Source organism: Lactuca serriola, chromosome 2, assembly GCF_051521515.1.
Source record: "Lactuca serriola cultivar US96UC23 chromosome 2, Lser_US96UC23_V15, whole genome shotgun sequence".
NCBI lineage: Eukaryota > Viridiplantae > Streptophyta > Magnoliopsida > Asterales > Asteraceae > Lactuca > Lactuca serriola.
In genome coordinates, this window is record NC_136409.1 from 197,648,606 (window position 1) to 197,720,694 (window position 72,089).

General features: G+C 33.2%; 3 protein-coding genes and 1 pseudogene across 6 annotated transcripts; all 4 read right to left on the reverse strand.

Annotated features, from left to right (window-relative positions):
• Nucleotides 1-7,366: 7,366 nt before the first annotated feature.
• LOC145089931 (DNA mismatch repair protein MLH1-like) lies at nt 7,367-14,616 on the reverse strand (annotated as a pseudogene).
• A 10,242-nt stretch (nt 14,617-24,858) lies between these two features.
• On the reverse strand, nt 24,859-27,706 carry LOC145090703 (uncharacterized). Its single transcript, XM_079028813.1, has 8 exons — nt 27,211-27,706; nt 26,906-27,107; nt 26,577-26,813; nt 26,209-26,452; nt 26,019-26,123; nt 25,742-25,924; nt 25,443-25,644; nt 24,859-25,346 (listed from the first exon to the last, which is right to left on the reverse strand). The coding sequence occupies exons 1-8, from the start codon at nt 27,431-27,433 to the stop codon at nt 24,859-24,861; spliced, it is 1,884 nt and encodes a 627-aa protein (XP_078884939.1). The 5' UTR covers nt 27,434-27,706.
• Nucleotides 27,707-35,917: 8,211 nt separating this feature from the next.
• LOC145088023 (ankyrin repeat family protein / regulator of chromosome condensation (RCC1) family protein) lies at nt 35,918-41,990 on the reverse strand. Of its 3 annotated transcripts, none has more exons than XM_079026212.1 (11): nt 41,676-41,990; nt 41,523-41,600; nt 39,912-40,391; nt 39,670-39,847; nt 39,212-39,580; nt 38,849-39,138; nt 38,562-38,774; nt 37,989-38,486; nt 37,269-37,913; nt 36,614-37,183; nt 35,918-36,507 (listed from the first exon to the last, which is right to left on the reverse strand). In XM_079026212.1, the coding sequence occupies exons 3-11, from the start codon at nt 40,185-40,187 to the stop codon at nt 36,271-36,273; spliced, it is 3,276 nt and encodes a 1,091-aa protein (XP_078882338.1). In that variant the 5' UTR covers nt 40,188-40,391; nt 41,523-41,600; nt 41,676-41,990; the 3' UTR covers nt 35,918-36,270. The 3 variants fall into 3 exon arrangements, with proteins under 3 accessions (XP_078882338.1, XP_078882336.1, XP_078882337.1); XM_079026210.1 differs by having other exon boundaries at nt 36,614-37,186; nt 41,676-41,985; XM_079026211.1 differs by lacking the exon at nt 41,523-41,600 and having other exon boundaries at nt 36,614-37,186; nt 41,676-41,985.
• Nucleotides 41,991-42,446: 456 nt separating this feature from the next.
• On the reverse strand, nt 42,447-45,480 carry LOC145088024 (RNA binding (RRM/RBD/RNP motifs) family protein). Of its 2 annotated transcripts, XM_079026215.1 has the most exons (8): nt 45,312-45,480; nt 45,098-45,201; nt 44,929-45,004; nt 43,755-43,826; nt 43,613-43,675; nt 43,178-43,518; nt 42,976-43,099; nt 42,447-42,861 (listed from the first exon to the last, which is right to left on the reverse strand). In XM_079026215.1, the coding sequence occupies exons 1-8, from the start codon at nt 45,315-45,317 to the stop codon at nt 42,841-42,843; spliced, it is 807 nt and encodes a 268-aa protein (XP_078882341.1). In that variant the 5' UTR covers nt 45,318-45,480; the 3' UTR covers nt 42,447-42,840. The 2 variants fall into 2 exon arrangements, with proteins under 2 accessions (XP_078882341.1, XP_078882340.1); XM_079026214.1 differs by lacking the exon at nt 45,312-45,480 and having other exon boundaries at nt 45,098-45,216.
• Nucleotides 45,481-72,089: the final 26,609 nt, after the last annotated feature.

A 72,089-nucleotide genomic window follows, 5' to 3' on the forward strand; every position in this document is an offset into this window, starting at 1 on the left:
TTGGACTCTATTTAATGTCATAGGTTCGGACAATCGGAGCTGTTCAATTGTTTTTGTTAGGACCAGTCAAGAACTTTATTTGGACCGGATTGAACCAACTACCTGAATGTTATTTCTCGTTGTCTTTCTCTTTTTTAATAAAGAAATAAGAGTTTGTTATAACTTTTGAAATGGTTCTTATTGTTACCTGTAATAACACACGCATAATGTCATTACAAAATTTTTTTGACTTCAGGCATGACTTTTTTTAAGTACGAATCAAGTGCCTTCCAAAAATAAATTAAGTCAACTACGTGGATGTATATTTAACAGAATTTAGATAAAAGAAATATAGAAATGTTTAAACAATAGATATGATTGGTTGGATCAATGTTGTTAAAATGTTTAACTATAAGAATTAATTTTAGTTAAATATAGTCTAATTAATCAATTTTAAAAAATGTTTAATTTAATTAATGAGTGCATTCCCTTTGTAAAAGTGCTTCCTAACAATGTTTAATCCCTTTCATAGTCTCGAAGGGCTTAAACATGAAATGCAAATCTACAATGAAGACTAACTTTAAACAAGAATAAATTAATTGTTTGTTACAAAGTTTTAATTCCTAAAACAGTTATAGATTCTAAAATTAAATAACTTTACAAGAAAATTGACTAATTTAAGTTGCTAAAATGAATTAAGGAAGAATTCAATATTTTAATACGAACAAAACATGCATTACTAAACCCAATATGTTTCCAACATAAATTCAATGTATTTAAATACAACTAAGACGAATTAAACACATAAAAATAAAAAATTCTGGTGGAGATGCAAAGGACGAATACAATGGATTCTGATGGAGAGGCAAAGAGTGATACACATGAGGAGAAAGAAAGAAAGAAGTTAGAACTTAAGAACATGAAGTGATAAAAGCAGGTAACAGTTTGGTAGATAGCAGAAAAAACCTGATAAAACTAACGATTGGTGATTTGCGATTTTTACAAAAGGTGAATCGGAGGTAAACATCGTTGGTAAAATTCAACGATTTGCAAAGAAAACCCTGCATCTGCATCGTTTCTTTGATCCTCCGTTGCCTCCTAAAGACCAACCCAAAAGGCCATAAAGGAATATGACAATTAGGTATTTTTGCAGTGGGTTGTATTATTATTGGTCTGTTGGGCTAATGCAATTGAAACGATGGTTAGTATTTAAAATTTTTATATAGTTAAAACAAGATATTGTAGAGTATAAGTAATTATAAATTAATTTGTTAAGCAAAATAAACATAATAATGTTATCAGAATATGATTTTGTGTTTTCAAAATTTGAATTGAATTTGATTTGTTACCAAAAAAAAAAAACATAGAAAGGATTAAGGAACATATATATATATATATATATATATATATATATATATATATATATATATATATATTACTATATTATTATACAAACCTTACTATTTATAAAAATAAATTTAAGACGTCCAAAAGATTAAACAATAAGTACAAATATTTAATACACAAATCTTATCTTTGAATTCTTATCTTTCTATAACTGGTCGACAAAATAAAAAATCAACAACAAATGTTCATTCAAGGGATTAAAAGGCCGACTTGCTAAATTTGTCTCATAAAACACATTTTGAATATTTTGAAATTTCCTTAATCTTCTATTTTTATACAAACTCCCCTACATAATCTGAGGAAAGTAAATTAGGAATTTGAAAAATCCCTTCATCATCCCCTTATCTCGGACGTCCTTCTTCTACAAATTAAGGGGTTTTTAATTGGATAGGAAAAAAAGAGGTGCTTATTGCTTATTCCCACAATAAGCTAACTTTGAGTGTTTGGATAAAATCCAGCTTATTAAGCTAAATAAGCTAATTTTAATAAGCATCTCTCCCCATGCTTATTGCTTATTGCTTATTCCCACCGTAAATAAAAAGCAATAAGCTAATAAACTAATCCAAACAGCCCCTTATTATTTACGTCCTCCAATTTATCGATGCTCTCTCTCTCTCTCACACACACAGAGATGATGAACTCGAAAATCCCTAATCTATACTCTTAATTCTGGAATATGGGATTCATGTCGGCCTCCTCTCCGTCAGTGATTGTAGCATGTACATGATTATCGCCTAAACCTCCACTGTGATCAAGAAGAAGTCATTTTTGCGTTTGATTCACCATGTCTGTTTATTTATTGATTTTTTATTTTTTCTTTAGGGAAAACTGAAGCATACCATATATCCTCTCTATCTCACTCAATCTATGTCTCTGGAAGAAGGGAATATGACTTATCAAGGTAATTAACTTTTCGGTATGTTCATATCTGGGTAACTATCTTTTTTTTGTACATATCTAGGTAACAAACTTTTTGGAAGTGTTCACATATGACCATTATGACCTGCTATAGCAGGTTAAATCCTAGATGTGAACGCTTTCAACAAGTTTGTTACCTAGATGTATACAAAAAAAATAGTTACCTAAATATGAACAAGACGAAAATTAAAAATTAAATTACATGAATGGTCTCTGTGGTTTAGGGGAATTTGTGGTTTTGGTCGCTAACTTATTTTTTTAACTTAAATGGTCCTTACTGTTTATTTTTGTTGCACGTTTGGTCTCCGTCTTACCTAAAAATACTATTGTGCCCTTATTAATTTATTTTTTTTAATTAATTTTCTTATCTATGTATTTATTTTTTACATATTTAAAAAAATTAATAGACCACACATATTTGTATCTCCTCGGATGATCCCTACTATTTATTTTCAATTAATTTATTTTTTTTAACTCGGATGATCCCTACTGTTTATTTTTGTTACGCGTTTGGTCTCTGTCTTATCTAAAAATACTATTTTTCCCTTATTAATTTTTTTAATTAATTTTCTTATTTATGTATTTATTTTTTATAAAAAAAATTAATATACCCCACATATATGTATCTCATCACCGTAAACCTGAAACCACATTTGAAAATTTTAATTTGAGTCTTACCATTCACCATCTCATCTCTGATCCTCCCCATCTTCTATTTCTTTTCCATCTTTAGTAACATCGACATCTTCACCGTCCTTTTTTTTGGTACTTCAACTCTGGCGAACCAACACCATAACCTACTGTCTCTTCATCTTTAGTGGGTTGTGGTGTTGATTCGACGGAGTTGAACAACCGAAAAAAGAAGTGATGATGAAGACGTCGATATCACTAAAGATAAAAAATAAATAGAAGTTGAGAAGGATGAAAGATGGGATGGTGAGGAGATACAGATATGTGGGGTCTACTAATTTTTCTTAAACATATAAAGCATAAGTACATAAACAAGAAAATTAATTAAAAAAATTAATAAGGGAAAAATAGTATTTTTAGATAAGACAGAGACCAAACGCGTAACAAAAATAAACAGTAGGGATCATCCGAGTTAAAAAAAATAAATTAATTAAAAATAAACAGTAGGGATCATCCGAGGAGATACAAATATGTGTGGTCTATTAATTTTTTTAAATATGTAAAAATAAATACATAGATAAGAAAATTAATTAAAAAAATTAATTAATAAGGGCACAATAGTATTTTTAGGTAAGACGGGGACCAAACGCGCAACAAAAATAAATAGTATGGACCATTTAAGTTAAAAAAATAAGTTAGCGACCAAAACCACAAATTCCCCCAAACCACAGGGACCATTCATGTAATTTAATTTTTAATTTTCGTTTTGTTCATATTTGGGTAACTATTTTTTTTGTACACATCTAGGTAACAAACTTGTTGAAAGCGTTCACATCTAGGATTTAACCTGCTATAGCAGGTCATAATGGTCATATGTGAACACTTCCAAAAAGTTTGTTACCTACATATGTACAAAAAAAAGATAGTTACCTAGATGTGAACATACCGAAAAGTTAATTACCTTGATAAGTCATATTCCACCGTACCACCTCCATTCTCTGTTCAAATCTAAGGTAAAAAAACTTATTTTTCATCTCTTATATTGAAGAAATTACAACTAAATTTATTTTTCATCTCTTATATTGAAGATATTGCAACCAGATTTCCTTTTCATCTCTATTCTCGAGCTTGAAAGATAAGGCGAACCCTTGTTCTCTCTCGCCAATTGACCAAGATTTCTTGGTACTGGTTTTAAAACCAATGATGTACTTTTTGCTAATAATTTCCAACTTTGTGTGTATCTGACGGTTACTTTACTTATTGTTAACCAATTTTAGTTTTTGGATCTGATTGTATGCGATTCTGTCATTTTCACTCACTACCTGTTTGTCGCTTATCTAATGAACCAAAAGAAAAACGATTTTAGGGATTTTCAATGAACATGGCTTGGTCTAATTTTGGGGTTTCCAACAAGAACAAGTTTCTCCATCTTGTCTTTTTCTATCCAAACCCTATGGTTGATTGTATGGTCAAATCTTTCACAACAAACACCAACTGGTAAAGGATCAGTTTCATGGGTTTCCTAAAATGATGGGGATAGTTCCTTTTCTTTTAACTGTGATGATTTTTTTTAAAAGACTGATGAATTTTTTAGATCCATAAAATTATTTTTTCTTTTTGTAGGTTTAATGGTACATATCATTTCTATACAATTCGAAAATTCATGAGTGAACCAAGTCTTGCAAACATGGCTTCAGAAGCTTTGGACCTTTTAAGTCGATATATGAAGGGGAATGTGGTATATGCTTAAACATTTATGAGATCTAGAACTTTTAAGATTGAATGGTTTGAAAATGAGATATGTTTTTTTTATGTTGCAGGGAAACTACATGTCTGAGACAACTACATGGTTGTATGATTTTGTAATGTGGGAATTTGCATCTGGAAACAGATAGAAAACTTCCAATTATTATACATTTTGAAACATTTTTGGTGATTGTTTCTTATATGATTTTAGTTTTATTTATCTTGTTTCATGAAAATCTCAAAAGCTTGGATTTAACTTTTAATATAGTTCTTAAAAAAATAAATGATCTTACTCTCTTTTTTGTTTGATGCAACGCCTTCATCTCATAAGCAACTTACAAATAAGTATTTGAGAACTTTGGGTTTGTTGATCTGTACCCAATTAATAGAATCACTTTCTTTTATAAATTTCCCAGGTAATTTTAATGGGCTAAATGCAAGAATTGATAATGTATTTTTGCATTTATCTCATTTAAAGCAACTTTAATAAAAATAAAATTATAGCAAGCTTACTTTGTTTTGCAATAAAAGTATATTGTTATTTCTTACCCTTTTAAAGTAAGTTGCTATACTTAACAATAAAATGAAGTTCATTAATATTTTTGCATCCAACCCCTTTAAAGTAAATTTTATAAAAAAAAAATCAAAAAATACAAATCAAACTAAGATGCTTTATTAAACAAAAATGTGAAAACACATTGCTATTTTTTGCATTTAGTCCTTCATTGAGCTAAATGCAAAAAATAGCAATGTTCTTTCATTTTATTATATAATATAGCATCTTACTTTGATTTAAATATCTTAATATTTGTTTGTTTTTTTTCAAAAAAAAAGTACTATATTGTTTAATATAGCAACTTACTTCCATTTTGCAATGAAATTTGATGCTTATTTAATTCATAGAAGTCAATGTGCATATAATGGCTTTACTTTGTTTTATCACTTTATACAGGTCAAAATGTAGCTCAAGATTGAAAAAACATCGGAAGAAGAATATACTGCAAAATATATCAAACTCTATTAGTTGTCTGGGAAGATGTTCCGGCAAATTTCATGACATTTTTCTTGATTTTGTATTTATTATTTATTATTAAATCTAATTTGGATTTGAATGTTAGTTGAAAGGTTTATATATATATATATATATATATATATATATATATATATATATTTTTTTTTTTTTTTTTTGTGAAACCATAGGTCGTCAAGTGATTAGTGTTGTCATGGTACCAAACAAAATATATGTGCATAAATTTGAAAGAATTACATATTTTTTTGATGAAATGATAAGTTTTGTGGTAAGGAATACAAATTTGATGAAATCGTCAATTCAAGATGGTCATTTAATCAAATAAATAATTTTTTAAGTTAAATGATGTTTTAGCATTTTTATATTTTTCTTAAGAATTAATTTTAATAAATGTTAAGTAAATGTCATTTTTTGAATCTTTTTACAAATCTTGATAAACTTATCAATATATTTTTACAAACTTTTATTTTAGAACGCATCGAGCCCACTCTCAAAACTTCTTTGAAATGGTTTTATAGTTAAGTAATTAATCAAAGGGTAAAATGGGTAATTGGTTTGTTCTTATGGCTATGAGGCCGATAAATTATGTCATGTGAAACTAAGCAAGATTCCAAGTTGTTCCCATTTATAATTTGGACATATTTATTTGGAAAAAAATAAAATCAATACTTCGATAAAACATATATCCTTATTAGATATAATATAAAACGTTTAGAAGATTTTTATAATTGAGTTTTCTTTTCCTACTCAATCTAACATATAAGAATTGCACAAAGATCCTAACTCTCATTTATCCAAATATACAAGAGAGTTCATGAAAGAAACATATTAATTTATGTCATATAGTGATTAACTGAAAAACCAAAATATGAATTGGTTAATCCAGTTTCATTAATAATGTTTGTCGATAATTATCTATTTCAATGTTAACCTAAAGTGCCAACCTATTTTTATTTGTTACCCAAAAGAACGTACTTCCATTTTTTTAACCCAAAAAGTCAAACAAAGATCTTAATGAAAAATATCATATAGTGTTTGCCTGACTTATAAACATCAAGATAAAATAAAACCTTATGTGTTATACCTTAGTAGTTATATATCGTAGCCTTGGGGATGAGTTGGGGACTGACCGGGGATAGACCTAATTTTCAAAGGGGGCGAGATTGGAATGGGTCGACTAACGATGAAATAGCTATCCTTCGATTGTTTCCAAAAGAAAACTATTCACCTCCTGTTGCAGTGCAGTTTGTGATATTTGTGAATACATTGTGTCTTATTTTTATATTGCATGTTTACTAAAACAAACTAATCGTTGAATTGACACTAATCATTGTTCAGAAACTAAGTGCTGGAAAAAAAAACAATTCGCCTTCCGCCGCTTTGCGCGGGTAACGGCTAGTGTATATATATATATATATATATATATATATATATATAAAGGATTAAGGAATAGTAAAATTTCTTTGCCGCGTAGGTTTTTCTGGTTTTACATTTTTGATCCCTTATTACTTGGTTTTTCTGAATTTCATCATCTTTTGGTTTGTGACTTTTCCCAGTTAGTGGTGGGTGCATGTCGAAAACACGTGTTACTTTGTTGTCTTCTTCCAGTTTCAGTCACGTTTCCTCAACCGACACCATTATAAAATCATGTTTACCTTAAACTTTGTTTTCCCTCTTCCTTCTCATTCTCACCTCCATCGAAACAACACCACCGACCTTGCATCCCTCAACCCTCCGTCGATGTCGTTTCCGTCTCCGGTCTCCCACAATGCCAACCTCGTACAAAACCGCCGCATCATAAGCTTCTATTTTCTTTCCACCTATGGCTACCACCCACCGGATCTATTATTGGGGTTTTATTCAAAAATTAGTTTAAAAAACATAAGATTTAGCAACGGAAGACTTGATGATTTAAATAACATAAAAAACATTTAGAACCCACCAATGATCTACTTGCAAAGTTTGGAAAGAAAAACAAGCACTAAAGAAGAAGATAAAGAAATCATAACCTTTGTAGTTCTTTAGATCCTCTTCGGAGGCTTGGAAGTTGACGAAAAATGATGAAGTTAAGAGACACCACCAATGACTTAACTTGATGTAGAATGCTAGTTCTTTTGTATAGAACTCTTAAGACTCTTAAACTTTATGTTCTTATCAAAATAAGAACATAAAGAAAGCATAAGCAAGAGTGTGATCTTCAAGTCTTCAACTAAAACTAGAGAGAAACACACATACATAGTTACGGTTTTTGCATGGGTGGTGAAAGAGATATGAAAGCCTCACTTTATATAGAAAATCTTTGGTACATAAGTTCTTAACACTTTAAGAACTCATGCCCCTAAAGCCCATGTGTTCCCCATGCTTAAACCATGCCTTTCTTTTGAATAAATTAATCAAAAAATCATCACTCCTTATTTTAATCATATTGTTCATGTTTGTCCTTTTGGAGGAGTATTCTTTTCATTAAACAAATGAAAAACCCATATTCTCTTTTGTCTTGCCATATTTCTAAAATATGAAGGCAAAAGAAGAAAAAAGCCTTTTATATTTTATAAACCAAGTTTATAAAATATAAACTTTACTTTTTGGTAAAAGACAAAAGAATTTATCTAGTCCAAAATATTGTGGGGTCCTTCACCCTAAAGAATTTCGGCACCCTACATCCCCTGAAATCATTAAAGGAGAGTATGTGGGATTCGTGTTGACTAGCGGCTAGATTGGCCCTAAAGATCCGAAGGCAATCCTCCATCAACTTGATGATACCCTCCATGATCGACCCAAACATCATTGGGGTTGCCTCGTGGATGCCCGAGCCTGAACTAAATCTAGATCTTGAACCTCCTGCCCCACCACTTGTCATCACCATGCTGAAACATAACACAAAAGAAACAATCAATACACATACGAAGAGGTTCACACTCTCGAAATTTCTTGAATTCATCAATGCCTTCCTTGTCTTGGGTATGATCATGGAATTCCAGTAGTATGGACCTAATACTACCTTTTACACCAATCTATACCCTTCCTAAGGATTGTATCAAACCCTCCAAGTCGCTTCCTTTCTATCTAGTACTCCTCTCATAATATAGAGTGCCCTATGCGCCAAGTCATATTCCAGGACCTTCCTAGGGTCCCTTTCCTCACCACTCACTGCTATCAGATACATAAGGAACTCCCTCTAATACCACTTAACTACCACACAATTACAATAACATACTATCAGTACTAGATAATTCTTTTAGTGAAAGGTCTCCTACTACAACGGTTGGATTCACACAAGAGCTGCACAATAGAGTTAAACATAACCCTAATTATCTAATCCCAACAATATGTAACTAAGCGCATTCTCCTACTATTTAGATGATATTACCGAGAATTTCTAAAAGCACAAAGCATGCAACATTCGAGCATTAAGCAATTCAGATCAGAACATACCTTAATCAAGCCATCCAATCAGATAAGTAATCTATACTAGCATGCAGATCTATAAGCTCATAAAATAGGCACATATAGGAATTTCTCTTAGCATTATATCATGTAATCTTAAGCAGATACCTAGTCCTAATCTAGCATGTCATTCTCATATCACAGCGTAAAACATATAACTTGTATGGGTATTTTAAGAAGACTTACTTGAGCTCAGTTGATTACACGCATCACAACCCTTTCTCTTATTAAAAATCCATTAATAAAATGTTTCTTTTTATGAAAAATCTACAAAATCCTCAGTTTGAGTTTAGAAACACCTGAGATTAGACTCGAATCCCTTAAACCATGGCTCTGATACCAACTTGTAACATCCCAAAATTCAGATAAAAAGTTTTGTTTTTAAATCATTCTCAAACACTCAATAATCATGTCTAATAAACCAATATGTATCATAGTAAAAATATCATCATAGTACATAATCCCAAAATCACATAATGCATAAAACATGGGTAGATGCGGTGTGATCAGGCAGACCCCTTCCCTTTCGAGTTGGCAGTACCTGAAACATAAACCGAAAACTATAAGCATAAAGCTTAGTAAGCTTCGCCAAAATACCTCATACCATACATACATAACAGTCAAAACATAATTAGGTCTATTTCACCCCATTCGATATCTTTCAATCGGTATTGAGTCTATTTCACCCCCTTCAGTATCTTTCAACCGGTACTGGGTCTATTTCACCCCCCCCCCTTCTTTCTCTTTTAACCGGTATCGGGTCTATTTCACCCCTACAACTAAGCATACAATCATATCAACAAGAGTCACAAAGACAACAAGCATATTCATGAATAACAGTAAGGGTCACAAAGACAACTATCATTCTAAAAACATAATCCATTGGGTCGCCATTGATGCCTTCGACCCACGATTATAATGAAGGAAAACTCACCTCAGCATAGAGACCAACAAATCACACTTGGGCTGCTGAATCGAAAATCCCAACACTAAATCACAAATAATACAACCCTAAATAGCAATTAGGTCACTAACACAAATTAAGGGTCCAAATTCTAAATCCTTAATCCTAGGGTAAAAAGGTCGCTTTACCCATCCCTTAATGGGCCAACATAACATGGCCCAATTCCAAACTAGCCAAAATCCAAAAGACGCTTAAAGCCTAATGTGGGCCCAAATCCATAAAGGCCCAACTCAAAAAGACGTGTGGCCCAACAAGGGCCCAAAACCCTAAAGTCCAAGGTGGCCCAAAATCAGTGTTGTAAAACTCGCCGAGTTGGCCGATTACTCCTCCGAGTACTCGCTACTCCCCCCTTGCCAAGGCGAGTTACATAATCTCGAATACTCCCCGATCGGCCCCTTACGAACTGAGTAGTGTTGTGAAATTCGGTCAACTCGGTGATTAATGTGTATAATATAGTTAATGATTTATTATTTAACATACACACATGTGATTATTACTACATATATATCTTAAATTTCAGTAATTATTCATGAAGTGAGACCATTATTTGTTTTTCATTTTTTGTGTATTCACATGTATCCGATTTTGTTATATATTTCAATCAACTTATGATTTTATATTATGATTTTGACATATATAATTTCCCTAAAAATATTTCTACACAAATTTCCAAATCCGAGTACTCCCGAGTACTCGCTACTCGGTAGTCGGCCGAATAGGTACCGAGTAACGAGTTCTACAACCTTGCCCAAAATCAAATGCCCAAAAAGGTTCACAGGTGAGTACGCTAAGCATACCACCAGTACCCCTGACATACTCGATGGCTTCGCATGAATTAAGATCCCAGGTACGTATGCTCAGCATACGACCCAGTTGGACAAAACCTTCCTTTTAGGTCTTAATTCGTTAAGACCTAATGTCCAACTCCGGATCTAGCTCTTTAGGGACGTCCTAAATAATAAAGTTGGCAACTTTATCATTTTTCACTACTAGAAAAACAGCCTTTTACGACGCGCAATGCGTGTCGTAAAACGCTCAGACGACACGCAAATGCGTGTCAAGGAAGGCCCTGTCATAACGAGAGACGACACGCTTTTGCGCGTCGTCTATAGATGACACGCATTTACGATGCGCATTTATGACATGCATTTACGACGCGCAATTATGACACGTAATGCGTATCAAGGAAGGCCCTGTCATAAAGGAAGACGACACGCATTTGCGTGTCGTAACCTTACGACGTGCGTGTTTATGACACGCAATGCGTATCAAGGAAGCCCCTGTCAAGAAAGGTCATGTCATAAATGAAGATGACACACATTTTTGCGTATCGTAATTTCAAATGTTTTAAAAAAAAATTATTTATACATTTACTAATTTTCAAATTAAATTTGCATCATAACAAAAAATAAAATACCATATATAAAAAATACAATCCATTGCATAAAATTTAATGTCATACAAATAATCGATCCATGGAAAGATAAAACAAATCAATAAAAGTTTTCTCCCTATACATGATTATCACATACTAAATAAAAAACTTTATTTCATATTCATCCATATGATTACATTATTCATTAAAAAAAATATATACCTACATCTTCGCCTAAAATGTTATTACATGATGCAAGTTGGCCACTTCATCGATGGATCACCAAGAGGAAGACCAACAACTGCTGTTAAGTTTCACAAATACGATAATATTTAAGAAAACAGAAGGGCAGATTTGTAAATTGTAATTGAACCTTCTCTGTGGATTCAGCTTTGTTCTCGGCTCCTAAAGTTTCAATGCCGGTGCCTCTTGTTTGGTGCATGCAAATCTTTATCTGAACTCCACACACCTAACTTTTGAGGATTATTTTCGTTTATAGTGTTCACTCCGTATTCCACATTTATCAGAGGAAATGAGAAAAATATATGAGGAATGAACAATCAAACAACGAAAATAGTCCTCAACAATATAAAACAATCAGATAACAATATATGAGGAATGGAATGGAATAAGAAAGGGAATGGAATTGATGATTACCCGAGATAATTATGTTAATGGTTCAATGACTTTTGGTTGAGCATCACGAGTACAAAAATAAGAATGTTTCTCCAACTAAATGGATCATGTAATAAAAGATACCCCAAAGCCAAAAACTAGGAATGTTTTTAAATGACCCAATACTTGATAGGTTACAAGAGATGTTTTTCCAATCACCAAGAAGGTACTGAAGTTTACTGATACTGATATCATGCAAGAAAGAACAATAAACTCCTGCAATTTAAATTAGAATGTTAAAATTAGCTACATACTTTCACTTCTTTCTATTGTTGCATTGAAGTTTCACCTTTTTGCTTATTAAGGAAATAAAAGTAGGATGATGTTATAAACAAATCAATGAAAGTATGTTGATGTTTCATAATGCTAAAACCAAAGGGACCTTAAACTGAAAGACTTACTTGAGCATTAATCTTTCTTTTTAAGTCATCATTCTTGATGCCTTCTGAATCTGGATCTTATTCAGTCAGTGCCAGCATGATTAGTTCTGGCAATGGAGCAAGCTCACTTAATTGTATTGCATTGAAGTAACCAAATCGTTGTAGAACCAGTTGATACATGAGCTCTTTGCTACAAAAAAAGAAAGAAGAATTTAGTGCCTAATCTATAGAAACTTTGCAAGCTTAACTATACAGATATATGAAGTAGTTAGCAGAAACAGATCAGATATATTACCTCAAATTTACAACATTGGCAAGATATACCAACATACATGAAGTTCCTTACAGTGTCCAAAAGACCTAACAAAAAGAACCACATCAGAAATTAACAACACAAGATTATGCATATATAGTTCATAATGAATGTGGCGATGGAGGATACCAGAGTGATAATCATGTTCAAGCTCATCGATAAGTTCCTGAACACTTGTAAGATCAACAGTTTCCTTGGGATTCCTCCTCTGTCTGATGGAAGGCCTGCAGTAAGTTAATGGAGATGTACATGTATGGTTATATATCTGAAAATCCAAATATATAAAAAATAATAGTATAAAATCTACTTGGCACTTGGCAGACAACTTTATTTGCAACAAGTAGAGCATGCATGATCAATATCTATGGTCCACCTTCATGAGGAGTGTTACCCATTGTTTATATGGAAATAGAGAGATCCTAAATTCCTACCTCAAAGAGTTCAAGCCATAACTTCTTTCATTGGGTCTAGAAGGCTTAGGTTGCAAATAAGCATGCATCCTCCCAGAAGGATCCTGTGAATTTGTCTGCACCATCTTATTTACAAGTATTTTTTTGCGACCCTTTAAAATATATAAAAACAAGTTAGAACATGAAGAGATATATCAAGTGAAAAGTAAAAAAGAAGAGCATCACTACACTCTTATAGTTGCATACCATAAGTCGATGTGTTTACACAGGAAGCTTTGTTTATAGATATTGAACTGGCAGGAGAGCAATCCACTGCCTGTTCAAACACATAAAAGCTTTGTTTATAGATATGTAACACATACCATTGATGAAGAGAACCATGGTTGTCTTCTTTTGTAGAGTAACTAGATTCGGATATAAAGCCAACCATTTCAAAAACTGAAGTAGATGGATTAGCATCTGAAGCCTCTATCTTCATCTGACTACGAGCAATTGAGACTCCATACCCAGATCTGATTGCATCCAGCCTTGTAGACATAGCAACTGAGTGAACATCGGCTGCACCAGCTCCATGCTAAGAATCGGATAGTGGATATGTACAAGACATTAAAACCAATATTAAAAAACTTATGCAGTATGCCTCCCAAAATTATGGAACAAAACAATTATTAGTTTCAGATGCAAAACAATTAGTTAAACTACTCACCTTTCTGCAGGAGAAGCTCATGTTTTTATGATGAATGGCAAACCGACAAAGTAGGTCAACAATTTTTGGATAATCATCAGCAGAGTTCTGGAGAGTTTTCCTTCGTGCAATCATGTTATAAAATAAATTCACAATCTGGAAAAGACACACACGTCATCTAATCAAAAGGGGAGTAATGTCACTTAATAACAGAGATTTAGTAAGATCAAAATTCACCTGTAAATGAAGCTCATTACCATGGCATTCTCATTTTTTCGATTACCAATCACAGATGAATGCCAAGACGCGGAAAATGGAATGAAGCCATTAGGAATTTCGGTTGGGTTGCTCTGCATTAGTAGATATAATTGATTAGAAAAAGGAATCGATCAGCAAATGATTAGAAAAAAAGATTGAAATAGATAACTTATTACATGCATTGGTGTTAGGGCTTGTGTTCCCCTTGCTCTTATGCATTTTATACATGATATTCCTCCCAAATCAATACATTCGTGAAGATGCTTTGAAACAACACATCCACAGTGAACAGGCTGTGCAATAATTTAAAAAAAAAAAAAAGACTTGGTGAGCAGAAAAGATTATAAGTTCTTGTGGTAGTACCTGAATCCTGATTTTTCAGTTACTAGCTACTTCCATACCTAATATAGGAGATAATGTTGATATTAGAATGTGTTCTAGACAATAAATGCATGTATGAGATAATATTGAGGTCTGTTGTTATCATAACCAATTTGGTGATTTCCAATTTACATACACAAAAATCACTTTCCCTAATTTAGCTCTTCAGTAGGTATGTCGACTGGTTGTGACAACCACCTGTATACCAAAGGAAAGCCCTCAAGTCTCAGCCTTTAGTACTTGTTGTGTTGTAGCCCTTTTGCACCCTTACTTGAGGAGAGAAAGACAGGTGAAACATTGAGGATTGGCCATGGAATGCAAGAGGGATGAGGCCATTAGGGCAAAAAGACTCGCTGAGAAGAAATTGGCTGATAAAGATTTTGCTGCTTCCAAGAAATATACAGTAAAGGCCCAAACCCTTTATCCTGATCTTGATGGCATCTCTCAGATGTCCACCATTGTTGATGTGTATATATCTGCAGAAAATAAGGTAAATGGTGAACTCGATTGGTATGGGATACTCGGTGCACCGTGATAAAAACAAATCGGTTGGTGCAGATGGAGCATTTAAACTTATTTCCGAAGCATGGAGTTTGTTGTATGACAAGTCTAAAAGATCAACCTATAACCAAAGGAGGAAAGTTCCATCAGCTTCCCCTGGTGTTGGTGTAAACAGTTTTGCAAAGCGTGCAGCTTCAAAAGTACAAAAGTCACACAGCTCCACCACTACTTTTTGGATTGTTTGCCATGGATGCAGGATGCAGTATGAATACCTAAAAATATACCTTAATCAAACACTCCTATGTCCTAATTTTCAGGAGCCTTTTTTGGCTACAGAGAGTGCACCACCTGTTACTTTTAAGAAACCGGTTGCACACCAACATCAACAACATCTGGATTCAATTAAGAAATATCATTCATCAAGCAACACAAACACAGATGTGGTATATAAAGAGAGCGTGAATGAGAGATTGAAAAGAGAGCGTGAAGAGTTGTCCATGGGAAACCACTCAAAAAATAGAAAAGCAGATGACAGTGACATCAAGTAGCAGCAACCTTCTTCTTTTAACACCCCATATCAAAGGTACTCAAGAAATAATACATCTAGGAATGGGATAAGAACAAATGGTTTTGAGACTGATCTGGCATATAAAATTTGGAATAGAACCAGAGAGTTGACTGTAGTTGAAACTCGAAACATGCTAATGAAAAAAGCCCAAAAGGAGATTCGCAGATGGCTTTGAGAAAATCTAGGTTAAATTTGGAAGAAGGTAAAAAAAATCAAAAGCGAACGGCTAGAGCTTAACAAGTTCGTCTCAAAACAAACAAAGACCTACCTGAATAGCTTCCCAAATGGAATAATCGTATGGTCAAATAACCATGGTACCACGAACAGGGCCGTTCCAGCGAGCTCAGCCTAGGAAATGACATCGAGGTACCACGCATTGAAATCCTGGGAACGAGAGGTTATGTATTTCTTATACTTTCACAGCTACGCATATCTTCTTCATTTCTGTGCACAAACCTAACAATAATGAAAATATCATATTGTTAATTTCTTTTCAGGTGTAAACCAAAATGGAACTCCAGAGAGAAAACAAGATGTAAGACTTACTCAGTCTCTCTCTCTGACTACACATAAATCTATTGAACAACGATGGTCGGCGTGAGCGACGATTGAGCATCGATAAAGACTTACATAACAAATGAACCATCGATTAAACCTTCGATAAAGACTTATAGTTGTGGCGATTGTCGACGATTGAACATCGATGGTCGGCGTGAGCGGGAGTCAAGCAAAACCAGTGAATCGATTGAACGGGGAGAACAGCTTGAGGGAGGGTTATGTGACACAAACTCGAAACCCTAGTTCAAGCAATAGTCGATTTTGTGTCCCTATGAATGTAAAGTGTTCGATATCTTGTGAGAAATGAAGCAATAGAGATCGATCTATGGAGGATGTGGGTCGTCCTTTGAGGGATTAAAAAAACCCTAGCTTCCAAGACTTTGTGAGGACGGGGTTTTCTAGTTTTTAGATTCCTGCAAGGTATTAAGGAGTGGCGGAGAAGTGGATCAGAGAGAAGAGAGAAGGGGAGAGTAGATTGTGAAGATGAAAGGTAGAAAGAAGGTAGAAGACGGGTTTTCAAAATTTTGGGGATTTTGTTTCCCCCTCTACTAAACGCGCGTTTCATTAAAATTATAAAGCGACAGGTATAGAGAACGCGCCTTTAAAATAAAGCGCCCTCCGTGTTTTTAATTTCTTTTCTAGAGACACTAATTCAAGGGCACACAATAATGCGTGACATAAATCCTTAAAATTTTTGAAGAGATGGCACTTTTTTAATGTCACTCTCTTTTGCGTAACATAAATCAACGAGTGTCGTGATTTGCGCGTCGTAAAAGGGTCTTTTTCTTGTAGTGTTTCATGTCTTAATGGGACTCAAACTCATGATCTAGCATTCTACTATCATTAAATGATTACTAACTTGTGCATGGTTGATCTACAACCATCAGGATACAAGCTTTATGTACCAAGGACCTTAGAAACATCAAAAGAAACATCTCAAACATCTGGAGTAGCATTTACTCACAAGAGTTCATCCATGGGACTAAAATATGCTAGTATCTTCTCCAAATCTTGATCTAGACATAGGATGAGAAAGGTTCAGACTTTATACCTCCAATAAGCTGGAAAGAGTGAATAATCCTTGGATCTACAAGCTCTCACTTGAGCAATGCTTTTCTACAAGTCTTCTTCTTCTTCAATACGCACCACATACACCAAAACACACATACAATAATCAATCTATTGAGAAATGTGTTAGGGTTTTGAGGTGTTGCTCACAAAAGGAAATGAAGGCGTATAAGGTGAAAGCTTTGGGGTCTTAATGTGTTTAAATATGGTGTAAACCCTAAAAATTAGGGTTTGCCTCTGGCTGACCTACGCCCAGCATACTAGGGGGCTACCATGTTTCCAAGGCTCTTTGAGGTACGCCCAACGTACCTCATTTAGGCCTATCGTACTGGGTCCTTATGCAACATAATTAGATACTTAAAGAATAAGAAATTTACCTGAAGAACCGGACGTTAAGTAAGTTTTCCTTTTTCATGCTCTATATATCTTTAGTCTAATTATTGTAACAAAATTAATATGAATGTTTCCTATTTCTTTCCGGTGCAGCTGCTCAAGAATTTTGACATTGAACAACACAAAATTTCTAGGGTCATGACAACTTGGAAGAGAAGTTATTTTGGTATTAAGAGTTAACTCCCAGCTAATGGATAGTCTTCCATATTTAAGAGCTTTGTTCCACCACACACAACCATAATCTATTTCGAGTAAAATATCAATAAAGGCCAGGTCGAAACTTATTCAAACACATGCCAATGGTGCGGGGGCTTCCATTAGTTTTCATTATAGCTCATTTGTTTTATTTTATTTTTTAATGATTTAGTTATTAAAAATGTAACTTGGTCATTATTGTAAATAGGGACAAAATATAGAAAACTATTTTTAAAAGTTAACCGTAAAATAATAAATTCAGGTTCATCTCTAGTTCTAACAATTAGCAATTGTTGACGAAAGATGCAGGCATGTTTCAAATATATATTTTTCACATCTCTGAGTATATTATAACTTAAACCATATTAAATTTGTTATATGATTTCATTTTGATGTTTTGGTTCCGACAACATTACTTTTATGTTCGTATTCCACCTCTACATAGAAGCACTTCATTTGAGCTCCATGCATCAACTATGAAATATTTTTATGGTTTAGCACCCATAATACTATTATTGTATGCAAAAACAGACATAGTCCCTCGTTTCTACTCATGTCCGAACTAAAACCACATAAATATCGTTTTTAAATTTATTATGTATTATTTTAACTATTGTTCTTATACGTGTGATTGTTGATCTCAGCAACCAAAACCCTTTTGGATTTTAGTTTAATCACATAGAACTTAGGTAAGAGCTTGTAAAATAAGTCAAGGTTAAAGGAAAAACATAATTAAGTCATCTAGGATTTTATATAAATTTGGACCCAATTGCAAATAACCAAAAAAATTCAAGTTAATGTCATAAAAGCCTTTAAAATTTTCGGAAATGTTCAAATTTACGCTTTGAAGAGTTTTACGTTCAATAATGCTTCAAGTTTTGTTTAATTCGTCCATTCTAGCCTTTTAACAAGTTCAGCCGGTCATATGTATGAGTAGGTGCGACACATGGCACTGATTAGGTTGGGATTGCTCTGACCAGGCACCACATCGATGTTGACGTCGGTGTTTCTATATATTAAAAAAATTGAGGAGGTTGAGAAAGCAGGGATGCCTGGAATCGAATCGGACACCTTCCACTCATTAACAAACAAATAAACTTACCACTAGGCTGTAGCACTTTTTATGTCCTTATTCCTAGTATTTGATATATAATATATAACGTTGAAAGCATTTAAATATAACTATTATTATTATTATTATTATTATTATTATTATTATTATTATTATTATTATATAAAATACGCTTTTAGATGTAAAAAATATGTTTTTGAAAATATAATTATATTTTAAAAGTATTTATACGTTTAAAAACATATTTATATAAATACTTATTTATATATTAGAGAGCATATATGTATTTTTAAAAGTTTATTTTTTTAAAAACGTATTAATACAATAACAAACTACATTATCATTTGAATATGCATTTGTTTTAAATAAAAATGTTATACGTACAAAACAATATTACTTGTATTTATAAAAAAATATATATATATAAAAAAAAGTATTTATATAGTAAAAATATACTTTAACATTTGTATACATATTAAAAATATCATTTATAAAATTAAAAATTATATTTTTATATTTGTATGCTTTAGAAACTTTTTTATATGTGTTTGCGCATTTAAAAAATATATTTTTATATATTTATAAGTCTTTTAAAATCTATAAAAACTATATATGTACATTTAAAAATATATGTATACATTAAAAAAAAGGTAAATATCTATTTGAAAACAAATATATACATTTAAAAACGAATTTTATACATTCAAAAACGAAAATTTTATATTAAGAACTAAACTAAAGTAAGCAAACAACAATATAAATATGTATAAATACATTTTATGTATAAATACATTTTGTGTGTGTGCGTGTGTGTGTGTATATATATATATATATATATATATATATATATATATATATATATATATGAAATAAATACATATTTATTCGAAATTGCAAAAATGGTCTCTATGGTATGTGTTTTTTGGGGTTTTAGTCCAAACCCTGATTTTTTTAGCTTCGTGGTCCTTTTGAGCTAGTTTCATTGCAGATTTGGTCCCTCGGTAAACTGAAATGACTTTAATACCCTTGGGTATTTATTTTCTATTTCTAAATTCATTTTTTTAAAGTTTACAATAATTATTTATTCATTTAATAATTGAGAAATGAAAGCTCTCTCTCTCTCTCTCTCTCTCTCTCTCTCTCTCTTCGTTGCTTTTCATCAGAACTCACTTCGAATAAAAAATGTCATACAAAACTCAGGTAGAAGATAGTGAATTCAAATTCATTTATGACTTCAAAGTTCCCTCCCTCTCTGTTTCTCGCTCCCTGTATCTCACCCCACAAAGGATTTCATGGTCTTCGAATCGGTGAGTTTCAGAAGGCGATCGAAGATCGTGAAGGCAATCGAACCCCCACAAGGTCCTATCAAAACCCTCCTCCCTTAACCCCTCTAGTAGTCTAGTTAAACCCCTTTTCGATTTAATGCCTCCCTCTTCTCTGTTTATTTTTTGTATCTAATATCTTTTCATCTCAATTCAATGATTTGATGGGTCTGATGGATGCTTATGGTGGAGGTGATGGATTGTTATCCTTGTTGCAGGTTTTCTGGTCTAGAAATGGTGAAGAAGACTAGGTGGGGAACAGGACGCGAAATCTCAATAAAATACTTTTTGGCCTTAGGTATCTAAATTAAAATCGTAGATATCCCTAAACCGTGAGCATACATAAAAAGAACACTCAAATTTGACTTCGTATGAGGAAGTTTTGATTTTTCGAAGTTTCGGATATAGCGGTAGACAACTAAAAACTCGAAATAGAGATCGAGCGACTTTTGGTCAACACAATCTAAACGAGAGTCGAATGTCTCGACAATAGTGATACAACGGCAAAAAGACAGACGAAAACGGATGTCGGATGAAGAAGTTATGGATTTTTAACGGACTTTTCGTGTCCCGACCTATTAAAAATATATAATTAAAAATAAATTCAAAACTAGCCGACGGAGTCTAAATGAAAATTGTAGAGTATATTCTCACCTACGCATGGATATAAAGAACGTGAAAAACGGAGCTCGTACGCAAAAGTTACGTAATTTAGAAGTTGGAAAAATCACATTACGCCCCGCGTACCAAAGGATAGGAGCCTCGTCCCATCGGCCAACAGGCTCTCCCATCAGACAGAAGCCCTCTCATCCGAAGTGCGTAAGCAATGACGTCCGCTATGCCCCGCATAACCTCATACACCCAGCGTACCGAGGCGGTCTAGCCTCCTATAAAAGGGGTGTGAGGGTTCCGGGCAAATTTGCTCATTTCTTCTCTTTCTCGTGCTTACGCTCTGCGTTTAACCCCTCGAAGCCATCCCGACATCCCGGTTTTCAAACCAAAGTTCCGAAGGAAGTTTTACGCTCCCGAGATTCCTGAGAATCCCGAGAAATCATCTTTCTCCAGTCGTTCTGCTCGACTTTTGTCTCACATTCTTCAAACTACCAGGTGAGTTCATACCCCCATTTCTACGCTTTTAACTGATTTTAAATGCTTTTGAACACTTTCCCGCGGGGGGGGGGGGGGGGGGGCGGGGGGGGGGGGGGGGGGGGCGGGGGGGGGGGGGAGGGGGGGGGGAATACAAAAACATAAATCTTTTGTTATACATTTCATGTTGTCTTTATAACTACTACATGGATTTTGTTAACTTGCAAACATCTTACACCACTACACCCTCTCGGGATGAAACATAATTATGAATATTTGAAGTTTTATTTATATGTTTGCATCATATCAAGGGTAACCATTTTTACTATAACATTCGTAAACATGTAAGGACATACAAATCATTATTATGCCTTGTCAAAACTGTAAAAAAAAGGTAATTATTTCAGAGACAAACATATTCATTCTAATACGTGACTTAATTGAGAATTCGTGAGTTATTCATCTTCAATATACCTTTTAAGGTACTGCTAGAAGTCATGTTTATAACCAGAATCTCCAATCCGGAGAACGTGACAAGTGTGTATAGATCTATACGGGACTAATGATCCCGCGCCCTGACTGCTAGCTACAGTCCTCGGGGTGACAAGTGTCATCTCATTTCGACGCCTGAAGAACGTCACTACAGGAAATTATGATAGTACGGTTATAAAAACTCACCGGATTGACAATTATTATGGTATTATGTTTTCACGGGAAAAGTAACAGATACAGTTCTTTTCACATTCAAATACAAATCTTCTTATAGTTTTGTTTTACAATAAGACTATATATCATTCTTTTGAGCATGTCATAGTTGCTTACATGTTACGGTCTTGGTCATTTAAGACTACATTTCACTTTTAGGAAAATATAGCATTTTCCTGGTTCAAATACATACAATTTATACAACAATCATTCATACTCATTTCATACACTCATAAGAAAATATCGGATTTTCTGGAAAACGAACGTGAACTTTCGAATGGCATACATTTTCTCAAAAACACTACTTATGAACTCACCAACTTTATTGTTGACACTTTTTCTTTGAAATAATTTGTATTCTCAGGAAAACGCTAAACCAGGTAGCAACTACTTTTGAAGACTAACGCGCTGACGTTAGTAATATATTTTGGATCACCATATTGTATTTGATATTCAAACATGTAACACATACAATCATGTAAACTTTTCAAATATATTTATATTATGGTGGTGTATACTTTCTTTACTATTCAATTGTTATGATATTATGCATGACATCCTCCGCCCCCAAACGTTTCCGCCATTCAGGTTTGGGGGTGTGACAGCAAGCCACAATGGCTTGTGTGGCGCTTCGTCAGCTACAATCAACGTTATGTGCACGACTCTTATACAAGCAAACCAGTTAGCAACCGTGAAACTTGATTAAAGAATTGACATCTCTATGAAGAGCAGTCCAAACATCACGTGCTAAAGAAAAACCATGATTATAATTTTCGAAACCTAAAATCATTTATTGTTTTTCTCCGCTCCAAAGTTTTTTTAGAACACCAGAATTTTATTAAAAATGGAAAAGGACCAGCAAGAAACTACCAAAAAAACATCAAGTAATATCTAATTGGAGATTTTGAACATCAATATAGCCGTTTATTTTAAAATTTGTTCTTTTATGTTTAACGGTAACATCTTATTTCTAGATAAAAGTTATCCCATGAAAATTTCTTATCACCGAATGGGATCCATCCAATTTGTAATTGGTCGATTGGATTTATCCTATATGGATTTCAATTATTTTCCAGATAAAAAATATATGTGTCCGGTTCTTGCCCCTCTACTTCCATGACTCATTATTAACGGCTCTTTGATAAGTGACTAGGTATAAGACTCATGTATTATATAGGTTAATCAAAAAAATTAAATATAAAGGTCTAAATATTTAAGAACTTTGGATTTATAAAAAAATAAGAAAAATAATGAATTGTTAAAATTGATTTTTTTTTTATCTTTTAAATTTAAATAAATAAACAGAATAAACTAAAGAGTTTTAATTTGAGAATTTTGAAATAAGAAGGTAAGTCCATTAATGAAATTGATATTCATTTATTACCACATTTATTGTAATTATTATATTAAAGTATTATGTGAAATTTATTAAAATAGAAAAACATATGAAATGACATGTGGAAAAGAAATTAATTTCAAATAACCACAAAATAACATTTGACAAATTAAATGAGAGTGTGACATGTGGCAAAAAAAAAACCTTCATTTATTAAAGTAGATATTTATGATTATCTACTAGTAGAAATCGTTAAATAACTTTATAAATTATATTGTGTTTTTGAGGGTTTTCATATGGGTTTGATTGTTTAATATGAGGTATCTGTTTTTTTATGAACACCAAGTGTTTGATAAAACTCTTCAATGAAAAACATCCATAATGTTGTAATGGATGAACAGAAATAAAACACCAACATCAATTGGAATCCCTATATATTGCTTTTCTTTAATATTTCTCGGATATTGCTTTTCTTGAATGTTTTTCTTGAAGACTAATGGGAATGTTCACATCTTTTATATTGCTTTTCATAAGAATTATATCGGTTGCTTCAATCATCCATTGTCCCACACCTATTGACATCTTTTATATTGCTTTTGTTGCTTTCTACTATTCAACTAGTTAGTGATCTATTTTTTGTAGGATTCAAGTATAGATCGATGAACATGTGACAGTAGAATTAAGCATAATTCTATAGGTGGTAGGTGTTGAGAGAGGGCATAATCTAAACAAAAAATAATAATGAGAAATTGGTAAGCATAGTTTGTTTTAGTTCAAGTCTACTTCCATGACTCATTATTAAAGACTCTTTGATAAGTGACTAGGTATAAGACCCATGTATCACATGGATTAATTAAAAAAAATTAAATATATAGGTTTAAATATTTAAAAACTTTGGATTTATTAAAAAATAAGAAAAATAATGAATTATTAAAATTGATTTTTTTTATCTTTTAAATTTAAATAAATAAATAAAATAGAAATAAGAAGTAAATCCATTCATGAAATTTATATTTATTTATTACTACATTTATTGTGATTATTATATTAAAATATCATGTGGAATTTATTAAAATAAAAAAATCTCATGAAATGACATATGAAAAAAAAATTAATTCAAAATAATCATAAAATGACATTTAAAGTATGATATGGGAAAAAAACTATTTTAGAATAAATTATTACACATGTACTAAATCTGATATCTTTTATTAATAAAAATATACATATACACAATCTTAGGAATGGGCTAGACTACTGGATGAGACATAGACCAAATGTACAAGTCGGTATACACACACTAATTAACAGAAACTAGTAATAACATAAAGTTACACACCCCAATAAGTTCAATCCTTGATATATATATATATATATATATATATATATATATATATATATATATATATATATATATATATATATATATATATATATATATATATATATTTGACTTCTAATCTTGGTTGGTAGGTTCAATTGTAAGCCCATATCCGAGCGGATACAACGGGTCATAATGTGAGTCACCAACATTCATCGGGAGCTGATCAACAGTCTTGAACCAAGTATTTGCTAGTTTTCCCGTAAAACCATAATCACCAAATAAAACATCTGCTACACCTTGGCCTTCGGTCCCCGGAAGCCATGCAGCCACCAAAGCATCCATGATAGGAACATAAGGTTCGATCACAACAGGTCTACCCGAGATTAGGACAACGACACACTTCACCGACACACACACGTTCATGATGGTTGTGGGCCCAGGTTCTGGTATCGTTAGATTCTGGCTGTCTCCCGCTGACTCCGAGTACGGGAACTCACCCGTTACCACAATGGCGTATGAGAAGTTGTTTGACTTGATAAAATCAGGAGTCGGGTTCTCTACATACAATACTTGGGTTGTAGGGTCAACTATGTTTTTCACGGCAGATAAAATTGTTGTACCTATTGTTTATTTCCATCATGAAAAATAATTACTTTCATGTAGCTTATTATAATTAATGCATATGTAAAAAAGAGAGGGAAACACAGATTGCATACCACTTGTTGTATTGCCACTTTTCCCAGCCCATTCAATGGTCCAACCACCACACTGATAACCAATGTCATTGGCATGGGTTCCGGCTACCAAGATTTTTGTCAACTTTTTTGGAAGAGGAAGCATCGGTTGGTTGACAGATTTACCGTTCTTTAGCAAGACTAAAGATTTCCTTACCGCCTCCCTAGCCAAATCTCGATGATCCTGTTTGTTTATGAAAGAAATTAGCATCAAATTATATGTTCTTAGTGTCTTCCTAATAAGAGAATTAACAGATTCAAGAACAATAACTGCAATTAACCTGTTCTCCAAGGTATTTTGCCATGCTTAGATCTGTGAATGGGTTCTCAAACAGACCCATCACGAACTTGACACGTAGAATCCTCTTTACTGCATCATCAATCCGACTCATTGGGATGGAATTGTTCTTCACAAGAAAAGTCATCCCATCGATGAATTCAGTGTAGTTGGAGCCAATCATGGCCTACAAAACGTTTGATTAAATAAAACGAAAAAAAAAACAAAACAAAGTCTAAACTTGTGTTTGAAAATAACGGTATTCATATTATTCAACCCACCATGTCTATGCCAGCCATAATGCTTTGTTGAATCGACGAAGTGTAATTAGCATGAGGCGGATTTGTCAGCTGGTCAATACCCATAAAATCTGAGATCACAAATCCCTACAAAACATCCAATAATAATAAAACATGAAAACATCTATGTATATGAAACCAAGAGGAGAAATTAAAGACGAGTTCTTTATACTCTGAATTTGAGAGTGTTCTTTAGAAATCCAGTTATAAGTGGAGTATTTCTATGCATTTTGACTCCGTTCAAGCTAGAGTAAGAAATCATGATGGTTGTAACACCCTTCCGTACTGCATCAAAGTACGGTGGCATATGAATGCTCAATAAACCATGAAAATCTATGACGGTATTGTTCGCATTGATGCCTTTTGTCGTTCCACCATCACCCACATAATGTTTGGCGCAAGATGCAACTTTTTCTCTGTAAAATGAAAAATGTTAAACCCAATTAATCCACAGTATGAACGCTGCATTAAATGAAGAAGGAACAGAAGCCAAAAAGAATCCTAGTGAGCTGGCAGGAGGGCTTGCGAATGAATACTTACTGCCCGCTAACAAAAGGAACACCTAATCGACCATCACTAGGAATGCTTCCTTGAAGTCCAGGTATGAACTCAGTCATGGCTCGAACAATATTAGGATCTTCACCAAAGCTCTCGAAGCAACGACCCCATCTTGGATCTCTACATACCGCAACACAAGGTGCAAACGCATAGTTGATGCCGGTAGCTCGAATTTCAAGAGCAGTCGCTGCTCCAATTTTCTTCACCAATTCAGCATCCCTATTCAACATTGCAAAAAGAAATCACATTGATAAAGAAAATACTGTTAAAAAGGAAGCAAATGTTAAACAAACTAACTACATTCCACTTGCCTAGTTACTCCAAGGCCAATATTATGTGGGAAAATAGTGGCGTTGTAAACTTTACTATTGCCATGGACAGCATCAATTCCATACATCAGCGGTATACCCAAACGACTAGACAACGATTCTCTTTGGAAATTGTTTACCATATTAATCCATGCCTCTGGAGGGTCTTGTGTTGAAGGGGTCGATGCAGTGGTCAATAAACTCCCTACGGAAGATCCAAGACTCGTTAAAAAAAATAAAAACGTAACCTTTACAATGGATTTAAGGTATTTAATACGAAAAAACGATTGACAAATTTCAGAAAGTACCTATGGAGAAATTCCGCATTACTTCTAGTGTAGCTAGACTACTATCAATCTGCGTCATTTGACCGATCTTTTCTTCCAAAGTCATCCTGTTCATCAAGTCCCTTATTCGAACACCTAATGGTTGTTTCGGATCTTTGTATTTTATGTCGGATTCAGCGATGGTAGCCGTAGCCCAAGAACATATTGCCAGAATTGTGAAAACACACAAAAAGAGTTTCGCCATTTCTTATCAACTTCAATCACACAATGTAATTGTTTTTTTTAAATAAACACGATGAATAAACACTCGATCACAATTAAATATTTACTTAAACAAATAGAAGAACAGTGACCATCAAAAGCTAAAAATCATAAACCATTTGTAACACAAAGCACAAACATATACACCCATTCAGCCTCCTGGTTCTTGAAAGATTGTAAGACAAAGAAGAGTAAAGAGAGAATGCAGTGCAACTTACATGAATGGAAGGAATGGAAAGGAGTTATGGGACAAGACTCAAGAGTAGGTGGTATATATAGACGACTGAATTGTAAAGGCTGTTGCTATATACTCATGTATGTATCAAGGTAGCATATATATAGCTACAAATACCCATTTAACGTGATCTTTCAAAATTCAAATTACTTCATCTAGATCACATCATTAATGTATTTTATCTTGTTTTAATTTTTATTACGAATAGGTAGTGCCGTGGTGGACGAACATATTTAAGAAAATAATACCTTTATTATGTCCGGCACGCCTTAGATAGTTTATAATAGAGGTGAACAAAAGTTTCATGGGTACCGAACACACACCACTTATATTATTATAGGACGACATTCGGTACTCTGAAATCACTAAATTTGGGATTTGGTATAATGCTAGTACCGAAAACCGTTGTACCGGATACCAGTACCAATAAATTTAATTCAGACTCGTTTTTACACATAGTTCGATACTTAGTATTCATGGGTTGATACATGCTTGGTACCGGTTTGGTACCATTTTCATCCCTAATTTATTTTTCGAGTTTTTTTAAATTGTCATGTAAAACCAAAATTTGAAGTTTGTAATATCTATAATGAATATTAAATTGCAAAGTACCGAGTTTGTTTCTATTGGCTATTTATTAATTGTAACTAGGATTTGTCTATTGCACTTTGTGACGACGCCAATTAACTCCAATATGTATCGTCGAATGAAAACGTATTATATGTGACCAAACGTAGGAAATGTACATAAAAATAAGTAGGAAAACGTAAAAAATAAATAAATAAATAAATAAAATTAAAAAAAAAAACTAAACAAAACTAAACTAAAATTTATACTAACACATACATAAAAATAAATAGGTGAGATCTCTTTTTTGAAGTTAACAAACGGAAGTTTAAATAATAAAAAACATATTATATGTGACTCGATTCATACACAGGAAATATATATAAAAATAATCACGAAAAATAAAATAAAAATTACATCGAAACATAGACAAATCTGAATTTATACTGACACGTACACAAAAAAAATACTAAGATCTTTGTTATTAATGTTAACAATATGTGACCCGACTGGTACATAAAAAATGTATATAAATATAAGCATGAAAAATAAAATAAAAATTACGTCGAAATCCGTATTTATACCGACACGCATAAAAATAGCAAGTAAGTTTTTTTTTAAATAACGAAAGAAATTGACCGCCTCGAATTTATACCGATACATAGATAAATATAAACATATAAAAATAAGTTTTTTAAATTAACAAAACGAAAGTTATTAAAGAAAATCAAATTGTATATAGTACAAAGGATAAACATGAAAATTTACAAAATAAAGGGAATGAAAGTGATATTTTATAAATTTTAAAATGTGAAAAAAAAAAAAAAAAAAAAGTAAGTGACAACTTTCAAAAAGTAAATGGATAAAAAAAAGTATAATTTTAAAAAATAAATGGTGCCTGCACTGCTCAAAATATTTACCGACATTGGCATTTGATATAAATTTAGTTTTATAAATGTTTGTTCTATCGGGATACTTTAAATCTAAATATTGTTTCCTTTTTATTTAGGATAGATAGGTTAGATGTCTTTATAATCCCTATAAAATATAAATGTTATTATCAAAATACATGAGAATGAATATTAACGATGAAAACCATTAAAATTCACCAATCGACATCTAAGACATTTTTTCCCATTACATTTAACATATGATCATCTTACACATGCAGTCCATAGTCTTTCATGTATTTAAAAGATATATTCACTCATTTGGAATCGATGTTCTTTCGTTAATCCATATCCATTACAAATTACTACTACTTCACAAGACATAATCATCTCACAAAAGTCAAACATGGGTGGACCTAATTGGCAAAAGGAATTTTGAGTTTCTAAATCTCATGGTGTTGTCCTCAAAATCCAAAATACGTCCAAATGTTGTGTTCATTTTTAGAAATAATTTTTCTAATTAAAAAATACTCATCTCATGTCTCATCTACTTTGTGTACCTTTATTCTCCCCTCTCATTTACTTTCCAATTTTCATGTTTGAAGTAAGCTTTTCCTTTAGCTCTAAACCTGTTTTAGAATGTGTGGATTTTCAGGTTTGATGTCATTTATTATTTGTTTAAGTAATATATTTTGGTTAAGTTCCCTACTCTTCTTCATCCAACTTAATAAAACACGTATCTTTTAAATATCTAGGAAATCGATAAATTGTATGTTTCTTTCTTTTTACCTTTTTTTTTTTTTGGCTTTCTTGCTTCTTATGCCTTTTCATTTACGTGCCTTAATGTATTTCTTTTACCATATTCTTGCAACAAAATGGAACGTGATGGAGAAGAAACGGGTGGCTTTATCTTTAAATCTCGACAAAACTGCAAAAATGGTCCCTGTGGTTTCTTATTTTATGTGGTTATGGTCCAAACGTTTGAAAAGTTGCAGATTTGGTTCTTTTCAACAAGTTTTGTTGTGGTTTTGGTCCCTCATCCGTTAAGTTCCTTAAAATGACAATTTTACCCCCAGGGACCATTTTCACAGTTTTGTCTTTTACTATACTATAAGGACCATTTTTGCATATATTCTTTTTTATTTTAATAAAGTATTATATATTAATAGATATTATTTTTAATATATAATATTATATATTAATAAATATTTTTTATTGAATTATTAATTTATTTTAGTTGATTTTTTTAAAAAAAAATTGTTGGAGTAATTCTTTTTTATTAAATTATTATATATCAATACATATAGTTTTTAATATATAATATTTATATCGTAATAAATATTATATTATTGGATTATTAATTTTTTTAGTTAATTTTTATAATTTTTAAACATTTTTCATTGTATTATTACGTTTAATTTATTATTTTCTTCATATACTAAATGTTGTTTTATTGGATTATTAATTTATTTTAGCTAATTATTTTTTTTTATTTTTTTTTTGTTGAAGTAATTCTTTTTTATTGAATTATTATGTATCAGTACATATAGTTTTTAATATATAATATTTATATCATAATAAATATTATATTATGGGATTATTACATATGACGAAACAGTATTTTATTGGATTATTAATTTCTTTTAGTTGACTCTTTTTATAATTTCATTTAGTTGGAGCAATTCTTTTTTATTAGATTATTATATATCAACAAATATTATTTTTAATATATAATATTTACATCATAGTAAATAATACATTATTGGATTATTAATTTTTGTAATTTTTTTGAATTATTAATTTATTGAAATATTACTTTTAATTTATTATTTTTTTAATATAATAAATATTATCTTATTGGATTATTATTTTATTTTGAATGTATACTATTAACTGTTTTTAAATTTATTAGTTTCACCACAAAGTCGCCGAAATACGTAAAAGTGTCGATTATCATCGTCAAAAATTAGCAGGATCACCTCCAAACACCTTCATCGGAGGTTCCATAGATATTATACCCTATTCCACCCAGCGTTGTTGGTAGCCACCTGCGACAACCTCTTCATAATCCAATGGAATCCTTCATATCCCACATAATGCGCAACAAACCCCAATAACATTTATAAGTGGTGGTGGTGACCGAGTGATGGTGGTGGTATTTTCCCAATGGTTTCTCATCATAAGCTATATGAAATGAAAGTGTTTGGCAACGATCCTAACGATTTCGATGATGAGAGACCACGATTTTACGTATCCCATGACTTTGTGGTGGAACTAATAAAATTAACAAGAACTACTATTATAATCCGATAAAATAATATTTAGTATATGAAGAAAATAATAAATTAAAAGTAATAATCCAACAAAAAATAGTTTAAAAAAAAAAAGAAATTACAAAAATTAACTAGAAGATAATAATAATACAATAATATAATATTTATTATGATATAAATATTATATATTAAAAACTATATGTATTGATATACAATAATTCAATAAAAAATAATTACGTCGATTTTTTTAAAAGAATTAACTAAAATAAATTAATAATCCAATAAAAAATATTTAGTATATGAAGAAAATAATAAATTAAAAGAAATAAAAGAATAATCCAATAAAAATAATTAAAAATATTAACTAAAAGAAATTAATAATCCAATAATATAATATTTATTATGATATAAATTATATATATTAAAAACTATATGTATTTATATATAATAACTCAATAAAAAGAATTACTCAAACAAAAAAAAATTTTAAAAAATCAACTATAGTCGTTCCCCCAAAAAAACAACTATAATAAATTAATAATCCCATAAAAAATTATTTATTAATATATAATATTATATATTAAAAATAATATTTATTAATATATAATACTTCAATAAAATAAAAAAGAACTTATGCAAAAATGGTCCTTATGGTATGGTAAAAGACAAAACTGCGAAAATGTTCCCTGAGGGTAAAATTGTCATTTTAAAAAAGTTAACAGCCAACCAGTTAAACTTAACGGATGAGGGACCAAAACCACAATAAAACTTGTTGAAAAGGACCAAATCTGCAACTTTTCAAACGTTTGGACCATAACCACATAAAATAAGAAACCACATGGACCATTTTTGCAATTTTGTCTTAAATCTCAATGGTTAGCATATGAATCACTTCAACTTTCATTGCACAGTGGCACTTGCACTTGCACAATGCACATTTGACACTCCATTTGTCATATTGGGTTTATTTTGGACTGGGCTCTCTAATGTCCTCCATTTACACTGGTCCAATTGATTTTAGTTAAGACCTTCAAACACTAAGCTTTATTTGGACTGGATTGGACCAAAATCTTTTTTTTATCTCTCTTCTTCTTTTTAATAAAGTAATTTGATTTAATTTGATTTATAAACTTTGAAATGGTTCTTATTGTTAACTTATTGTAATAACATACACATTGTGATATAAAAAAGGGGAGCCTATTCTTCCATGGGTAACTTTCTATTCATCAACTGAAAATATTATGCATTGACATTCATACCCCTCACTTCTTAGTCCAAATATGGGCGAAACACAAGGAGAAACTTGGGAAGTCGTTAAAAGAAGACTTAAACACATGGAATCATGAAAGCTTTGTTGCTTTACCACTTGATTTCTTTTTCTCGGTTTTTTTGTTGATAAAATCTCAAATCTCATATGCATAGTAGGGAATTTCATAGTTTTCGTAGTAGTATTGCTATGGATTAAGATGTAGTGGCACCACCGTGGACTTAGTTGTTAGTAATGTCCACGGGTTCCTATAGTCAGTTATCTTGTTCTAATTAACTAACACTATGATTGTTAAGACCATTAACAAAATGGTCATGTAATTAACTATCTAAACAACTATTATTAAGTTCATATCATGATAGATTTGATTGTGTCACATGATCCCAAAAGTCATGGTAATCAGTTTGGTGCATAGATTTGGTTGTTTAATACATGCATACACATTAAAGTTAACAACTTTATTAACCTAGCCTTATGATTTGGTCTATCTTTGGTCATAATTGTTATTGGTTATTAACAATTATGATTCAAGACAACAAAGTCAGATTTGTCCTCTAAATTCTATTAACTTAACTATAGACAATAAAGAAATCAACAAATATATATATATATATATATATATATATATATATATATATATATATAGGGTTAGGTTATTTTGTTTTCACTATCTATTGTGTGCATGTATGATTGATTCTGAACCAATCATTTTAATTATTTTAAGAAAGTAATTAATGCAGATTAAATGTTGAAGATATAATGAATTTTAATTACATCTTCATCATTTAATATGCATTAATTACTTTCTTAAAATAACTAAAATGATTGGTCCAGAATCAATCATACATGCACACAATAGATAGTGAAAACATTTGAACCTAACTAATAATTCGATTAAAGGAATCAAAAAATCATGATAAATTAAATAAAACTAATAATTCGATTAAAAGAAATCACACCAAAACTTTTAGGGTTACATCTACTCTCGTGAAAGCAAAAAGGTTTTACCATATAACCAACCAACTGATAAAAACATAAAAACATCAAAAACTAATTGCTAAACACGGTCATGAAGCAACCGAAGTGAAGTCCTAATGCTCCTAGCTTCTGATTCTTCAAATCTCCGCTACAAAGTGATTCTCCAACCTTGAAATCGAACCAAAAGGGTTTCTGGACGTGAAAAACAATTTCTAATTCCTTGGACAAGACTGCATATTGAATTATGGCAAAAAGATCAAGTATTTATAAAACTCATATATACTGACATTTGTAGACTTTTTCCCATAAGAAAATATGGACATAAGTTGTTTATCACTTTTATAGTTGATCATTCATGTTATATATATATATATATATATATATATATATATATATATATATATATATATATAATAGTGTTGTTGAGAGAACCAATTTAGTAATTTACCATGTCAGAAACTCCTCAGCATAATGAGAGAAGAAATTGAACCCTTATGCATATGGTAAGAAGTATGTTAACAAACACAAGCATACCTTAATGTTTATGAACTGAGGCACTAAAGACGGCATTCTATATACTTAATAAGGTCCCATCTAAATTCATTCGCAAGACACCTAAGAAATCTAGACGAGAAGGAAACCGACTTGAGATATATAAAAGAGGATGGTTTCCCTGTCGATGCTAAGTTCTACAACCCTCAATAAAGAAAACTTGGCATGAACCTGTTAGTTGTTTCTTTATAGGGTTTCTCGAGTGATCAAAGAGATTTAGATTCTATTGACCTTCACATTCCACTCACATAATTGAAACTCGTCTTGTCGAATTCCTAGAAAACGCTAATGTTTAGGGCTGTTCACTATTTAGATAAAACCGAATTGTCCAATTGGACAATTTGGATCGGACTATTTGGTTCGGATATTTGGATTTTTGGATTGGTTTTTTAGCAAAACCGAATTATTATTTTGGATTTCGAATTAGTTTTGGTTTACATTATAAAAACCGAATAGTCCAAAAAAAACGAATTGCAATTTATTATTTTTGTTCTTTCTAATATATATATATTTAATAATTTATAAATTTACTAAATTATTCTTTTAGTATATAAACAATTTCCATCATTTATAATACTTTAATATCTACTTTTTATAAAAAAAATTGTCTATAAAGTAGTAATATATAATATATTTTTCTTGATAGTTATTTATAAGTTTTAATTCATAACTAATTAAACAATATTTTTAGTTTATATTATAAAGTAAGTTAATACTAAAGTTATATATTTGTTGAAATGTCTTGATTCTTGAAAACCAAATTGTAAAAAACCGATCCAACCGAATTATAATTTAGTTGGATCGGATCGGATTTGAATTTAGTTTGGACTATTTGGATCTACGTTTTGAAAACCGAAATTATTTTGGATTCACTTGATCGGATCGGATTAAACCGATCCATCCAAACGAACATCCCTACTAATGTTAGTGGGAGCAATGCATATTATGATTGGCGCCAACTTATTGATGTGCAAAAGGAAGGGCCAATGACCCATTTTCCTTTTTATCGTGTTGCACCTCATGTAGACATTCTCACACACATGCCTCTCTTGCGGATAATATTTCTTCATATATGCCATTAGATTAAGGCACGTCCAACCTGCCAGACAAATTCCCTAAAGTTATCATTTAACTTCAAGAAACCGAAACTTCATTAAGGATGTCATCAAGGTCGATAAGACGTGCTAACTTTGATGATTATATGACCTACCTTAACTAAACTAGCTTGGATATGGAAAAGTGAAAAGATCCAACCTCTTATAGTCAGGCCATTGGTAGTGACCAATCCTGTCAATGGAATGAAGTTATTGACTAGCTTAATTCCATGAATAAAAATTACCTTTGAGAACTCGTTGAAGTCTCTAAAAGGGTTAAATTCCTAGGGTCTAAGTGGATCTTTAAAACTAAGTTGGACCCATGGAAACTTGTTGAAGTCTCTAAAAAGGTTAATCTGGTAGGGTCTAAGTGGATCCTTAAAACTAAACTGGACCCAAATAGAAACATTGAACGATATGAAACACTTTTGGAGGGTCTTTGTCATGATATTTTCATAGCACCACACCCTTTAGTGTTACTAGCCCAATACCACAAGTCCAGCTTGGCCCTTTTATTTGATCCATTTGATGACTAAAGTGGGAAAAACCTAGAAATGTTTTGTACCACCTATGTAGGACAAGGTCTCAATTTTTCTTGTGCAGATATCAAGTTCCAACAAAAATAATGTTTTGAATTATAATAGAATATGAAGAAAACGATGAATGTGCACCCCAAAAGGGTAAATGTTACAGCTTTATGCCATTTACAGCCTAACTCACTCAAAGAGAGCTTCATAAATCAGGTTTAAGGATGTTGTCGTTAACGCTAAGAATCCACCTAACTCTCTCCCTAGAACAAACTGAATGCAATTTGAAGGATTCTACTTGAAGAGAATCTGAAATTAATGTACAACGAAATATCTACAGTTGATTTACAGAAAGAAACATGACACGAGTTAATTTTTTATAAAAAGACCAAACCAGACCAGAGCTGCTATTTTAAATAAACCCACCCACCCTTGTTCTAAAACTGATTCTTGACAACCTTAACGCTGCTATAAAAACGTTTAAGATCCTTCATAGCCTTCTCCTCTATCTGAATTGACCTTATAGAAGACGGTGCTTCAACCTCCGGCTTGAACCACCGGTTCACACCACCACCACCACCACTGGAATCAGATGGTGAACCCTGACCGCTGCTCACAGCAAACCCAGTCGTTCTTGTTTTAGGACTGTGCGATAATGTCTGTTGCTTTTTCTCCTGAATGAATATACATCATACAAAATCAAAAACTATTTTCAAGAATTAAAAAAAAAAGCTCAAAACTTGGAAACTTGAAGAAACAGAAATGATGTTGGTGTCACACCTCTTGCAACTGAATGCCCCTGAGAGATGGCCTACTACCAATACCTAAACCAAGAGGTGGGGTCCCTGAAGAAACCGAAACCCAAGGAGGGGTGCTTTTTTCGACATCTGGCATGTGAGGGGTCAGATTGGGACCCATGGGGTTCGAGTTTGATGGCAGAAACGAACTCAATGAGAGTTTTCCACTTGTTTTCACATCTACAACTTCCAACTGATCTTTCTTTTTAGCAATGGACATGGGCTTACTTCCCATGGTTTTTTCCTGCTCATCTTGTATCTCACGAAGAGAAGTGGGACTGGGTCCCTTTGAAATACTTGTGCCTCCCCATGCGGGGCCCTCATTTTTTGGTGAAGGTGGTGGAAGAGGTGCAACGATCTTGGGGGTGTCATCAAGAGCACCACTTAAGAACATTGAAAGCCCGCCTTTCCTGTTTTTCTTCTTTGATGATGTTGATGATGATGACGATGATGTGTTCCGGTTTTTTGAGCTTGCAAGATCTTTCTTTGAGTTGCTATTCGGTGACACCTCGATAACCAGATTTACTGTTTTGCCCTTGTCATCTATCTCCTTCTCCTGTGAATTACAAGTATCCATGTTAAGGGCATATGTATATATATATGTGTCCCACATATGTTCAATGTAGATCCAATTTTACCTTGTGGTCAACTGGAGAAGCTTCAGAAGGTGAGAAACCTTTCACTGTGTTCAATTTAGCATCAGATTCATGGCTACAAGGTGCCTCTTCCCCTTGTGTTGACTTTCTTCTGCTCTTTTTCTTCTGTTTCTTAGTTCCCTGGTCAACCGGTGAAGTTGACTTTGCTTGAATCGTTTCAACAGGAACACCAAGCTCAATAAGTGACTTCTCCAACAGTGGTCGTGTCTCAAGTTTTGTAAGCTGTTGGCTATCGAGTTGATAACCTTTGGCTCTTTTTTCCTCCAATATCTCAATCTGCTGCAGTTTTTTTCTTAAAGCCCGAACATGCTTGCCAACTTCTTGATTCGCATCATCATATGGATGTAAAAAGCTATCAAATCTTTGGCTTCTTTCCTTGTGAGAACCCATGTTTCCGCCATTGTTGTTATCACGAGTCCTGAGAAACTCATTGTCACTATCATCCTCTTCACTGTTAACAACAGCAGGAAAAGTAGCTGTTGGGGTTGGAAGCCTACGATAACTCCATGCTTCAGATGACTTTGAATCCAAAGCTTTTTCAAGATTCACAAGAACATCCAGTGAAGCACTAGCAACTGCGTGTGTGGAGACTGTAAGAACGTAGTCAAGATTACGTATCACAATTTCCTGCAAAAGTTATCAACAGGGGTTCAATTGTCTAAAATACCCTTTAAATTAACAAAAGCTCAAAATGGATACTACCTCGCAATGCTTCCTTAAATCATGTGCCTCTAGTGAGTCAGCAATTTCAACAAGTTGTAAAGCACTTCTTGGCTCCACCAAATGCTCGGCTGCCACTTTCTCACAAAGACTTTTCAGACTTGGTATTTGCTTACTTCCATTTTCACTGTTACCCTTTTCTAGACTTGATGTCTTTTCATCAATTTCAATATCATTATAAGCAAAATCTTCATCCAGCTCGCTTAAATCATCACTTAGTTTTTTCTTTAAACACCGAGGGGTATCTGGAGCCTTGAGAGAATATGGAGGATGATAGAGGGAACTAATCACCAACAGATGCGTTTCTCCAACTGAAACTGAAGTAGCCCTTTTGATGCCATGTAATCGAGTTATGACCGGAGCTTCGTCTTTTCTTTTCTTTGCATCCCACATGTAAACATCACCAGAAGCTGTAACTCCAGCTGTCCAGTACTTTCCAGCAGACACACTAACCATACTTTTCCCACAAAGCCCATATAACTATATCAAAGAAACAATGAATAAGAGAGGCATGATGGATGATGATGATGATTAATGATGATGATGATGATGGACCTGTTGACATTTAAGATCAGGATCAGAAGACACCCAATAGAACAATGCACCATCATGGGTAAGAGCCATGCTATGCATCATCCCTGCAGCAATTGAAACCACATGAAGGCGTTCTGACCGGTGGAACTTTAAAGGAGTGCTTCCAACTTTTTTCAAAATCCTTGCAACAACAACACGTCTTGGAGTTACAAGACGATGACCCCAAGTAAATACCTGAAAAAAAAAACCTAGAAAATTAGAATCACTGCATCAATTTTCATTCTTGCTTTTATCATCTAAAAAGGTACCTCTCCATCGGCTCCTAAAACCACAGTGTGATACTTGGCTGCTGACACACGAATGAAAACTTTTCCTTTCAAATACTCAACGAGCCTCGGGGTGTAATTTGAGCCAGAGTTTGAAGTTCCATAACCAAGTTGACCTTCTTTATTGCAACCCCAAGTGAAAACCTCACCCGAATCAGAAACAACAGCAGTGTGCTTGTTTGCTGCAGCAATAGCAACTATCTTTGACTTTAATGAGCTAACTCTTCTTGGGGTTGCTTGAGTATCAACAGAAGTATAACCAAGTTGACCCTCTGCAAAAATCATCATAGTTATTAATTAATCAGTATGTCTGTATTCTTTTGGGGTAAATAAGTAAGTAATTACCTCGGTTGGAACCCCAGGTGAAGACCTCACCACCCTCCGTGACAGCAACTGTATGATGTTTAGCAGCTGCAATTGCCTTGACCCTGCGGGCCCCTAATCCGGATGTTACCTGTCTAGGAGTTATGACTGCTGCCTGACCACTATGGATGTCAAAATCAGGGTGGCCAAGGCGACCACCACGACCAAATCCCCAAGTGAAAACTTCACCATGAGCACTCACAGCAACACTATGAAATTTGGCCGAAGAAATGGACTTGATGAAGGATCCATGAAGTGAGTCAACCTTGCACGGGAGCTTCTGTATGTGAGCATTTCCAGTCCCAAGTTGATAATTAACACCGCTTCCCCAACTGTACAGCTCTGTCACCACTGAAAATGCACAACAAACATTCCTTCAGGAAATTGTATCAATGGAGTAATATTTATTATAAGGATGTGTTTGTTCTTTGTTGGAGTACCTGAACCATCTCCATTGCCATTAGCCTGTACAACAGGCCCAGAGAGAAGGTCAACAGGTGTTCTTGACTTGGAATCCTCAATTGCAACAGAGGCTTCTGATTTAAGAAGAATACTAGCAACAGCCAAATGACCAAAATGTAAAGCCCGATGAAGGCTACTCCATCCAGATTCTCCATCCTGAAGATTGAAAAAGTTGTTAAACTTTTCATCTGATATCTAAAAGATGAGAAGATAGATGTACCCTGGCATTAGGGTCTGCACCAGCAGCTAGTAGTCTTCTGATAATTGGAATGTGATTTCTCCATGTTGCAATATGAAGAGGGGTAAGGCCAAAAGTGTTTCTTGAATTGATGTTTCCTCCATTTTTCTTCAGTGAGACCAAGGCTGAATCTACATCTACCACAGACCCTCCATGCACTGCCAGCCATAGATCTTTGGATGACCCACTTGTTGAGGACTTGCCACCTGGACCTTGGAGGTTTTTTCTTTGACTGTGAAGTAAATTTATCTGATCCATCACTAGCTACAGACACTTTTTACAGCACTACTACAATACTTGTTAACTATAATGATTAAGACAGTCTTAAAGATAAGGGTTCATCAAACAACTGCCATCATCGCCATGTTTACTGTAAACAAACTGGATAAAGATCACATTCACAAACGCACCATCACATATTTGGAAGAACACAGCAACAATGAAACTAGTAGACTGAGTCACCTGCAAGTAAGAAAATCTTTAAATATGTAATTAAGATCATGGATTATTTTCCAAGTAGAAAAGTAACAAATTTTTCAGCTAGCAATACAAACCAAGATATCACAAGTCATGAAATTTATCAAATTTTACATGGCAACACTGGATTTATTCTAAATGAAATGCACTTACCAACTCGTGGAAAGATGAAACATAATGGAAATGTTTTAAACAAAACTTTCACCAAAGAGACTTTAATTGGGAATAACTTGAGAAACTATAAAAAAAGAAGATGAAATAGAAAAAATGATGCATCATCAAGTTTGTACTTTGTACTTTACATTGTTTTCCTCATGCTGCTGACACAATCCTCTTTATGGATCAAAAGATTAGTTTGGGCCCACAAATATTTCCGCAGTTTAAAAACATGATATCAAACTCCTCGTTAAAATCTGATCTTATTCAGTCAATAAGAAGGCAAAATCGGAAAGTAAAAGTGCCAAAAATACCAGGATCTTTGAGCCATGTAACATAATCGAGGACAAAGTTCAAGCAGAGACAAAAATCATATTATTGACTGATTTTCAAAGACAAAATCTATTAAAGCCACATATTGTATGAATTACAAACTAGTGCGATGCCAGCAGTTGTAGATGTAAATAGTTATGAAACTGCAAACTATTGAAACATCAACAGTTAATTCTCAAAATTTGGCTTCTTATCATCAAAGAGCATAATTTCGATCTCAAATTAGACTTATTCAAAAATGCACCTTAGCAGAGGGCTCAGAAAACTCTTATCGTCTCGTGAATTTATTACCCAAACAGCAATTAAAATTACCCCGTAAGGAACCAAGTAAACGGCCAAAGATTCGGATCAAATGCAGGTTTGCAGATCATAATATATCATAAAAAGATCGATAGAACAACAAATTGATTCATTATGATCTCTAAATTACAATGTACGTACGTCCATTTTTTGAGTAGAGATGTACACGTTTAAACAAAATGGACCCAGAATCAATCATAATAAAAGTCAAAACTAATCCCATCAACATGAAAAGATCGCGTCTTTTTTCAAAAGATCAGATAACCCCACATACGTCTACATGAAAAAATAAATTAGAAACAAGAGATACGAAGTAAAAGAAAATACCGATAGATCGAAATTTGCGATCGAAATCTGAAACAGGCGGAACAAAATGGTCCAAAATGGCAAATACTGGCGGTTACCCTATCGAAGATCGAACCAAATCAAGAAAAGATATCGAAACGCACCAGAGATATGGAGCGAAGATGTGATAATTACCTTAAATATTAAGTCAGTTTTGATCTCAAAAACCAAACCAACTCCCAAAGACACACACACACTCCCTCTATCTCCCAAACTTCTGGCCTTTTGAATGCGTTCCGTTTTGGGGGAATTTTCCTAGGGCAGGTGGGAGATAAGGGATCGGTTTGAAGAATATGCCGAAATGCGCAGAGAGAAGTGTGGGGGAGAAGGAGAAAGGGTGATTTGGGTATTTCACCTGTCGTAAAGGAAATCGTTGAATTGACGGAAAAAAACCATGAGATTATCTAGGAAAGGACGCTGGTACATACGATGAGCGGTGGGTCTGAAGAGATGTGCATCCACGTAAACCCGATCGACAGATTTGACACGTTAGTCAGGTTGCCGTTTAACACGTAGATTTCCTTCCCATAACGCCGTTAAACTCACATTTCGATACACACGTTCCGTTGATCCTTTCTTCACAAGAATAAACTCACTCCAGCCAATTTTATTGACTTAACGGATACGTCTTGAATCCACATGGGATCCTGTAAACCATCCTTATTTTTGTGGATTTGTCGTGTGAATAAAGTTGATTCAATTTATGACGAATGGGTTTTAAACCGATGTTTTATTATTACCTAATAAAGAGGTTATTTTAGTCGCAATATGTATTAAACTATATATCCGTTTGTTACTAATAGTTTGTTTCTCTTCAGTTTTTTAAGGAACAATCATGTACTAAATTTGTAAAATACTTTCGAAACTTAGTTCTGAAATAAAAGAAAAAATAGTCTTAATGAAACCTTGTACAAATAATTTAGGCTTGCATCAATAATAGAAGTTTTAAATGAAGTCCACATCATTAATGACTTATGTCCTAGATGTTACACACTTGAAAATCACTGTACCTTAATGCACAATACCCTCGAGTTTACATAAGAATATACCAACAATTAACAAATATAAATGAATTGACAAAACTGCCCATAAACACACTACAGAGTAGAAGAAGAAACATGTACTACTAAACTATCCAATTCCAATCCCACACAAAGCTTGCAAATCTCAAACATCTCTAATTATACACCTCAATAATCATCATTTTGATGATTGAGAAAGAAGTAAGAACCCCATATGGTATGATCAACAAGAATATGAATATGCATGCATGCAGCTGTCTATAAAGTATAAACTCTCATCATGCAGCAATTGGTGAATCCTGCAAGCCATAAATAAACACACTACAAAGTAAGATATATATATATATATATATATATATATATATATATATATATATACTAGAAGCAATTAAAACACATTGATACATATATACCTTTGCAGTTAAATTTGAGACTGCTATGTTCCATTTTTGTCTAGTTTTCGTTCCTGCAACTTGCCCAGCCTTTGCCACTTTACCAAAAGCCCCATTCAGCCAAGCTGTTCCAGCAGTCACATACCTAAACAGTAAACACAATCAAGAGGGTAAATTTGGAAACAAAATGGAGACAGATAGCATTTGAAGCTTTATTACAAACCTGCTTGATTTGACAGCTGATCCAGTGTTGTTTAGTTTCCTTTCAGCTGCCATTATTGCAGCCATTGTTTTGTCTGATACTTGCAGCCTTTGATCCACTGACTTAACTTTTTCATTTACAACTGAAACCCCAACACTAAATTTCTCTGTAAGCCCTACTCTTTTGTCTAGTGAATTAACCCTAGCAGATGCATTGGCTCTTAATTGGTGTTTTTCATCAAATGCTTTAGCTTTATTTAAAGCATCTTGCCTGATTGCTGAACCTTTAGCAAGAACACTTGTTACAACATCTTGTGCTTTACTCATGTATACTCTTCCACTCCTAGGAGAGCTACCATTCCCCTGTTTTATTTATTAAAAAAAAAATCAAATTTTTAAAAGACTGATTGCAACTTTTTCATGTTCAGTTTTGTTGTGATTATTATTCTAAATTTACCTCTGCATTTGGTGAAAGGTTTTCTGGAGACATACTCATGGCATTATCTACTTCACGAACTTCCTGCAAGAAGTGACATCATGAAAAAAAATTGAATATTGTAAAATGAAAATATATTTATATACCGAGTAATAACCATTACCTGGAACTTGGGTTGTGGCACATAATTTTCTACAGGTGTGATGCTAACAATCTGATCCACTATGGTTGCTCCCTGTAAAGATTTAAATTAGAGATATCTTTCAATTTTGATAAGTTAGGTTGTTATATATCTGCTTTATATCTATAAATAAATAAAATTATAACTAACACTTAACCAAAAAGGGGTCAAACAAATCAAGAGCCAACTAATTAGTGGTAAAAGTGGGCCCAAGATGTGGATAAACAATGATATTAATAAATAAACATAATTTGTGGTGTCACAGGGATAAAGACAAACGCAGGCTGATTAATAAAAAAGTGTGTTAGTATAAAACATAAAATATATAATAATTAATTCTTTTGAGTGTAATTGTGGAATTTTTCTCATGTATTCCAAAGTAGGACCCAAGAGTCTCCGCTGGACAAAGTGGAATTAATATGCAGCCACAATTTTGTGGTCGTAGTTTGTTGACTTGAGTAGCTGCAAATTTGTCAAACACTGTTGGAAATTTCAACTTTCCAAGAAATCGCAATTGAATTTTGTATATTTCTAATACATGCAAGCAAAATTGCATACACACACTGTCACACACACATATAGACCAATAAGCAAATTTTGATACATAACTCAGCTGAAATATAAAGATATCAGATATAGAAGGAAATTGCTACCCTTGACTAAATACACATTAAGATGATGAATCTCCAGAAGATCTTTAAAAAAGGGTACTTCAGGAACATCATAAACTTCAGAATGTACAAATCGGAAATCAGATTCTGTTTATTGGCCAATTAAGAAAAACAGAGAAATGGATTTTGGATGGAATGAGTGCTCTGGGCATCCTACATCAGTTATGCTATAGTTTAGCAATCAAACATACTATTTTCAATTTTGAAATTGGTATTTACATTTTTTTTATTAAAAATCCTATAACGGCTTCAAAAGTTCCAATAAATATTATATATACAAAAAGAAAACAATGTCAAAACCCTAAAATAATGAATACTAACTAAAATTGAAGTAATTCTAAGTTTGACATTGAAAGTTAAAATGTCACAGTTAACAGAGGAGGAAGTATCATGTATCAACAGTTTTAGGTCATGAAAATCTTAAACAATCATACAGAATATCCACTTCAATAGAAAAAGGGTAAATAACTAAATTGAAGGATTACCGATAGCAATAATGCAATTTCAAGAGCCTTTGGATCTTTAAACGTGACGAATGCAGTCTTGTTTTGTACTGAATCGCTGCAAACCTCAAAAAGAATCAAAATCAGGACAACATGCATAATAGTAACAAAATTTTAATTCAATTTTAATCTTGATATGGCAGTAACGAACCGGCAGATCTCAACGTGCTCTATGTCGCCAGAAAAGGAAAAAAACTCGTGAATTTCTCTCTCGGTAGCTAGATCTGAAAGATGCCCAACTTGTACTGTTCTTGTCTGAAAGATATTCATACGAAAAAACATATATTTCTTAAAATCTCGACATATTACTTCTAGGAAATCAGATTTTAGACGGATATATGAATCACAAAGAAGTTCAAACTCACCTGCATTTTACTTACAACGCACAACAGGTGATTGAGCTCTGTGTTCAAGAAAGGTTACAAAAGCGTATGAAATTCCAGGTAGAGAGAGAAAGAGAGATAGAAATAGAACAGATGTAATTACGCAATTAACAGATAAGCTGTGAAGATGATGGTGAATGGCATTATATTTCGCCTTTTCCCCAAATTTATATATTATAAATAATAAATAATTTAGGGTTTGAAAAACTTTGAAGGCACAAAGATTCTTGCTGATGTGTTGCTTTCCCTCTTCAAAATATCTTCTTAGCCCTCTAATTTCTCTAAATCTTACAAAATACTCCCTTCATCTTTATATAAAATCACATTCGTTTAATACGTCTAGTTATAAAATTAGTCCTTCGTCATAGAAATGATGTTTCAGAATAGCTATTTTGGATTATATATGAAAACAAGTTAATATTTTAGTTGGATGTAACTTTTCATTTCAGTGTCTTTATATTAACAGCAAATTCCATACTTTGAGTTTTTTTTTTCAGTTTACCTATCAAAAGATTCTTTTTCTTTTCTATTTTTTTCATTGCAAATTTATTTAACTTTTTAGAAAAATCATTACATAAAACTTTAAAGTCTATAAGAAAAACAAGTATAATTTATAATTTGTTCAGGTTAACTACTCTGAAAAAAAAAAATCGATCAAACCATTGAAAGTGGAAATTGAAAATATTAATATTTCATTTGATTTTTGAAGCTCGTTAATTGAAAAAACTAAGAGTGTCTTTTTTATAAATAAATTAAAAAAAAATAAACTCTCAATTAGGGAAAAAAATTTGGCTAAACAAAAAATAAATAAAAACAGACAAGAACATACATGAACGTAGGTCTAAGAAGAGGAAATCGTTACAAAATCATTGCATATTGAATTCTTTAGCTACGCGGGGAAAGAGGACGGTATTGTCACATTAGTTGAAAATATGTTCGACAATGCAGGTCTTGGCTCATCAGGCCAAAGAGTTGATCACTTTCAAGATGGCAGAACTAAGGACAACACCAACGTTAGACAATGTCTCTGTAAGGTTGTTGATTGGTATTTTACGACAGCGGTGAAAGTGTTGTGCTCCTCGGTGTTGCTTCACATGACAGTGACACCATCAAAGCTTTAGAGGCTAAGCATCCATACAAGTACCCATCCATGTCGAGCACACCATTTCTTATGAGCCTCCCCTTTTAGTAGATATTGGCAATGTCCTTGGTTGTATTAAATCGTTTCCTAAAGGAACTTCGTGTGGGAGAGACAGCTTGAGAGCTCAACACATATGTTATTATATTGTTTTAGATAAATGTTAAATAATTAAACGTAAATTAGGTGGTTGAAAATAATAAAGGTTGTTACTTTTAAAAAAAGTTATATATGTAAATTCCTTATGAGATAAAGGGTGTGTTCGGTACGGAGCGTTTGTGAGCATTTCAGAGCTTCTAGCTTCCGGCTTTGACAAAACGCTTCGTTTGGAACAAAATGCCTCATTTGACACTATAAGCTTATAGAGTTTAGTTTTAAACAAAACGCTTTAAATTCTAATACTACTTCTAGTAACCAGAGGCGAGCCTACCCTTATATAACCTTATATAAAGGGTGTCCATGGACACCCCTAAATTTAAAATTTTATTTACAATATATATGATAAATTTGAAGGGACACATGTTGGAAAACAAAGCGAACACCCTTTGAATGTGGGTAAAGAATAAAAGATGAGATGCGAATTTGACCTTTATAACTTGTAAGCAATTCAGGAGCAAACATTTAGGAGGTAGTTAATTAAACAATATATTTTCCACAAATACAATAACAAAGAATCTTTCAATCTTGTATAACTGTGAAGGAGAAAATGGATGAACCGGAAAAACAAAAATCTAGAATAAAATTTACGATTTTGATCGGACGCCTCCTTCCTAAGTGCCTCTTCTTCTCAATTTCGAATCACATCGGCCGCCGCCGATTCTCTGGTGTCACTGACGATCACAATTTTGGTTGTATCTAATTTCCGGTGCTTGCAATATATTCTCGACACTTCATGGGGTCACAGTTTTGGCCATCTCCCAACTCCCACCATGTGTTTTGCTCGCATCGTATACATCTCTGTCATTTGGTTACCGGACAACAACAACCAGCCTGAGTTGCGAGCTGTTTTGTTCCTTCTCCTGCACTCTCGATTTATTTTGGGGTAAAAAGCTTTCTCTCTTTTAGGGCTTAGGTTAATTTTTGTTTTGTGAACTTGTGTTGTAGAAAGCTATTAAATAGTTGATGATGTCTATGTCTAAAAAGTTAGTCGAAAGTACAACTTCATTTTTATGTTTATGTTAGTTTTTGTTTAATTTACATTTAGGATCATAAATAGTTGGCTAATATGTGACAAAATTAGTGGTGTTAAAAAAAACTAAAACCGAAAAAATGAATCGAAGCGAATGATGTTTGGTTTAATTGGTATGAGTTATTCTGTTTTCTGTTTATTTGGTTTGGTTAACTGAATAAGTATGGTTGCGTAAATCAAAAGAATACATGGGCATTAAGAATCTCATTTTGCTAAGTTCATATCTTTGTTATATGTTTAGTAATTAATAGTAATAAGAGCATCATTTTTCTAAGTTATATATTTGTTATATATTTAATAGTTAATGTTTTTTTTCTTTATTACATAAATATTTTATGGTTATTAATTTATTTGATTTAGTTTATTTTTAATGTTCTTGTTAATATGTTTACACATAATGACCTTGTTTTTCTTTAGTTTAACCGATAAACCGATCCGAATAAACCGAAATCGATTAAACCAAATATTATTTGGTTTCGTTATGACAGATTTAGAGATGCTAAAAACCCGACAAAACCAAACCGATTAAACCGAAAACCTATAAACTGAACCGAACAAACACACCTAAGCAAACCGATCTGATTACCAAAATGTTTTACTCGTTTATTTAGTCACTTCATTTAATGGGACACAAGTAAGTTTGAATCCTGGATTCGCCACTGCACATAGCGTTTAATAAAACGTTACAAACTACAATCTACCCGCTACTAGTTATTTTTGCCAAACACACCAAAAGTTACGATTACTTCACTTACATATATGATTGTTTATGATTGTAACATAAATCAATTGACCAGGAGAAAATACGTTGATATTATTTTACATATATTATTTGATGTAAATCTGATTTAGCTAGATTAGTAATAGTTTTCTTTTATACGAAACGACGTGATTTATATTTATCTGAAAATAGTTTTTCAGATGAACGTATTTGCTTGTGAAGTTAGTAAATAAATAAAATTTTAGTTTGTGGGTAGAAATCGGGTGTTGTAAAAACTTTGGTTAGAAAATATATAAATCTGGTTTGTGTAAGTTAGTAATGGCGTCATTTCTATTTTTTAAGAAAAAGTTTTTCACATGAGTGTGTTTTGTTATGAAGTTAGTAAACAGAAAAAGTTTAAGTTAGTGGGTAGAGACCGCCTACCTTCAAAAAACAAAAGTCGGCTATCCATCAAGTTGGGGGGCTAAAAATATCAACCCCTGAAAATAGTAGAACAAAAGTTTTTAATTTATGAGGAGGGCTACAACTAGCAATAATACAAATAGTTGTGACCAATAAGCCTAAAAGCCATTCCACATTATCATTATACATTTTCACCACCCATTTGCTATTGTGGTGGTCTTAACCGGTGAACAAGTGCGAGACAACGGTGAGAGACAGAGAGAAAAAAGAAAGAGATAGAAAGAAATATTTTTGATTGGATGTGAGAGATAGAGAGAAAAAAGAAAGAGATAGAAAGAAATATTTTTGATTGGATGTGAGAACTTGTAATTAGCTTCAATCTATACCATCATTATTTTCATTGGAGGCGGTGTTCACTATTGAATATCTCTTCCACGTAGGATCCACATAGGATTCTTATGCTATAAAAAAGAAACATACCACATGGCCTTAACCAAGAAAAGTTAATTTTATATTTATCACTTTTAAATAAAATATTTATATTTATATTAATGTTTTTACATTTTTCGCAACTACTAATGATTTATTTATGTATTATTGATTTGTATAAAAAAAATTGTAACTTATACCTTTTAAAATTCAACATATGATCAATATATATATATATATATATATATATATATATATATATATATATATATATTCTAATAAAAGAATAGTTTTATTTTCCTTTTGACATGTGTCACTTTATTAGGCCTCTTAATTAATGCATATTTTATTCTTCTTTTGTCATGTGTCACCCTATTATGTCTCATAATTAATACTTGACACTTGTCAACCTATTGATTATTCATTTTAAATTTTAAATTTTAAATTTCCACTCTATCTACATTAAATTAATAACATTAAAATAAAAATTAAAATAAAATTAATACAAATTATAAATGATATAATTTTGCATATTTATTTAACTCAATGATTATAATTTTATATAACTAAAAAAATCTCTTAATTAATAATTTATTTAAAATAATTGATTAATAACTTTGAATTTTTAGTATAAAAGTTTAATTAAATTTGTAACTATGGTTCTCACGGGTTATAAACTAGTATATATATATATATATATATATATATATATATATATATATATATATATATATATATATATATCAAATGAGAACATCTAAAAGTTAAGAACGCGAGAACAATTGTAGACCGGCGTAAAAGGAATTTATAATGTAATTAAATATGGATAATTAATGATTTCCTACATTCATGGGATGTTGTCTAATTAATTGATTTTTTACCTAAATATTATAAATGCATTTAACCTATTTTTAATCAAATAGAATATTAAAAAAAAAAAAAACTTTTTTACCATGATTAAAAAACGTTTTTTTTATGTTTTTACCAGTATATCAAAAAAAATTAATAATTTATCATTTCAACCGAATATGTATAATCATACAAAAATAAAACATATTTGTAATCATATATGAATCTGCTGTAATCGTAAATGAATAGATGAATTAAGTTGTAATAATAAACGAATATAATGCAATTTATAGAGAAAAATCACAATACAACTATAATCATAAATAAATAAAAACATATTGGATATATATCTAGATTATACATCTATTCATAAATAATAGTAACACAAAAAGTTACAATGTAATTAACTATTATTATATAATCATAAATGAACTATCATACATACTTATAAACCTAGCATTTTTTTTTAATCTCATGCATTTGAAACCCCCATTCTTTTTTCCTTTCACCACATTCATTTGAAACTCCCATGACTTTTCAATTTCTTTATAATAATAATTATAATTTGGTAATTAGGTTAAATAAATATCAAATCTAAAGTGTATTCATATATAAACTAAATTTTAATATTAAAATAATATCGTTAATTTTACTTTTATGCTTTTTAACTTTTAACATATTATACTTAATTTATTAGTTTTAATATATTGTTGGATGTAAACCATTATCATTTTAAAGGTATAATTTTTGAACAATTTGTATAAAATACTTAAATTATCAATTAAAATATAACATTATAGGCTCAACTTAAATATAAATTTTATTTAACTTAAACAACCCAAAGATTATTTTATAAATAGTTAAAAGTGATAAATTATAGTGTATTTTTAATAATGATTGTAAGTTGGTTAATAATGTTAAATAAATATCAAACCTAAAGTGTAATCATAAATAGACTAAATTTCAATTTTAAAATAATATCTTTACTTCTATTTATAAAGTTATGTCTTTAAATTTTAACATATTATACATAATTTATTAGATTTAAAATGTTGTTGCATGTAAACCATTATCAGTTTAAAGCTGCAATTTTTGAACAGTTTGGACAAAATACTTAAATTGTTAATTTAAATATAACATTACAGTGTCAACTTAAATATAATGTTCAGTTGCACTAAAAACCAAATAATATTTTGTAAATAGTTAAAAGTGATAAATGCAAAACTAAGTTGTAATATTAGTTTAGCTAAAATATTTCCTAAATATATTTATATAATCGTTAAAACTTTTCAAATAAGCAGCTTAAAATAACTTATAATAACAATAGTTAAAAATAACTCTATATAAATGATTATATTGTTACCTTTAAAATCAAAAAAATAATGTTTGATGTTTTAAATAATTATAATAATAGAAATTAAAACATTAAGCAAATAAATTTTAAAAAAATTAGTTAAAAATAACAACTATAAATAATATTAAACCATATATAATATTTAATTTTATTGATGTGTAACTCGCGAGTAGAAGTCATTCAAACAATTGAGATTATAACGTTATAAAAGATTTATATATTATCATATAATTCAAAATAATCAATATATTATATCAAATTAGTATACGAATTATTATATCAAATTTAATAACAACGTTAATGTTATATATATATATATATATATATATATATATATATATATATATATATATATATATACACTTCAACTATATAGGTGTTTCTGCGCATTACAATGTCAACTCAAATATGAATTTCAGTTCCATTTAAAAAAACTAAAGAATATTTTGTAAATAGTTAAAAGTGATAAATTGTAGTGATAAAAGAAAAAACTAAATTGTAATTTCAATGTAACTAAAATACTCCTTAAATATATTTTTATAATCGTTAAAAGTTTCCAACTAAGTAGCTTAAAATAACTTACAATAACAATAGTTAAAAGCAACTCTATATAAATGATTATATTGTTAGCTTTAAAATAAAAAAAACAATGTTTGATGTTTTAAATAATTATAATGATAGAAATTAAAACATTAAGCAAATAAGTTTTAAAAAATTAATTAACAATAAAAACAACTATAAATAACATCAAATCATATATTATATTTAATTTTATTCATTTGTAACTCGCGGGTAGAAGTCATTCAAACGATTGAGATTATGAAGTTATAATAAATGTATATATTATCATATAATTCAAAATAATCAATATATTATATCAATTTAGTATATACAAATTATTATATCAAATTTAACAACAACGTTATTGTTATATTTAAAAAATCATATATTTGTAAAGACTTTAACTATATAGGTGTTTCTGCGCAACGCGCGGGCATTCGCCTAGTTATTATATAATCATAAATGAATAATGCGATATCTTATTAGCACTCAGACATCCTGTTTGTAGATGCATCTCGATGTCCTCTACACACTGTCAAATAAAGAAATAAATACAATTAACAATCAATTAGATGAAAAGGATTTAGAAAAACACATATGACGTCAAATTATAAATGAAGAGACATGAACAAAATAAAAAATACATATGAATTCCTATAATTGTAATTATATTCATACATGAATATATCACATATGAATACACTTCCAATCATAAATTAATATGAGACATGAACAAAAAATAAAATACATATGAATTCCTATACTTGTAATTATATATATATATATATATATATATATATATATATATATATATATCATTAACAAAAAAATGAATACACTTCTAATCATAAATTAATATCATAGTATAAATTACTTTTGGTTCTAAATTTTTTTGATCCCTCTAAATCTTTATATCAATCAAGAAACAACTGAGAAGAAGTGAAGGGAAAACAAGAAATAACTCACCTGCAGAAGCAATGCTTAGAACAGTTAAACAAAACAATAAGCACTTAAAACAAGAAAATGATTAATCATAAAATGGAATACTTCAAAATCATGCAAATTCAAAAGAAAATCATAGTTAGGCATTTCATCAAACACTTACTATGCACAACAATCATTTCCATATCACCTGATATTATTTCAAAGCATGGCCAGAACTTGGTTCTAAGTTAAAAAACCGACTAGGTTTTTGTAGATAGTACAATATAAAAAAATTACCTAGGGCCCAACAAGCGACAAGTCAGCTGTCTGGAAATTATATTCATAGACATAAGGGAGCACCATAAGATGAAAAGGGGAACTCGTTTTTGCATTAATCAAACCACTCAAATTGAGAATCTAACAAGAGCATCAAAAAGGCACTGAAGATTATAACCCAATCCATGATGGAGGCGTAAAGAAGAAGAAAATAGGGAGAGAGGTAGTGGAATAGGAGGCTCCGGTATCGATTGAAGATCAGAAGGCGGCTCAAAAAATGAAATAACTAGTAAACATGTAGGTTGATGGTGGCTCCGGTACCGATTGAAGATCAAAAGGCGGCAATTGGCGGTGGTGACAGAAGATCAGGAGGCGGCGATTGGCGATGATGATTGAAGACCAGGTAGCGGCGATTGAAAGTGTCGATTGAAGTGGATGTCGACCGAAGTTGATGAGAGGAAGGGCTAAGAAATGAATGAGGATTGAAGATAGTGATGATGGCTGCAACGTAAGATGCGATAGTGAAAAGAATCGAGTGGTGTATGGATGAGCCGATGAGGAGGCGGAACTAACCATGAAGCCCTAGGTATCCAAGGGAGAAAGAAAAAGACGGGAATATGAAAGGAAATAGACGAGAATTGAGAAATTTTAGGAGTTAGTTAAAGTTTTAATTACTGTTGTGCCCTTATGACAATTTCAAAGTTACAATTTAATTCCTTTAATTTTTAGAATTTACATAAATGGTCCATTCGATAATAACCTTAAATTTAGTTTTTTAAATGGTTCAGATCTGTTTTCGCGTTCTCAACCTTTTAGGTGCTCTCATATGATCCTACTCATATATATATATATATATATATATATATATATATATATATATAAAGAGAGAGAGAGAGAGAGAGAGAGAGTGAGAGTTAGGTTCTTATATAAACTTTAATTATTGAGTGAATGTATGACCAATTGTGGACCAATCAACAGATAAGGGTAATTTTGGAATTTCACATATATTTATTTTAGTAAACAATAAACGAAACCTATATTTACCTATATTTTTCTTAAATCATGGTTCAGTTACCAATTTTAAATCTTTATCCTTTTCTAAACCCTTTTAAGATCTCAGATCATCTTCTCAATTTCACGTTATCAAGCCCCAAATCACCACTTCATATGGATCGTTGAAATTTCCACGATCGTACTAAATGCCAATGGTACGCGAACCAAGACACAATCGATAACATCTTCAATTTTCTACTGATTGGGTTGTGTATCATGATTCAACGAGATAGGTAAGTGTATTTGGAACACTGATGGGAGCGATCGGGCTATTTGGGTATGTTGATTTCACAAAATCGATACCGTTCACTGTTTGGTTTTTCCATCATATCAATTGCTTGTTGATTTCTCAAAATCGATTTCAAACCCTGATTATTTTTTCATTTTGATTTTTTCGATTGTTATTTCCTTCTGGTTGTACCTATTAAATGAGGAGGATTCAAGAATTTCGTTGATTTTTGTGTGATAATTTTACATGGAGGTTAAATTTGTTTTATTGTAATTTGTCTAGGCTGGAAGAGAGAGAAAACAATTTAAATTTGATCATTTTGATGGCAGAAGTTCAACACAAACCTCAATTTTCGGGAGGAGAAATTACAGGTCAAAAAAAAAAAGACAACATGAGTTTGTAGTTGCGTTTACGAAATCTCCCTTGATCCAATTCATTCTATATAAGCATACCAACATATCTGGAGCTTGGTAGAAGATAGACGTGAAGAAAAAGCCCAAAGAGATGTTTAGAGAGATAGTTATGTTTATCATGTTCATAGTCAAAATCCTATGTTCTTATGATAGTTGCATCCCTTAAGGAAGTTTCATGATTTCTCTTAATCATTGTCAAATTTGTTGTAAACTATTTTTTTTATGTACAGACATGAATACTAATTACCGCTTTGTTACGTATTAATTACCAATTTGATTGTATGGATGTATATATATGTTAAATTCTTCTTCAAAACACTTGTAATTAATTTCTTATTCTTCAAGAATGTTAATCTTATTCTTAAAGAATATCATTAAAAACTTGTAATTCATATAATTATTCTTCAAGAATAAAAATAGAAATTTTACCGTGACTTTGAAGTACTTCAAAACAATCTCTAACAAAATCGATATGAAAAGTTAATTTTAAAAAATATCAACTTCTATTCTTACAGAATGCATGTAATTTATTCTAAATTTTTGTATATTCTTTAAAAATGATGAAAATTTCTTAAAAAATGATGAAAATATAGATAGTTGAATATCTTGCAAATTAACAAACATTCTGAAAGAATTATAATTAAAGCTTTCCATATAGTTGAATATCTTGCAAATTTTAACAAAAATATACGTAGATTCTTAAAGAATATCATATATTCACTACTTTTTAAACTATGTTTTACCTATATGTTTGAAAACAATTATTTTTCATGTCAAAAAAAAAAACCGTAAGAAATGTATGTACTTTAAAAACATAATGAATTCTTGAAGAATTTACTATATTCAAAGAAATTCTTTAATCTTCAAATAAATATTCTTCGTACATAAAGGTTTATTATTTTTTGATTGATATTTTAGTTTATTACTATAACTGGTTTGTGATTTGGATAATCATAATTGTTAACTCATAAATTCTCTCCAATTTAATGATTATTAATCAAAATTGTCCACTGTACCTTTATTAACCTTTTTTTAATTAGACTATTTAATAAAAGAAATGTTTATGTGTATTGTATTCCACTATAACTATTGTATACCATAGAATCTTAATCATTTATAATTGTAATCTAGTGATCCACATCTTGTCATACAATCACACAATACTTGTGATTTACATTTAATCATATCCCTATATATATATATATATATATATATATATATATATATATATATATATATATATATATAGGGCTAGGATTAAATATGAATCACAACTATTGTGTGAATGTATGACTAATTTTGGTCCTTTAGATTAAAAGAATAGATGGTTAGGATAAAAATGGCATGATGGTAATTAACTGGGAAAAAATAATCTTTCATTTATTAAAACAACGTATTTGGCATTTTGTTTAATAACAAATTAGGAAAATGCATTTATTAAGGGATACAAACCAAAAATTCAGAGAAATTTCAAATAAAAAATTAACAATACAAATTAACATTTTTGAAAAATAACATTTCAAATCCAAATTAACATTTCAGTCTTCTGTATTTCGTTCTTCTTAAACCAGCTTCAATTTTACATGTCATTCTTCAAGAATCATATTCAGTTTAACATTTTATTCTTCAATAATCAATTTCAATTCCGCATTTCATTCTTATACCTTCCATTTAAGAATTAGTTTTTATTATGCCTTCCATTCTTCTGTATGAAAAAAAAAAAAACAATGTTACATCCACTATCAGTAAAAATTGTTGAAAAAATAATATTATAAATTAAGTATATTCTACAAGAATGTGATACATTCTTTAAGAATGAGATAAAAAAATATCATATATAAGAAACAAAATCACAAAAATAAAAGTTCTTTTGATATTAACAAAAATTCTAGCATACTAGAATTATAAGAAATTTAGCATATTTAAAAAAAATGTTACCAAATTCTTGTAAGAAGGTGAAAAAAAATATAAAAAATTAAATATGTTCTACAAGAATGTGATAAGATTCATTAAGAATGAAAAAAAAAAATACTAAATATGAAAAAAAAATTCATGAATCAATTACTATTGTGATATAATTAAAAAATCTAGCAATTCTTTCCGAATGAAATAAAATCAATTATATAAGGTAGAGTAAACAATAACAATAAAGTCTCAACAAAAAGACAATAAAAAAGACCAGGTGGTGAAATTTTAATATTAAACTAATCAACGTTTGAATCTATAAAAAAGAGGCATATCATGATCTTTGGGAAATGGATTTTGAGCATTAAAAAATGTGAAGATTAAACTTGAACTAAAACTTAATAATCACACCAGGAAAAAGATTTATCAAACAAGAAAAAAAATGAAGAAAAAGAAGTACTACATACCTGTTACGTAAAATTGGTGACAGAAGACTACTCAATTGGAGAGTTTTTAATAAATTTATTATGCCTATTTGTTGAATTTGATGGGTTCTTGTTTTTTGGGTTATTAAATGAATCATTCTCATTCAATTGCTATACTCTAAACAGCATAATCAAAACTAAGTATCACCAATAACCAGGTAACAACAACCATGGAATAGACTCACTCCAGTTAAATATAAAATAGACATGGGCCTTTAGTAACCTAGTAACCTCCACACCTAACATCATGCCTCTTTAATAAACAACAAAAACATTGAACCATAGATCAAATTAAACATAAAAATGTTAACCCAAAATCGAATTAAACCCCAAAATCTATTAAACAGAAAACACATTAGACCTAAATTAAATTAAACCATAAATTCAATTAAACTTATCTTGAATTACACCTAGTGAATAGAAGATTGCGAAGCAGGGGCATCGACGATGTGTGTGATGGCGATTCAAGGGTTTGAGAAGGATTGATGGCGGTAAAAGTTTGGCCGACGTGTAGTTACCTACTACCATAGTTATTGGAAATCACAAATAAGTTACCATATTTATAAGGAATTTATATTAGATAATAAATAATTTAATTAACAAAATTTCATAATGTCACACCCCAAAACCACGAACGGCGGAAACGTTTCGGGGCGAAGGACGTCATGTACAGTATCACAAACAATGAATAATAGTAAACAAGCAACAAAATCATCCATTGCATTAATAAAATAATTTCATACATGTGTGTTCTTGTCAAAGTTATAGACACCAAAATATACATATCAAAATAATAAGATAAGTCTTGAACGAACTCCATCTTCTCAAAAACCTGGCAGCTGTACCTGTCTAGTAGTGACCTGAGAATACAAGTTATTTTGAAAGCGAGTATCAGCTTAATGCTGGTGAGATCATAAGTATATTAATGTCTGAGTTTGTATGATAACGTCAGTAAGATGTTTATGCAATATGTTTTTGTGTAATGTTTGAACTCTCCTAGAAAACCCTATGTTTTCTACTAACTGTAGCCTTCTACCAAGGCATCTAGTGTCTGTGCGCATGTCTCTTGAGAGAGTGTGTGTTTTCCCCACTTCGTACTATCATTTACCAAAAATATAGATTCTACATTACCGTGCATCGTGTGAAAATTCACGAAGTGAATGTAAGTGGGAAAAATGAAATAGTACTGTGGTGTAGTGTCGTACTACAACCGTACTAATTACCTTAAGTCTAGGGTAACTTTTATAAGTACCGTAGTATTTGTAATAAGTGACTACCCCAGTACTCTTATTGCCTTATTTGAGGGATAAGGCCTAATGTGATGGCTAGATCCCAGGCTAAACTCTCCCCTGTCAAAGGGATTTTGGGACCTTTACACGACGCTTGCCTGTATGCAAACCGTGAACATCCACATTACTATGATCATGTATACCCGATATAACTACCACAATGCGTTGTGATTCATCGGTATAGTTAGATCCTGAACTTGTTCCTATGCTATAGCACCTAATGATGTATGTCCTATCAAAGTATATGTAATCGCACTCATGTAAACGAATATGTGTAAACGTACTCATGTAAGTGTAATTATGTAAAACATATCTATGTAATAGTATAGTAATGTACTGTAATGTTCTGCGTGTGCTAGCTGTAACGAATGTTCTCTCTCTATCTAGCAAGTATTGACTCATGAATGAACTGACTCATTGTATGTTTCATCGTTCTAGTAATAATAGACTCTTCTTGTGCTACCCCTATGGTAACTTACTGGTGATGTACTGGTACGTATGAACATGGGAGTATACCCTCGCTACCCAAGGGTATCGAATGAACTGGAAGGACTTTTTATGACTATATATGTACACATGATATATAACTAATATTTAAACAACCTTCGGATGGGTACCCGATATCCCACCAGACCACATCTCAAGCGTGAAAAGGAAATAGGGCGGGCAGGCCTTCCTAAGCTTTTTAAACATTGCTTATATAACTATACATACCTAGACATGCAATTGATAATAAGGAAAACAGAGTTTAAACAAATGTATTTGATAAGTATAAGAACTTTGTAAAATAGTTTGAAGCAAAACAGTTTGATAAACAATTTGAACAATAAGGAAATCACTGGTTTTGTAGTTATTAATCACATGTGATTGATGTAATAACTATAAGTACTTGACTTGTATTCCCCCCTAAAGCATTTAAAAACATTTAAATCATTGGTTAAGGGGTATGAACTCACTTGTGGTGAATGGATTGGATTGAAGTGTCGGATACCGTGCTAGGTGGCAAACGGAGACTTGTTCACACGCACGAGCCTAGTTATCATATAATGAGCATATATATAACTAATTAGCCAAATAATAACTTAATGAAATAAGTTGGGACACTCAGGAACATGTAAACACTTTGTATAAGTGTTATAGGTCCTAATGGTTGCATCTAAGTTGCTATGGGACAAGGCTAAAGGGGTTTAATGTACCAAATGACCTTGAATAAGAGTTTACTACCCAATAAACCCCACACAAGGAGTTTACGGTCGTAAACCCTTGAGTTTATGGCCGTGAACTCCAATCTTGGTGGTTCTTGGTGTTTTGAAGTGCTAAATGAATTCTAGAATAAGCCTAGCTTGGTGGTTTAATCATTTGGGTAGTTTAGGGCATAGATAATACTCCTTTGAGGAGTTTACGACCAAATGACCATATCCCTTAGAGTTTACGGCCATAAAATCTCATGGGATGGATGTTTTAATTCTTTTAAGCCTCTTGCACAAGTAGGATAATTTCTAGGCTTTTGTTTAAGGCTAAGGGGGACTCTAGGCACACTTTGTAACGCCCCATTCCTGTTTTGAAGAGAAGAAGGAGGCTAGATCCAAAGGAGAAGAAGAAGATCCAAGGCCTTGCTCCCAGATCAGAGTTCATTGAGGTATTGGCCGAATTCCTTCTTTTTCTATGATTGATTTCTCTTTAGCAAGCATATTTAGCCTCTTTTAGCCATTTCTTAGCTTGTTCATGGTAGAGGGATCACATTAGATTGATTAGCCTTCGGATCTAGCCATATTTCAGTTCCAAAATCGTAGATCTATCACCTTTATGGGGCTATTCTGCATGATAACCCTAGATCTACTCTTCTAAGTGCCTTTTTAGCATTTATCTCCTTTTTCATGGGTATGTACACGTAAAGATGGAAACTTTATGTGGTGAATCAGCTTATTGGACTCAGATCTATCAGTTGTATGCAATGGATTCAAGCAGAATTGAGTTTAGAGTAGTTGCATGGATGTGACTCGGCGAGTCAAGTCGCGAGTCCCATTTTTTTTCCCCTTTCTGAGTGTTGTCGAGTGGAAGCCTGTGAGTAGTAGAGTGGACTCAGTGAGTTGGAGAGCAGACTCAGTAATGGAGGGACTCGACGAGTTGTTCATACAACTCGGCGAGTCCAAGGCAATCTTCTTAAGCTCAAGAACAGCTCGTCGAGTTGTTCATATGACTCGGCGATTCGGATGCAGATTGTCTGAGTTCTTGGATCGAGAGAGTACTAGTCGAGTCGATGCCATACTCGACGAGTAGCCACGAGTGGGGTTGTGAAATGAGAACTAGAGACTCGGCGAGTTGGCGGCCCAACTCGGCGAGTCAGGTCAACTGTGGGTTGACTTTGACCGAGAGAGTTGACTTTGACCAAGGGTAAAAGAGTCATTTTCCCCCAGTGCAGTGTTTAGTATTTGATTGAGTGTGTTTATGGACTTGTAGCCAGGGAGATACCGGAGCAACAGCAGTTAGCTTCCAGAGCCATTCACACAGCAGCCAGTTCACGAGGTGAGTTTCCCTTCAGTAGGAACGGGTCTAAGGCCACAATGCCAGCCCGTTTAGCTAGCAGTCAGCTTCGGACCTCGATCCGATGTAGTAGATTAGTATGTTTGATGCCTTCGTGGTTCAGACATGATTTATGTGTTTATGCCAGTTGATATGTTTATGCTATGTTCAGTCAGCTTCGGACTTCGGTCTGATGTAAGGGACAGAGGTCCAGTCAGCTTCGGGCTTCGGTCCGATGTAGGGGACGCAGGTCCCAGCCAGCTTCGGACTTCGGTCCGATGTCTCAGTCAGCTTCGGACTTCGGTTCGATGTCCTAGTCAGCTTCGGACTCGGTTCGATGTAGGGGACGAAGGTCCCAGTCAGCTTCGGACTTCGGTCCGATGTTCCAGTCAGCTTCGGACTTTGGTCCGATGTAGGGGGCAAGGCCCCGGTTAGTCGGACTTCGGTCCGATGCAGTGGGCAAGGCCCAGTATGTGCTTTATATGTTATTGTGTGGTATGTGGTAGTTTGGGGGAGCTCACTAAGCTTCGTGCTTACAGTTTCAGTTCTGGTTTCAGGTACTTCCGCAAGCAGAGGGAAGAGCTCGGGATGATGGCATCGCACACACCACAGCTACAGTTTTTATCCTGGGAGTTGATCAGCTATCTTAGATATGTTTTGATACAGTCATGACACCGTTTTCTCATTTGTATTTTAGTATGATTTTGAGATTTGCAACGCATGGTTTTATTATGATATACTCCGTTTTATGATTTTGGTTATATTAAAAATGAAATTTTCGGGTCGTATTTTTGGGTCGTTTCAAGTTGGTATCAGAGCCCTGGTTTGAGGGATTCGGATACACCTCCGGGTGCATCTGAACTCAAACTAAGGGGAAAATAAAAAGATTTTCAAAAAGAAAATGTTTTCGAACGAGATTTTGAAAAGCACTTAGAAAGAAAAGAATTTTTAACAAGATAAGGGTGTGGTGCATGCGATCAGCCGAGCTCAAGTAAGTACTCCCAAATTACCAATACAAGTTTTATTATTATTATTAATTGTTCCAGTTTCAGTAGAACAGGATGCTAGTATAGGACTAAGGATCTAGGAGGATGCCTTATGTGCCTGCTATATGTGTTACAGCTTTATGAGAATTGCATGCTAGTATTGAGTAGACAGCAGTAGGATAGCCTGTTTAGGTTATGCCTGGTAGCGCGAGCTTAGCATTGTATGCTAGAGTAGCTTCTCGTTATGAGAATAGTTTTGCCTGAGTATGTTTCCCTTATCCGAATGCTGCTTGCTTTGTGCTTTGTGGGACTCTGAGTGGTGGGAGTTAGCCATTAGGTGAATACGTCACATCACATGTGATCAGGGTTGAATAATCTCAGAGTGCTGGATTTGGCCCTATTGCGCAGCTCTTGTCTGAGTCCAACCGTCGTAGGGACGAGTCTTTTACTCGAAGGATTATCCGAGCCTCATTGCATGTGATGGTATTCAGGTGGTGGCTAATTAGCATTACAAGGAGGCCTTCAGCAGCTGAGGATTGGTTTGAGTGGAGTCAGCGATTTCCCTAGGGCAAGCCTAGGATGAGAGTAGCAGAGATCAGTAGTAGTAGAAGTGACTTGGTGGAGTCAAGGCGGTTCTTGAGGAAAGTACGGATAGATATGGAAGGTAGTATGGGCCCGTACTACTGAAAGCAGAGGATCCGTACTCGAATCAAGGAAGGCCGAGACAAGACCAGGAAGCTAGTAGTAGTATCAATGATCCCTTGAGATATCTCAGTTTTCTGATATTGCTATGATGTGTTTCAGAATGGTGGTTTTGCGTCCGAGGACAGCAGCCGATAGTGGAGGTGCCGGGGAGGGATCAGGATCAGGCTCGGGGAACGAGCACATGGATGAGCAGACCAGAGAGTTTCTTTCTTCATAGATTACTCGTATCATTTTAGAGCAGACTCCTGTGATCTTCGGTTCGATCAAGGAGGGCATCCTAGAGCTGATGGATGAGAGATTGGGCACCTTCCGTGCCGAGGTGGTGGCCATGATGGGGTCGCACACACTTACATTCAGGGAGTTCAGGGCATGTGGAGCTCCAGACTATCATGGGGCGCGGGACCCCATAGCGAGTACTAGATGGTTGGCGGATGTGGCCAACGCGTTCCGCACTAGCAGGTGTCCCGAGGGGGACAAGGTCAGATTGGCATCCTGTCTTCTGAAGGACAGGGCACGGGATTGGTGGGAGGAGGTCGGACATACCATGGGAGATGATGCGGCATTGGATGCCATGACCTGGGCTGATTTCTCTACCAGGTTCAGGGCGGACATACTCGATTTGGTTTTCACATGGTAAATGTATCGTTCGTAATAACATTTTGTTATATTATCATTCCGATAAAAAATAGTAGACTTTACATCAAAATGGTACGTAAAAAATTTGATTTGAATTGGGTCGGAGCCTTGAAGGTGCCATATCTTATTATTTATTTAATATATTAAATATAATATTTTAAATGTAATAAAAAGTTAAAATAAATAAATGTAATAAAAAATAAAATAAATATTATTTTTTGTAGATATCCTATCGCTCCTTTCCACTTCATTTGTATCTGGCAATGTTTTGACTAGGAATAAGACACCGGTACAGTTTACATCCTTGTGCTATATTAAATTTCAAAAAGCATCCTTTACTCATATTATTTCATTTTGTGCCCTAAGAACTTATTATGCATATACGATGATATGATATACTACACGTCGTTAGTAGGCCTGTCGAAAAAAACCGAAACCCGTTTTACCCACTGACCCGTTCCGAATTCGGGTAGAATGGGTCGGGTAGAGCGGGTAATGGGTTTAAACATTCAGGTAATAGGTTAACCCGATAATAATATAGATCGGGTTTAAGATATGAATATTTATTTTCGGGTATACCTAAATACCCGAATTCGTTTTTTAAATAATACCAAATATACAATGTAGTCACGTATGTACGCTTCAAAAAAAAAACCTTTCGTTACCTTCTTATGAACGACGGCTCGACACAAACTCGCAAATGAAATACGACGCTAAAGTCCTGAACCCTAATATACAAGGTAAACAAAAATAAAACCAAACATCGATAAGAAGTGTTTTCGTTATAAAATGATGAGCTGTTATAGTCTATATTAATACACCATGAATTCTTCAAATACACTTGAAACTCTTTAATTAAAAAGAAATCAAAAAGTGACACTTAAGAAATTTTCGGGTATACCCGATAATTACCCGACCCGACCTTAAACCCGAATACCCAAAACCCGAAAACCCGAATTACAATATAGATCGGGTATCAGGTATTATTATTTTAAAGAAATATCCGTTCTACCCGAAACCCGAAAATTTTACCCGTTCGACACCCCTAGTCGTTAGATCATAACCACACATAACCCTTCGATTCTAGTTATTTAATAGATCCACTGAGGGCCTATTGTTTTAAGGGGTTCAAAAACTTTATAGGCTATATAATATTAACTACTGTAGTTCCCATGTTTCATATGGGCTCGAATGATTTTGTATTTTTATGAACTGTGTGTGTTAGGTAGTTGTTAGTGATGGTGAATGTTAACGTATGGTCCATTAGCATGCTCCTTACGTCAAGACTTGACGCGCCAGCCTTGTCTAACGCACTCCTACCAGCCTTGTCTGACGCTCGTCTGCCAGCCTTGTCCGACGTTCGTGCCTGACCCTCGCCTGGAACCCGGGCGTTCTTACCCAACTCCCTGCTAGTTGGGCATGAGTTGGGTCGACCTAAGGCCTGAACTAACTCTCCCTTGGCCTAAGTGTCCAATATAAATTACATTGGATCTCTTCCATGAGGAGGGATCTAAAATCCTAGAGCTTCTAACAAGCTTCTAGCCACCTTCTCTAACCTAGAGCCTCAATGGCTAAACTATCACCCAACACACCAAGATGGTCATCTCCAGCTAGAGAGAACCATCTCATCTCTATCAACCGATCTAACTTGATCGTCGGAGTTTTCCCCCGGGGCACAGTCCCTGGGGCAACTCTAACGACTTTGTTGTGACCGCACCTTAGGTATCTCGTCAAAAACTCGCTGACAACACCTCTTCCAAATCCTCGATCTGGATCCAAGACATAACACCTAACACCCTGAGCATATGTCGCAACATTTGGCGCCATCAGTAGGACCAATAGCGAATAGTTGTCATCTCTTGGTCTCAACCTCAGTTTCGCATCCGATCCGTTCAGATCTGTTGTTCTTCGCCCCAGATTTTCTCAGATATGTTCGCTTCAACCATTATTTGTTCAGATCGGTTTGGCTCTCACCAAGATTTGTTCATATCTGCTTCCTAAATGTTTAGATCTTTAGATCTGCTTCCTTTCTTCCCTAAGATCTCTAGATCTGCTCCATTTCTTGCTCATTTGAACATTTCCAAGCTCGCAAAGATCTTCTCAGATCTATTTTTGTTTATGCTTTGGTGGTTTGTTCAAGCAAGTTGGGAAGAAAATAAGTTTCTATGAGCTTTTACCCATTATTTGTTCTTATTTTAGTGTTTTATTCAATAATTTGAGAAGAACATAAGTTTTCATAAATTTTTACACAATCTTCAGCTCATATGAGAAACAAAATCCAATTTTAGCTCATCAAAATGTTTTTCAAGCATAAGAAAGTGTTTCAGACCAATTTTTGCCATATTTTGGTGACTTATTCATAAAGCTGAGGAGAAAATATTTTTTTATCTCTTTTATTATTTCATTTTCATGATTTATTCAGAAAATGGGGAAGAAAGAAAATTTTATGGGTTTTTCCACCTTTGCTAGTCCATGTCATAAGCAAAATCTCCTTTAGTTGGTAATTTTCCATGAACAACCTCATTCTTTACAAAAGTTGCTTGTACATACAGTTGTAATGCTTGTACATCCCAAAAGCCCTCATAAAACTGTTCATCTATTTTACCCAAAATACTTCAGATATTTTGGAGTCTATTCAAAAATTTTCCCACCAAAAAGGGGTATAAGATACACATGAATTTTACCTCTCATTAGCAGACAAAAGCAAAAATAATAATAGAAAAAAAGGAGAGAAAAATGAGCACAAATACTTGTGTCTCTTCTTAGCTGAGAAAACAAACAGTAAGGGTATTGTAAAGTGTACAAAATATCGCAACTCTTTAATCAGGTCCCACACACATTAAAAGATGAGCCAATAGCTGGCAAAAGTCAAACGTAGGCCCAACCACTTCACACCTCCTTAGAAAAAAAATGTTGTCTTCCTCCGGCAGCAAGTCCGACCAACTTCAACGGCGATCGACCTAGATCATCGGAGGTCGCCTCCAACTCCAAGGAATCGGCTTCGGCGGCAACATTCTCTTCACCGACAACCTTATCCATACTACAGCTGGTCCTCGACAATGCATCTCCAACAGCTCCGTCTGTAACATATTTCTCAGCGACAACTTACAGTCTCTGAACACCTATGGCCACCGACCACCTTCAAACGGTGACACAACAAAATAGTACGATAACTCGTTGTCATCTTGATCTATCGCCATATCGACTGAAGTCGACAACATCTTCAATATCAAACACATCCGAACGACCTCCAACAACCCTCAAGATTCTTCGAGATGGCACAGCTGTGACGAAGCAACGTCGTCGATCCCCGTTTACTCGATATGTCGCCGTCAACAGAGCCATATCATCACAGGACCCCGTCTGTCGGACTCACTTAACGTGTCGTTGGCGGTGAGCTAATCCAAATCATAGTCGGTTGCTGCCTTCTCCTGTGGTCCACCTTCGGATGCCGAACAAGGTAAACACTGACGAGGAACTGCCGCGTATCGCTGGACTTCCGGTCGTTGATGTTCTCTTTTGCACAGCCTTTAGAAACAAGATTATGAGAAGCAGCCAAAAAGTGTATTCCAAAAAGATAAAGGTGTAAGTCCCACCCCATATGTGTATTGTGCATCCTGATACTCGGATATGGCTCGCAACCTCACACACATTAAAAGAATAGTTTGGGCTGATTATTAAACAAATGGATTGCAATTTCGAATTTGACTCCTCATATATCGATATTTGGGCTTCTCATAAAATAAACTTGGGCTCCCTTTATTAAAAGTGGGATGCCATTTCTCAACTAGGGCCCCTTTTAAGTTTTTTTACGGACCAATCCATAAGTGAGCTAATCTTGCAAGACAAGAATTCAAACGCTCAACGTGCCATTGTTTCGATCCCGCTCAACAAAATGCGTGTTCAGAATACGTATTGCGGTCCGATCCACTCGACGTTTCAAAAAAATCATCCATTTATGATCGCCTGCTGCCGTGCTGCAAGCTCCACTCAACAAAATACATCTTCAGAATGCGTATTGCAAACCGATTTTGCTTGACATTTTCGAGAGATAGAGAGAGAGAGAGAGAGAGGGGAATTGGGCCAAGTATTTTAAATGGGATCCAACAACTCATTTTGAGCTCCTTATATTTTATGTTGGGCTCCTCCAAGTCGGCTAGACAATTCTTTTTTGAGCTCAACGGTTTTTTGGGCTCCCATTAAATCACATTTTTAATCGGTTAGCTTAACAACAAAAAATGGGCTAATTTTTTGGGCTTCCATCATATTAGTTATTTACACATAAGTGTTGCAATTCCGCTCGACAAAATACGTATTCAGAATCTACATTGCGATTCAGCCCCCTGTTTTTTTCCCAAAAAAGGGGGAGAAGAGTAGTGCACCACTGCTACTACTCCGCAAAATCCTTCGAAGCGATCACAATCTTAGTTAGTCTACGATTTCAAGAAAACATACTAACTATCAAACATGAGTGTGTCGTCTTTTCAACATAACCGCTCCACTCCGCGACACTCAGCACGCATCGTCGGCAAGCTCGCGGAGTAAAGCTCGATCAGTAAAACATTTGCAGGGAACCCGCGAATTGTGCATTGCTAACTAGTCACCCAAAGTTTCCACCGGTGGGCATAGAAATATAATCATCTACCTAGTGTTGGTTCCGGATCTCATCCCCATCATCGGGGCGCGTGTAGATTTCCTTCAATAGTGTTTCTATGGACAACTTTCGAATGTGACGGAATGATAAGTGCATTTTATGCACCTATTTTGCATGTTTATTTCCGTCATTTCATAGGATTCTACTTCATAATTCTTGCATTTAGTTAATTATTTGGGCAATTGCATATTTCATTAAGAATGTCTGGCACTTCACTATTTTTGATTTATTTTGCAGGCATTATAGAGTGTGGAGCATTCAGCATGGAGTATGGAGCATAAAGAGAAGATGGATCGATCATGCCATGGAAGAAAACATGAAGACATAATCTGAGTCATTGTTGCATTATCATCATAGAAAAGGACTACGTTTGAAGCACGATTCGTGCCACACCGACACAGGTTGTTTTTTCCTTTCTCATCTTATATTTGAGCAACATGACTCGTGGTGAAGCTAGACTTAAGAAGGAGACAACGTTGAAGACTTATTGGAATTTTTGTAAAAAGAATGGGGCATGCTAAAAACACAAGGTCAAGACACATGACCATACCAAAAGCACATGGGCAAAAGGCATGGCCATGCTAAAAATGCATGGTCTTATGGCAAGCACGTGAGCAGTTAATAAAACAAGGGAGGTCGCCACTTATCATACATAGACAGTTTTTAGAGCAACTTTGGGCGATCTTGGGAAATTTTGGGAGATTTCTTAGAGATTTTGAGAAGACAAATCATTGTAATCACCTTTGATTTCATTTTGTAAGCATTACACATTTCCAATTCCATATTTCTTTTTGATTGATTTGCTCTTAGCCATGTGTGGATAAGAAACCCTAATTTCTAGTTCTTGTTCAAAACATGTTAATTGCTTGACTTGAAGCATATGATTTGATGTTTGATTTGTGATTATATTCCAGTGATTATGTTTTTGTTTAAATTAGAATCCTTGAATTTGATTTGTGTTTGATTGGCCACTTTCATGAATTGATTTTTTTTTGTAGTTAATTAACTTTTAGGGTACCTAATCGTTATATTTAGTTACTAATTTGTAACAAACATTAAGTTTTCTTATTGTAAAACATACATCACATTTTTTCACACTTTCGAGCATATGAGAATAAATGAACATTATTGGAAGCTTGTACAAAACTTAATGCAGTTTTTCAATACAATTTAAGAGCATGTTTAGGTTGAATTAGTAAAGCTAGGTCTAGTCAAAGAGCGTGTTTTGGTTAGATAATTTGGCAAGCGAGAGGTATTAGAGCGTGTTAATATCTATTAGTACCAACTTAGAATAACAAAAATGAATTACATCAAGTTATAATCAAGTTGAACAACAACATTGAGAACTAGAACTATAACCCTTCAATCAAACTGTTTACTAGTTTATTACATTTTCTGCATATTTTTAAATTAGACTATTATTTTATTATTTTACTTTTGCAAACAAAACCCCCCTTTTGTGATCAAAGCACCTTGCGTAAAGAGGTATAGACTTTTATTCTGTGTCTCTGTGGTTTGACCCTGCTTGTATTGTACTACTTTTTAGTGCATTAAAGCAGTGTATTTGGAGTCTGTTGTACCACTATTTGTAACACTCGTAGATCCGTGCTAGTCAATTTATAGATAATAGGGGTCGAAAACGACTTTTTGACAAAAGATTATTTATAATAAATAATCTTAACCAAGTTGTAGAATATGTCTCAAGGGTTCCGTACATATAAAGAACGTTGAAATCCGAGTTATAACGAAGAAGTTATGGCCCGTCGAAGTTTTTCGGCAAAACCGACACGGCACCGGGAGACGTAAATAGTGAATTTAAGATGGAGGACTTTTTAGCCTTAGTGATCTAAACCAAAGTTGTAGTATACGTTAAACCGAGAATATCCATAAAAAGAATGTCCAAATCTGACTTCGTATGCGGAAGTTATGATTTTTCTAAAATTTGGCTTAGCAATACACGACCCGAAACTCGAATTTTAGTTCGAGCGGTTTTTGGCTTATGCGACCTAAATGAGAGTTGAATATCTCATTAATAGGAATTCAACGGTAAAAAGATAGACGAAAACGGATTTCGTATGAAGGAGGTACGAATTCTTCGCGGTCATTTAGCAGTCTAAACTCCTCTTACTGTTAAATTTGAAATCGGTCGAGAGTTAGCCGATGGAGTCTAAATGAAAGTTGTAGATATTGATTTTACCTACGCGTTGAAAAAAAGAACATTGAAAACGGAGCTATTATGCGAGAGTTATGATTTTTCTAAGTTTGAAGGCTGATACGCGATAGGGGGTGACGTGGCACCACCAAAAGGCTGCCACATGCCCCAACTCGGCGAGTAAGTCCTCCTACTCGATGAGTCCATCAGTCAGCACCCCTATAAATAGAGGTTTCGGGTTCCCTCACTTCCTCACACCTTCAAACCCTTCTTTCTCTCTCTAGTTTCTCTCTCTAAAGCCCCAACCCCCCCTAAAGTCTAGGTAAACCCCCTAGCACCCGAAGGAAGCCCCGAGGCTCCCGAAGCCTCGAGAAAAGAGCATTTCAGCTCAGAAATTCTGCTCCGGCGGAGCCCGGTTTCCAAGGAAACCCGCTGTAAGTGAGCTGTACCTAACCTATCTTTAGTATAGCTTATGTTTTAATATAGTAATGTTATTAGGTCCTTAAAATAATTATTTGGGCTATTATTATGAGTTATATTGAGTGTTATTTAATGCTTATATAATAATAATAACAGCTACACTATTAATTAGTCGCGGTTAACGTCAGACCAAACCCTAGTGATATTGATACTAGGTTTTGTCGAGGAAATTGTTTTAAGAGTAACGAAGTGTTGTCCGAGTGCCGAGTCACCACCTAAACAGGTGAGTGCATAGTCCCTTTCATCTTACACATAAATATGAAGTATCTTAATATAAATTACGTGCTATGTGTGCATATTGTCTGAATACATGCTGTCTATGATGGTGAAAGATTTTTATACATGTTTTAAATTATGAAAACTGTATAAAGTATTTTATATCTACAAAATATGTTGGGTAAAACATGGGTAGTTGAATGATGAGGGATAAAAGCTGAAATAGAGGAACATTAGTAGTATGGACCTAGTGCCCTATAGGTAAACATTGGCAGCAATGGACCTAGTACCCTATAGATGAGCACTGGCAGCTGCGCCACAACCCGTAGATGTTTTAGATCTACGGTAAGCGTCCTAGCAGCTGCAATCTAAGGACAGTATTGGCAGCTACGCCTAATAGGGAGCCTTATTACCATTAAAGTAGCGTTCAAATGTCAATACCGGCAGAAGCGCCTCATAGAAAATGTCCCAATTCTAGCAGCGACGCCTAAGTGATAGAACTAGCAGCTGTGCTTGACAGCTTTGTTATTGAAAATAATGGACTTCGTACATATTCCTTAGGATAATCCTTAGGAATGAATGAATGAGAAATAGCTGATCCTTAGGGTAAATCCTCAAGAAGATAATGGGAATGGGTAATTAGGTTGATTGTTTGATGTTTAAATATAATAATTATATTATTGTGGGTTGAAAACCCTATGTACTCACCAGGTTTCCCAACCTGACCCACTCCAGCTTATTTGTATCACAGGTGTCGATACGAAGCTACTTTACACTGAGAGATTTAAAATAGATGTAGATCACTATTGTAAATGAATGTAAGTTCTGTTTATGCTTATGTTCATGTATTGACGATGACATCCCAATGTTTTAAAATGAATAAAAAAATACATTTCTTCAGAAATGCTTTGATAACGTAATTATCATGTTTTTCTGGGGACAAATTCCGCAACACTTTTATTAAAAAAAGGTACTATGGTTTTTATAAAGCATAAACAAAATCGGTCTTTTCTGACCGAGAAAATAGGGATGTCACACTATTATTTGTTGGGTTTGACACACCTAACACGGAACCGCGGGAACCACGGACCAAAAACGTTTCATTTATCTATGGACTTCGAAGCTCGACGCAACAACCACATCGAATAACAATCTCAAAGGTTGCACATCGAGATTATGCTTCTGGGATAC

Coding starts and splice junctions, on each gene's coding strand:
- LOC145088024 (XM_079026214.1), bottom strand. CDS start 45,216: ATGAATATCTTTCAGACAAGAACAGTACAAGTTGGGCATCTTTCAGAT. Junction 43,100..43,177: donor TCAGCTGTCAAATCAAGCAG/GTTTGTAATAAA, acceptor TTTACTGTTTAG/GTATGTGACTGCTGGAACAG. Junction 42,862..42,975: donor TCTCAAATTTAACTGCAAAG/GTATATATGTAT, acceptor TATGGCTTGCAG/GATTCACCAATTGCTGCATG.
- LOC145090703 (XM_079028813.1), bottom strand. CDS start 27,433: ATGGCGAAACTCTTTTTGTGTGTTTTCACAATTCTGGCAATATGTTCT. Junction 25,925..26,018: donor TTATGGCTGGCATAGACATG/GTGGGTTGAATA, acceptor AACGTTTTGTAG/GCCATGATTGGCTCCAACTA. Junction 25,347..25,442: donor AAGTGGCAATACAACAAGTG/GTATGCAATCTG, acceptor AATAAACAATAG/GTACAACAATTTTATCTGCC.
- LOC145088023 (XM_079026211.1), bottom strand. CDS start 40,187: ATGGATCAGATAAATTTACTTCACAGTCAAAGAAAAAACCTCCAAGGT. Junction 38,775..38,848: donor TTTTAGGAGCCGATGGAGAG/GTACCTTTTTAG, acceptor TTTTTTTTTCAG/GTATTTACTTGGGGTCATCG. Junction 37,187..37,268: donor CTTCTCCAGTTGACCACAAG/GTAAAATTGGAT, acceptor TGTAATTCACAG/GAGAAGGAGATAGATGACAA.